Consider the following 72089-nt stretch of genomic DNA (forward strand, 5'->3'; position numbering starts at 1 on the left):
ACATTCAAATTGCTGCCTTGTGATTCACCAGCCAGTATTTGATAGCAACAGTAGTACCACCAAAAAAAAAAAAAAAGTCTACATACATAAGAAAGATGTGACAGAACACTAGTAGAAATAAAACAAAGGCTTGGAGAAAAATTTACAGACTACAGGTCATCATGTTCTGGTTTGTTTTGTTGGTTCTTTTTCTTACCACTAAGTAATGAGTCAAATACAAGGAGGGTGAGGACAGGCAGGGAGACAGGTAGCTGAAGCAACAATTTAAAGAAAGAAATACAATCCAGTGACACCAACACTGGGAAATACTGAAGGAACTCACAGACAATTTTCAATGTAAAATCAATAGTTTATTGCCATGCTACAATTATTTTTTTTTCAAATGAAGTTGGCACTGGTAAAGGGGGAAAATGTTATCATAATACATAATAGATTTTTAAAAAATGCACATTTGGTAAGCTTTCTCAAAGATGACAGCTTAAAACAAGTGGCATGAATTTTTTTTTAAGATTAATGTGGAATGGCATAAAAATACACTCTTTCTGCATAGTATAATATCACTTTTTTTCATAAAAGAAACATGGAATGTTTGTAAAAAGAAATTCATTGAACAGGGCAAAGTAACTGAAATTTTATAAACAATTTGGCAATGGTACTCCCACTGTTTAGACATTTTTATATAAAAGAAATAAAAATCTAGAAAGCTACCTTTATACAAAGTTGCTATATTTATGCCTTTAAGTAGGAAAAAACATTTTATAATGCAAATTAGGACATACAATAATCTTACAATATCATACAATGTAATGACAAGAAAGGAACATACAACATAAGATTTTGGCCTTTGTAGAAACGTCTATTTCTGCATTTAATAAATGCATTTGTGGCACACTGGTGACTATTGTATTTTTACTACTACCAGTCAGCTTTCATGCTAGCGTGTGGTATTCAGCAGTACTGCGATGGCAGGTCTGCAGTTTAAACAGACTGTTTTTCAGGAGATGAAAGGTGATGCTGCAATGAAGCAAGATGTGAAAAAGGCAACGTGCCTGCTGGTTGAGACCTCTGTGTTGTGGGACATCATACAACACACTTTCATACCAGAGCATTTCTTATACATTCAGTTATTAAGTACCAAAGTCTTACAAGTGAGAACATCTGTGTTCGAGATTTGGCAAAATTTCAGGGAAAATACAAAGTTAGTACCAAATATATATAACGTATTATATATAAAATGTGGGTGTATGATATACACACATATTCTAATGCAAAAAAACTGCATTAATATGGAGTTAAATTTGCTGACATCCATTGCTAAATAACATAACCATTAAAAAGCAGGTGTAATCCTGATCTTTCACACTTTAGAATCACTTCCTCTTTCATACATAATAGTTAAAGCAATATATATGCAAGTATCACTAAGAAATCAAAATTCACATAGTCATCTGAACGCTGACCACAACAAATAGGAAATTTTTTTAGTACATGTAATTAAATATATTTTTACAGTATTTTTAAACCATTCCTGAAGAACTTGACCAACCAGGTCCTCAGGTGTAACAGAGCTGTTATGTCAGCAGAACTCGGATCTTGTAGGAGCACATCCAGTGGCCCCTGAAGTCAACACGCATCATTCATTTGGTTTCAAAGGACACTGCATGAGGCCCGAACAAGCTCCGGAAGGATCACCCTGCTAACAAGGAAGATTCCCTGATGACATCAAAGCTCCTACCCCAGACTTCCTTTCCTACTGCCCAGGGGAAGGACTGGCATAAAGGACACACGGACTCCGGGCTCTCTGGGTTGTTGGCAGGTGGCGCTGGAAAAGAGCATGTACAGCACAGCCCCAGCACCAGGGAGTGGCAAGGTGAGCTTCACGGCATCTTTTGTACTAAGGCTTCTCGTGGAAAGCAGAGGAGCTGCTCCTCCACGCTCATCGCTTGGCAATTCAGTCACCACAGGTCTCAGACAGGAGTTGTGGCTGGCACCCCAAGGCATTAAGTACTTTGCAGACACAGAGGAAGACAGTCCCTATTCTCAAGGGCTCAAGCCTATTTCTTAATCATATTTTTTACATAATCTCTTTTGTATATACACGTATTTGCTACATAAAATAGAATTACACCAAAGTAATGGATATAGCAGAAAACATTGTCACAATATATGTATATTACCACACTAAATCAATAAAACTGCAAGAAAAATTTCAAAATGCCCTTTGTAATATATAAAAATAGAGAAATGTCCAACACTTGTTTCACCAACTTTAAGGTAACTTGTCTCTCATATTTTATCTGTAGACCTACATTATTTCCAAACAAAATACTGCGTTAATCTGGAGTAAACACCGTGTTAGGGTAATAGCCTCATAAGACATCTGACAGACTTAGTCACACACTTAAAGTACAGTATCAGAAGAAATAATGTGTACATGGTCAGAGTTGCAGCTGCTAAGTTTGTCTTTTCGTATTCACTTATCTTGTCCAAAAGAGGAAGTAATTCCTAACGATTGTGAAAGAACCTCAACTCATGACTTCCTGTCTTTTTTGTATATGCTCTGTAAGAAGGACATCAGCAACCTTGACTCCATCTTAACGCAGTTTTTTGTGATGGAACTTCTTCTGGATTTTTTTTTTTTGGAGTGTATATGAATTTAAAATAAAGATATCATAAATGAACTTATGTTTATATTAAGTAAATACTGTCAAATATAAATGCCTGAATTGCTACCTCAAGGAAAAGATGGGAAAGATCTTATCATTAAATTCAAAAAATACCTAATTCTATCTATCACACTGAAGGACCAAACTTCTTTAGGGGAAATAGGAGAATTTAAGATTTAAGTCCACTATTAGTTCCTACTAAATTAGTTTCATCTTATTTGCAGCCATTAAATAAATTACTACAGTGCAGAAATGGAATTTCACCATTGATCCCACCTTACACGAAGAGAATACTGCTTAGAGTATTTTAGAGGTCCAAATCGGATACATCATTATATGCTCGAAGTAGTAACTAACATTAATCAGAACTTGCATTTTCCTTCACTGACAGTGAATAATGACTATCTCTCTCCAGACCGTCTCATTGAGAAGTGGTTAAATATAAAATAAAAACAAGGATAGCCAGATTTTGAGCCAATACACACTGTTGTAAAACCAGCAAAATCAACTGCTGGTCTGTCATCTGCAAAAAAACCAGCCCTGTTTTGACACTGGTTTGGACTTTGTACAGCTTACTCCTTTCTGTGGCACTTTTTACACCCCAAGCCCTAGTCAGAGATGTAAACACATGTACAAATATCCAAACATCTGAGGGAAGGGGTGTGTGTGTGTGGTGTTTAACCATTTTATGATATGAAATGTCTATTTGAACACTGGATATTTCTATAAAAGTCCTGCAGACTTCAATAGGAACAGGAATGCACACCATTACATTCAACCCCGGTCATGCCAAATGTACTTATTGGGGGAAACAAAAAATGTTCTAATGAGAGTTAAGGTTTTCAGTATGGTCTTTTTTATAGTGTTTCATGGAGCCACCAAGAAACACCACAAAACCAAAAAACCTGGTCCTTCTCTTGACATCAATTTGAGAAAAAAATTATTTTCCTGATATAACCAATGGATTAAATTCTCACTAACTCTATTTCTGGTACAATCTTTATTATGTGCTTTTGGTCACTGTTTCATCTTTTTTATCAACTCTGTTTCCTTGATGGAAAGATACACTGATGTATGCCTTTCCCAAATCACTGCATGAAAGGAATACCTACAGTTAAAGGCTTCCCTTGTCAGACGAGCTTGAATAGTAGCAGCCAACTGCATGTTATGGATGAAAAGTAGAGCAGACAGAGATGCTGCCATTTTTGCAGGACCTAGTTTATGTAAACTTAACATGTCTCCGTTAACGTTACTAAGGAAAACGATTGCATACTTGTAGTTTCTCAGTCTATACACCTGTGGGCCCAAAATAAATATGATCTAAATACTGCGGAGGGATCTCAGCTGAAAACTGAATCCAGGATTACAGATACTAAACCTAACATCACAGCCTTTAGAAGAGACTGAACTGAAAAAAATATTTACCAAGTCTTGAAGGGTAAAGTGCATTGCAACTACATCTACTTCAAGGGGCAGAAAATAAGGAATGCTAAAGATGAGTAGCATGGGTAACAGGGACTACCGGGTATGTTTGCAGCATAGACAAAATGAGAAAGCATATTCCCGCCTGTAAAATTTAAGAGGGTAAAAATATGGAAAATATGTTGTCACACTTGTCAATATAATTAAGGCTACAGAAAGTTGAAATTTCAGTATGTTCTCAATTTTGGGGACCAGAGCTAAGAAAACACGGCCTAAGTAGTACTGTAAATCTTGCAACAACATAAAATTACTTATGCCTTGTATGATCTGAGACTATTCAGGATAAATGCACAGGAAAGCGCAACAAACTAAGGAGGGATATGGTTGGTTGGTATAATTTCAGCAGGTCACTTGGGACCTACTTGAAGCCTCTGTTTCCCTAGTTGTCAACTTCCCTGCCTCATAGGTCTCTTTTAAGGATCCAATTAATTAGTATTTCTGAAACACCCATACTATACAGTGGAGACCAAATATTTCTAGGCAGCTAGCTAGATCAAACACAATTGCCTCGAAACACATGCTGAAACATTAGTTCTGCTCACGAATTTAAGTGAGCTGTAAGCTAAGAACAAGAACCACACATTAACCCAGTATTTTGCAACACCTGGTAACTTATCTTCAGTACAGGCCAAGACTGGTCCATAGCCTAAGGTGAGGCAACGGCAAAGATGTGAAGGAGCACTAACACTGCAGACCTGGAAAACATCTAGCTCTAGGTAGTCATTACTTTCTTGAGCACCAAGGCCTCCCCACAAGTCAACGAGTCTATCACAAGAGTATGCATAGGTTGACCGTGAAATTATTAATGAGGTGGGGTTTTTTCATCTCATTTAAGTTCCTCATAATGGTTTCAATGACTCCTATTTTTTACTTCTGCAAATTATGTTCTTTGTGCATCTGGTATTTCAGTACTGTACAGTCTGTAAAGAATAATGAAAGTCAGAGTGAAAAGGTTGCCTGATATCCCTTAACAGTGTGGCAAGACACACGTATTTCAGGTGCTGCTACTGCTGCCACTACTGAACTGAGAGAAGACCACAGAAAAAGCTAACAAAGCAACAGGAATACACTCCAATATAAAGACTGAAAATAATTGTAGTTTGTTGTGGTTTTTTTAATAAAACTTCAAATATTGCATGAAGACCTTTATTTTTTTTCAGATCTCCAAATGGCTTTTCTTGCATGTTTTTCCTCACAGTTCAAGGGTTATTTTACATCACATCAGTTCACATAAGTGTCAATTCCTTTGCAATCACAGTCTGGAGAGTAATCACTGCTGCTGCTAGTATCAAGGTGCACCTGCAATACTGCCAGAATTCTACAATTCTTGCGCATTAGAAAAAAACCAAACCAAAGCCAACCCCAAAAACTCCTGCTAAGAGTGCATCTAGCATATTCCACAAACATTCTACCTGGATATACCTTTAACACTGAGCAGCCATTGTTGTAATCAAATTCACCAACTGCAAAAGAAAAGAAGTATGCTCATAGATAATACTACCTTCAGATAATTTATTACATATCTTTCTAAATTAAAAGTATACTATCAACTATGGATGCACATTGCTAGAATGTGCAATTTTCTATAAAGAACTATCAAGTCCAGTACCCTGCCTCCCGTGTAACCTGCGTCTAATGCTTTAGAGGAAGACGATAGCTGCATAATAAACCAGTTGTGCAATAATGCATGCTGCTAGAGAGCTGGGATATTTCTGTCAGGCATGTAAAAGTAGAACACTGGACAAAGACAACCATTTGACCTTCAAGAGTCTTTCTTTGTCAAATGCAGAGAGTAAGACAAACACATAAATGACCCTGAATGATAATTAAAGTTATGTACAAAATTTTGACTTTTAAAACAAGACATTATGGAACAGATAAAAAAGAAACGCACAAATGCAAAGAAAGGAAGGCACACTGAACTACAAAATTACAAAAGAGCCTTAATTCATACAGCCAACCTGTGAATTCTTTCACCGAAAAAAACCAAAACACTAATGAGATTAAAATTCTGTCAGATTTCACAAGGAACTTGATATGCCACTCGGAATTCTCTTCTAGCGGAAGGAGCTTAAGGCTGGGTTTACATGTGTTTATAGCTGTGATCAACGAACTTTGTGCCCTCTCAAGTATCTCACAAGTTAAGAAAACTATCAGGAATTACAGGCCTTCTTGCCCATGTGGTCTTAAAATAAAACCCAAACCCCCAACAAACAAAAAACAAAAGCAACACAGACAAAAAAAGGTGTGGTGTTTATATCCCTTGAGATGAACCAATATATCTTGTGTACATCAAACTGAATGAATTAATGCATTACATACATTTCATTCTGGAAGAGCCACTTCAATGAGGAATGAACGCAAAATATGTATCTTGAAAGATTAGGTTGACCTGCTAATAATGCACGTATCAACAGGCTTTAAAAAGTGTTATAAATGCCATTAATGAGTATAGGCATCAGACCAGAATATTTATAAATTCAAAACTGGCACATCACTCAGACTCTAATCAGTTTAAAGAGGCACTGTGAAAGGTGGTGACGCTGCTGCTACGCACTAGTTACTACTACTGTAGAATGAAATAGTGTTACCTAAATGAATACTTGCTCTACATTAATTCCCTTTAGTTAGACAAGTACATGAAGTATGCAGAAAAAATTCTATTAGTCTATAAAAGGCGTTAGTGTTAAGAAATGCAAAGTACTTGCATCTTCAATTTTATAAACTTCACAAAAGGTGCAAATGATTTAATGCTTCCCAGGCTCACATAGGCAGGTCAGTACTGTTATGTCTAGTTTTCCTAGAAGTACCATCATCTCGGGGCAGTGCTTTTTGCAAGCTTGACATAGCAGCAGTTCTTTCAATGTCTATCACAGCATACAGCTCTGTGCGCCTGGTTGGAGTTTGCGGAAGTGGAGTGGTGGGGGTTTTTGGAGTCTGAGGGTTGTCGGAGTCACTACCACCTTCCAAGTCAACCTGTATATAGTTGAGCTGCCTGTGTTCTAAACTTGGACGCCTAATGTCGAAGTTAAAGACTGTTGGGGTACAGTCCCGACGTCGTGTAAATTCTACTTTATGAGCACTTGCTGGTACTGTTACATTCTCTGTATTGACATAATTATGCATTGGATCTAGGTTATTGTGGTAGCCATTCAGAGATGGGGTCTTTGGTCCTAAACTGTCATCTTCATCTCTACTCATCTTGCGGGCTTCCCAAACAGGAGGCAAGGATGGCAAGTTCTCATAGTTCAATAGCGCAGTTCTCCTCTGAGCAGAGTTGTTAATGTTCTGGGAGTCTGAGGTACTGGTTGATGTCAAACGACCTCTCCTGACCCCTGAGGCACTAGGGATTGATAACCTATTTATATTTTCATACACCAATTTATTACCAGATGGTGTTTCCCTACGTTCATCACTGTCGTACCCAGTGTCCCATTCAGTGTTGTTTGTGCTGCTGCCGCTAACTTGATCTCTCCCAAGTTGCTCCAGTTTTTCTCTTTCCATTAACTGCCTTTGAACAGGTGTTGGTCCTAAAACAAACTTGACTCCTTCAGGCTCCAGGAGAACCTGAGCATCTCTGTCATCAGTACACATCTGATCTTCTTTCACTTTAGTTGTTTCAGTGTTTGAAAGCTTTGATTCCAGTGGCGCATGCACACTTGATCGGTTTTTTCTTTCCTCTTGTACCCCAGTAGTGTTGACATAAGTGTGCACCTAAAAGGGGAAGAAAAAAAACCAAAGGAAATTCAAATGCTGTTCTGTGCTTTCCCCCCCACCCCAAATTTCTTTCCTTCTTAACTCCCCACTTTTCTAATCAAAATACCTAAAAAACAAATCTCATGATAGCAGCTGTTCAAGAGCAAAGGTCATCATTTTGTTGATCTGTGCTCTGTTTTGTTGGGGTTTTTTTTCACCTGAAATTTTACTGTTGGTTTTGTTACTGCTACTCTAACAAAAGAACAGAATTTACATCCTACATTAAAACATCAAATTAAAATAATTATCTCAGTCGTGCTCTAGTTACAGCTTTTCAAGTTCTATTCCAGCTCTGCTGTGGTCAGGGCAACACTGGGCTGCTCCAACTTAGCTCATTAGTTCACCTGGATAAATCAGTGAGACATCTACCTTGTTGTCCCTTACCATGACAGTGACCAACAGTTCAACAGTTGCTTTGGCTAAATTATCTATGTAATTTCCATGCTGCAAAGGAAATCTATTGTTCATTAAAAAAATCCAAACAAACAAACCACCACTAAAAAACCCCCACGATTTTGTCTTGTGTACTACTCAAGCAATAAGAAGAGAAGTTAGTTCTACTGAAAGAACAGTCCATTCTTTTTATTCAAGACCCAACAGCCTCCTAATACTAGAAACAAGTAGAAAAACACAGAATTCTATATGAACTATGGCACTCAGAACTAAAAAGGAGCAGGAGTTGGCTGCCAGATGTCACTAAGAAAGGCAAGAATACATCACTAGGTTATCCCTCCAAGTTCCCACAGTGGATCAACACAAGGCTGAATGGGGAAGCCTGGAGTAGTGGATTCCTCCTCTACATTTTAATTCTGTGTCTGGATACCCAAGCAGCAAAAGTAGTATTTTAGAGCAGCAGCCATCCAGCCTTCCCAGCTTCTCTGTCAAGCTCTACAAGGTGAAGTGTTCTTTACAGCTCACTTGACTCCTACACTGATTTTTTAAAACTCATTTACTCTTCAATAACTCCAACAGTAATACTTGGGACTCTTTTGTGGGGGCTCCTAACCAATCCCTTCCCACAAGACAGTTCACCACACTTTTCTCTGATTACCTTCTCCAGTTACCAACACTGTTTCTTATCACACACAAGAGTTCTTCCTAAACCGCAATACATTTTATTAACCTTGACTAACATTTTCATCAGCATCCTGAATGATGAGATAGAACACACCCTCTGAAATTTTCAGTCTATCCCAGACCAGTAGGGTTTCCACTAAGAGGGATCTCAGCAGCCCGGAGAACTGAACTCACGGAAAACTCATGAAGTTCAGCAACAGCAATTGCAAAGTCCAGTGCCTGGTATGGAACACCACCGACAGTACAGGCTAGGCACCAACTGACTTGAAGACAGCCTTGCAGAAAAGTAGAGGGGGTCCAGGTGGATGATAAGCTGAATGTGAATCTGCAGTGTGCCCCTGCAGCAACGCAAACCAAACATGCACTGGTTTGTGTCAGCAAAAGCACAGCCAGTACGTTAAGGAAAGTGATTGTTACTGTCAACTCAGCACTTGTGAGAATGCATCTGCGCTCCCCAGTGCAAGACAGACATCACCACACCAGAGCAAGTCCAGTGGAGAGCCACGATAGAGCGTGTGACATGCAAGAAGCTGAGAGCACCATCCTTATTCAGTCTTAACAGAAGGCCAGGAAACCACCTAATAGCTGTTTTCAACTACCTAATAGATGAAAAGACAGAGCCAGACCCTTTCTGAACATGTTCAGCAAAAGGCTAAGGGGCAATGGATACCAGCTTTAACAGGAAAGAAGTCTGATTACCCGTTAGGGAGAAATGCCTTCCTAACAAAGGTGGTGAAACATGGGAACACATGGCTCAGACACTGGAATCCCCTTGTTTGGAGTATTTAAATTATGAAAGGACAAGGTTCTGTGCAGCAGCCTCTAATTCTAAAATTTGACCTGCAGGACTCTAGAGGTCCCTTTCTAACCTAAATCATTCCATGATCTCTATTCACCAAATAGAAGACTTTGCATGTAAAGAAGGTTTTTGACCAGAATCTCTCATAAAGTACAATTTATGCATTTAAAAATAATTACCGAAATTTTTGAAAAGAGTATACGCAAATACATACTTGTATATAAATATGAAAAGCAACTTAAAACAGTTACTTCTCCTCAGCAAGCTATCCTACAAAGTATCATTTTAAAGATGTAAAGCAAACACTTTTCAGAGGTAGTTAACATACAGTAGAAATACATTACACCTGATACTGAAAAACATAAACAAAAGCCTACAGAACAAGCATTTGAAAAATGTGAACTAATGTAGAACCTAAGTTATATGAGGGGAAAAAATACTCACTTGCTCCTCTGCTACAAGTAAAGGATGCGTTGATTCTTCACCAACAGAGGGGAGACGTGCACTTCCAACAGAAGGATGTCTGCTGGAAGGATGTGATGAAGCATCTCCAAAAGATGGATATCTGGGGTAGCCATTAGGTAAACTTTGTGCATTGAATCCAGGAGCTGATTCAATTAGAAAACAAGCAAGATCATATTAAAATAGAACATTTTACTGTATATGAGTAAGGTGCTTTGTATCTTAATTTTAACTTTTCAAAAGAGAAATTAAAATATGTTTAAACTTACTACATATTCACAAGACTCAGTTTTACTGGGAGGAAGGAAAGGGAAAGCAAATTGCAGAGTATAGCATCCCAGCATTTACTGGGAAACATGTCTGAAGCAACCATTGAAATCTAGGTGTATTACACACTGCAGTTCTGCCAGTAAACTCCCTCTCCAACTTCTCTTTCCACCATTAATAACATGTCTCCCTAACAAACAGGGACTTATGTACTGAAGCTTCCATTTCTCTGAAATCATCAATAACCTGCAATTCCTAGTTTCAAATATCAAGCCATCTGCTTGAGATTACCTAAAATCCTCTGGTATTTCTGAAAGGACTTCACTCTACCCATCCGTCTACTCACGGCAAAAGAAAGATTACAAACCCACTGTAGATGTGGTATTACTGTTACTTTTTTCCCTTAACAAAAAGGTCAGAACATTGCCCAACACTCACGTTTCTCAGAAATGCATCAGTAAAATATAGTGATATATTGTAATGCAATTCAATAGGTGTAATCATAAGTGTTCGTAGGAACACTGCTTCACTGAAGCATGTTCTTATGCAACAACAAAGCTCCCAAAGCTTATTTCTTAAACCTGGAGAACCTGATTACGGCAGTTTTGCTCCCAAGACTTAAGATTCTCAAAGGAGAATCTTCAGCAAGTACCTCAAGAGGACGCATTACTGGTAATTAGCCCTTTAGGTTTAAATTAGTTTTCTTTTTAATTATTAAAGATTTAATGCAAATTAAATGCTATTTTTAGCTAAGTACCATATTACATTCAGCTATGTCATCTGACAGTATAACCATACTTACTGGTTGGTGTTCGAGGGGTTCTTGGAGCTTCCAACTCAGTTTGATGATTATTCCTTTCTACTACTGGTTCTTCTACCACATTTATGCTATTATTCTGCATTATCTCTTGCAACATATTAAACAGCTCTTCTGCACGGGCACATTTAAAGGCAAAGATTCCTACAAATACACAAGAAAAAAATCAAAATCCTTTAACGTAAGAAACATGCCTTACAATGTACATAACTTTCAAAAAACAGAACTGGAATCCACGTAATGAATACCTGTTAAAGAAGGAAAAATGTTAAGAAATTTTCATTGCACCAAACCACACAAAATTACTGTGAGAACCTTTACAGTGTTTATCTAATAGAAGAATAAGATTCCCATGCACCAAAAGTTTAATTAGAACAGAAAACTGATTCAGTTAAGAGCAAAACTAAAGTTTTGAGTGCTAAATGAGGGGTAAAAAAACCCAACCAAACAAAAAACCCAACAAACCACAAAACAGGGCAAGTTGTTTTTTTTTTTCTTTTAAGCTGATAAAAAGGATACCTATTAAATAAATAAATTTTTAAAAAGCCCACTACATTAAAGTGCTGTGGTGCTACAAGGTCATATTTTTTTAAACCAGATTTCTATTAAATTACCATAAAAATAAGATACCTGCACAACAGGAAAGAAGGATTTAAACACTGGGAAAAAGCTTAGCTTCTTGAAGATGATTAAAATGATAAGCTACTAAGACAAACTGTGTGAAACAGACAGTAACAAACCAATTGTTTTAGGCTAAAGGATAGACACAGAACACAAAGTTAGCAGCAATACCATGTATTTTGTGTGTGTATTGTGCCACTTTGCCTTTAAACAGCAGGGAGCGCCCCAACTTACCCTCACCAGCAAAGTCGCAGCTTTGGGTTATTCTTCCATTGAAAGCATGAAGTTAAAGTTGACATGCTTGTTAAATGTGGGTGCAGGTGCTCATTTTTTAAAGTGAGTATTACAGTCTTAAAACACTCTTTATGAAAAACTACCTAGCTATATAGCTAGTTCTGTTAAGTGTTAATAAGTTCACATACTGACAATTACTATCATCATATATTTATTTAAGGACACAGAACTGTGACAGATCAGAACTACCAGAAATGCTCCACATGGCAGAATTTCCCCAACCCATGATCCAGCTCAAGTACAATAGTCCATGTTTAATTTTTTGTGTATTTCTGAAGATTCACACTAGATAACTTCAATCTTAATGGACAAAAAAAAAAAGAAAAAAAAAAAAAAAAAGGTTCACAAGCTTTAAAAAGCTCCCAGTATGTTTCTGAGAAATTCAGATGCCTTTAACCCTTTATTTTAAAAAAGTGCTTCCAAATTGCTGATTCCTTAAAATATGTGGTGAAGAAATTGGCACTGAAACTGCAAGCAGAAACAGCTTGATGAAATCTTGACTTTTATTAAATACATTCACATTAAATACTATGTGATGTGTGTCACAATATATAATGACCACCAGCTCCTCAAAGTTTTCTATGCTGAATTATCTATTAGTGTGCTCCTAGAAAATGTTTTCAAGGTTTTTAATACCTAGCACAAGCTCAGTGTTTCACCATCAGTGCCTTCAGACAACTTCTCAATAGATATAATTTGAGATTAAATGGAAAGCGCAAACAATATTGACTAATGCAATCAGTAAAAGTTGCTGGGCAGTATTGAGGGTATTCTCAAATGAAAAACTTCTCTGTCATCTCACCAAGTGAAGACAAAAGTTTTGCAACTTGTGCCCACAAAACCCAGCGTAGGTCTAAGGAACAATGCTCCATTGCAAAAAAGCAACAGAGAGAACATTTTCTGCCGGATTTCTTTTTTCTCAATATTCACAGTATTTTAATATTACGTAAGGAAGGCAAGAAACAAAAGAGGGAGGGAAAGGGTTTCTGCTTACACAGCCTGCTGAATCTTCTCTATGAAAAAAAAATAATTAAGAGGGAAGCAGAGTAGTCAATTAGACTTGGTGGAAAATTTTGCAGACTTGTTAATAGGAAAAGAACCTTCAAAACAGTATTTTCAACTGAATTTTATTAGCATCTATTTTATATGTTTAGAACAAGAAAATTAAACCTACAAAATCTATTAAAGTGATTTTTTTCGAAAGAAAGTTTACTATTTTCTTCTTTAGAAGTCTGAAAATTTAGTTTAGTACTGAGTACACGGTAACATTTGAAAACATATCAATCTCTCACTAGGAGATGAACTGAGAACACCTTCTAAACTCTGATTAAAAACCCAAACCAAACCAAAACTGCCTGCCCTTACCTCTGCTTGGACAATGAAGATTGATCAGCTTTGTTTATGATCAAGTTCTTTCATCTGCCTGATCTTTTACAGTGAGATTGAAAAAAACCATTCAACCGCTAAATACAATTATTGATCAAAATACTAGTAAATGCTAAAAATCTATAAGAAAATAAAAATGCAATTTAATTTCATAATGTATAAATACATAGGAATTCCAAGTACACACAACTACATCACCATAGAAAGATGCAAAATGAGACCTCAACCAAAACAGCCATTCCCTTGAGGATGGACTGCTGCAGTGGAGAGAGAGAGAGAGAGAGAGAGAGAGAGAGAGAGAGAGAAAAGCCTGCATCTTCTCACTGGGAGCCAACCTTGGCCAAAGCAGGAAAGATCTGGGAACTGGAAAGGTAACCATCTTTTTCCAATTAAACCCACACAGAAAATAACTAAGCATAGCTGAAGTTTACACACTTCATACAAAAATGCGTCAAAATTTGAGAAAGATGTCACTGATATAAATGAAATTGACATTTGTTTTAGAAAGAGGATGAAATATGATTGTGTTACTGAAGACAATAATAGGATAGGAATACCCATTTCATATCAGTGCTCCAATCTTTTAAAATCTACAAATAGAGAATTCTTTGAATTCCTAAGAGATTCCTCCACAGTTCCAGGTTTCACTGCCCCTTCCTGAAAGGCAAGTCAGCCTCTGAGGCAGGAGCATTTCCCTGTCAAAACCACCTCCCAAGATGACCAGAAGTATCCACACATACAAGCATGAAGTGCTCCAGACCTAAAATGCCAAAAACTATGTGCAACTCAAATCCTCATTTTACCATAAGACCACTCCTCATAAGGTAACTTTATTTCCAGAAACCACATTCACATATAAAACCACAGCCTTTATAACCTTTGCCAAGGGACAGGTGAATATAGGTTTTTTAAACAAAATTGTCTTCCAATAGCAAATAAATTTCCAAAAAGTTTTATATACAAAAATTCCACATACCTTGTCCAGTTTGACACCTTCGGCCACTTTCAAAAGAGAAAAGATTTGAGTCATAGCCATAGCGACGGAGACAGAGGTAGTGCCATTTTACAGAGTCCCTTTTACGGGTGTACAAAATTAGTTCTGTATCTGTAAGTTCCATTATGCCAGAACCCAGTTCATTACCATCATCATCCACGTTAATAACCTACAAAAAGGAAGTTAAATAGCACTAGGTAAGTACTCTTTGAGCACCAACACCACTACTAATAATCTTCATGTTTCACTGATGCACTTCATCTGCTCTGTCATATTAGTTACAATCCTTGAGGTAAAAATAAATAAAAAAACAAACTCAAAAAAACACCAAACCACTCAAACCAGTTCCTTTGCTCCTCAAAGCCGGAATTAAAATAATACATATTTAGAAGCAATATGAATGAGACTGCACAACAATATTGTAAGATCTGAGGAGAAAGTTAAAATAGAAGAGATGTGTAATTTATTTTTTGTTAACTGGCTTTATGTACTTATTCTAGTATTTCCACACAGATAAGGCATACCTCAGATAATGGAATCTTTGAGTCCCATTTCTAAAAAAAATAATATTTGCTTTGTCATATAACCCCACTTACAGCTGGAAAAAGGAATGAAAAAGGATAAGGGTCTCCAAGATAAAGCTTCCTTCACATACACGTATAGCCTTGCACTGTGACCAGAGTGTTTTAGATTTTTTTTTTTCCTGCCTTTTCAAAGTCAACAAATAATTCAAATAACCTATGGTTATCCTGCATGAAAGCACGTGTAAAGCTTCAACCCTAATTCTTTCTGCTTTTAAACCAGTTTGAGGCCATCTGCATCCTTTATGGAATTTGGACACTCTGTATTTTCCTCTGCATGTATGTTATCTCCCATTGCTGCTTTTAGTGGGATTCCTTCTTACTCAATAAAAAGGCTACCAAAAAATCTTCCCTATGGTGTCAATTAACGTTAATCCTTAAAGAGACATTTTCAACTTGAAATCCAGTCAACTGAAAAGAATAGGAATAGTTTCATCTGTCACTGAGGCTTATGCCAACTTTCTTCATTTTGCAAATTACATTCTTTCATCTTCTACCCCCCACTGCTAAATCAGCGACCCACACAAACAATAGAGAAATTCTAAAAGGAGAAAAATAGGAACTAGTTACATGAAATGATGTCAAATTTATAAAACCCAAGAAAACAGAAAAATATTTTATCCTTCAGCTTTTTGTACTGATAATATTAAACATTTCCAGAAATTCCCATAGCTTTGAAGCTCATTTCAGTGTTGCCCTAAGGCAACACATGAATCATTTTTCACTATGGAAGCATTACATTCTTTTGCCAACACACAGAGACAGTTTGGAGCACAGAAGCAAATCTGACTTGTGTGACTATGCAAAGGCATGTTTACTTAGTCACTGACTTCAGCAGCTTCATGTTAAGCATATTAAGCACATGAACAAGTGTTCACAAGCTTACAAATTCCAGGGATATAAGGGACAGAAGCACATTTATAAATAAAATTCCTTCAAGCAAAGAACAAAATATCTTAAAGTGCTATGATCAGTAGTGATCTTCAAGTAATATCAGCACCCCTAAAACCCTCTATTGCTGACCCTGCATGCAGGTTCATAATCACATTTCTCCAGTAGCTCTCCCCTTATGCTTACAACTCTCTCCCTAACTTCCATAACTTCCCAGAGGCAACAACACTTACTTGGGCCCCACCAACTGAAACGGAGATGGATCAAAAGCATGGGGCTTCTTCTCCTTCCTGAACATCAAAACTGTCAGAAAAGAGCCCACCCTGTCTAGGGAATTCCTGTCACTGCTGGTAACAGAGGATTTCTCAAAGGGGCAAGAGAAACCTGTAGCCACAGAGATCTGCAACTCTGCAATGTTTTAACAACTCAGTAATGCTCACCCTATTTTCACTTAATTTTTTTCTATCACAGACCTACTCTGCAAGAAAGCAACAAAAGAATTCACCGTATACCACATCAGTTGCTTACCTTAAACTTATTTCGATGGTTATCTGGGACAGTTTCTTTATCTGGACAGCTACAGCAGCTACCCATGACTTCTTTAGAAGACCATGTGATCTCTAAAGGAGGAGGGTGAAAAAAATAAAAGTTAGTTGAAGTGAAAACAGAGTATCATTGACAAAACAACCCAACACAAGTTGCTCTCTGAAATTACAATTATTAATCATGAATTTTGCAGTCATAAGTAAAAAAAATAAATCAACATAAATATTACAAATATTTAAGTAGTTAACTTGAATTTGGCATTAAAGAGCGGCAACACCAAGTTGTTAAAGCCCTACCAATAATTCAGCTTGAGGTTACTACCAAACAGACCTATTTGATTTGTCACCTTAATTCCCATGGTAGCAGCTTGAGGGAAAACAAAAACCAACAACTTACTGGGTGCAATTCTCATCTCCTAAACCAGGGCCTCTACACAAGGCAACTATCCGGATCCCAGTTCTGCCTAAAGGAGCACTTCCCGGCTTAGACTGCTGAGCACAGCCGTAGTGACGCCCATACAAGCCCTGGGCTGTCGGAGGTTACCAAGCAGGGGCAACACAAAGAGCCCCCATGGCAATCCTGAAAGGCTGCCCTGGCTTCAGCAGCTCCAGGGCTGGCTCGCAACAGAGGGTGGAGGTGATCCAGGCCTGGAGGCAGCCCTGTGCTGGCAGCTGTGCAGCGAGGCTCTGTGCTTCCACTTTTAAATACTTCCCATACAGCACCGTACATAAAACTATGTAAGCGAAGTCAAGGGAAGGAAAAAAAAAACCCCAACAAAAAAACACCCACATTCAACACAAACATTTTAAAACTTGGGGTTTTTATTTCTATTAAGTTCCGTTTGGATTAAATTGTGTTACACAGTCTACTTCATTTACTATAAAACAATAAAATACTCAACTAACACAGAACAGCAGGAAATTAAGGAAACCAAAAAGAAGTATTTGGTATTTTTGATATTTTCATTTAAAGATTTTTGTATATATAGTAAAACCTTCATAAAACAGTATGATAAATGGTCGTAGAACCAAGTCTCGCAACTTGCTTTTCCTCCTTCTACCACCTTGCAGAGGGTGGTAAGTCTTGTATTTCTTAGATACAAGAAAAGCCAGACAAAAGAAAACTTAACCCATTTATATCATCTTTACATTGAAAAAACCCAGAATTTCCACTACACCAATTAAAAGTGGGGCAAAACCTTGCAAGAGAGCTAGTAAGTCAATAACAGAGATGACACTAGAAATCATGAAGAAGGAAGACAGAACTGGCTGATAACTTTTCCTGAATAGAGGGGACAAAAATCTGATGTCACCTTAAGAAAACTGGGACTTGCTTTCTAGACAGGCGTTTGTATTAGCATGCAGCAGTAGTATCCAAGTAGCACTTTAGTCTGCTGAGAAATAAGGTGCAAATAATACAATGAAGAACAGCTAACTCTTCCCCTCTTCTTGGCCAGAAAAGCCACCCAAAAGAGATACTGCTACCCTAAAGACTGTGCAGATCTGCCACCAAACCCGTACAGAGCTGAAATGGAGAACTTAACAGAAAGGGTAACAACATGGCTTGGATTAATCCAGTAAGAAAGAGGCAGAGCACCAGATACAGCCAAAAATCACAGATTCTCCAGTGTAATTTCTAGGCATAACATGAAAACATGCGTTAACATGACAGAGCTTTTTCTCCCCAACTCAACATCGAACTGGAAGGTTGGCTGTTTGGTTCTGCTGTTGCAGAGTGAAGCTATGCTACACACAACTGGGTTTTTGCACAGTGAAGATCAGTCATGAATTTTATTAATCAGTCCAATCACTCTCTCAATTACAGACTACTTTTAATAGTCTTCACATATAGATCCCATTGTTATTTTAACCACTCTGGGTTTTTTTCTTACAAATTCTGCCTGTTTTGTTTAGAAAGGAAGATACAGGTAACAACACCGATTACTAATTTTCTACCCTGGCACCCCAAAATGCCTCACTACAGTAACGTTCAGCTGTTGGTCTTGTTCACCTACCAATACTACACTAATTATTCTGAGAATTCACTGCTAAAAAGAGAGCAACAGGTGACAATAGATGCAATACAGATTAACAATGAATATATAAATTTGCAGCAAAGGTTTTCAACCTCTCATCCATACAGCAGTCATGGTTGAAGACACTTCCAGCAGCCTTTAGGCACAGATGCTTACACTTCACAAAGCCCAGTCTTAAGACAGCCCCAAACATTTTGACACAGTTGAAACAGAAGTAGATAGCGGCATGCTGTTATAGTACATGACTTTCTTTGCATTCAGTGTAAAATAACTGATCAAATCTGGTGCAGACAGGTGCCCACAAACTTAAAAAAACCCCAAAAAACAATAAAAAAAAACCTTAAGTGAAAAGTAGTTTGGGAAAAATCACTAGAGTTGCAAGTAGAAAGCTGTAGTATATGAAGATGTATAAGGTACAGGCAATGTATCTCAAAAAAAAAAAACAAAGAAAGGTTATATAATCAATAATCATACAAGCTTGTTATTTTGTCTCTAATATATTTTAATCTTAATACTTCAGAAAACAAAGAAGTGCAGTGCTGCTTCAAAGAAGAGATGTGAACCAAGGCTATGAGGAAGAAATGAAACAGCTATGGAACTGGCAGAATTAAAAAGCACTCACCTAGATTTGGCCATTAATATTCCCAGCCTCTGCTGCAGCATCAGGGCTTCTGTCATACTCGAAGTGTCATGCTGTCTTGTCACAGAACTAATCATTTGACCTAGAACTAGAAGAGTATATAGAAATGTAATTTTTCTTGGGTTTAAGATGCCAGTTTGTAAACTAACAAAAACAGATACCTTTTTTATTTATTTTATTTTTTAAATTTTGGCAGTATCGTGTCAAGCCAGGTCTTCATGGCTAGGATGCATCTTAAGTGGAGTTTTAGACAAGAGACTGATCTCTTAGACCTTCCTCAGCATTTCGGTGTTTAACTGGGTCTTGGAAAAAAATAATCTTGTGTCCCTTTCTGCAGTGTGGCCTGTCACACTGAGGACTCCACTCATTCTCCCCTCACTCTTTACCCAGTTTACTGTGGGGAAGTGACAGATGTGAATTTCTGCTATCCTTAGCATATACTGAACCAAATCACAGCAGACACACAGAAGAACACATACAGCTTAACTCTGCCTAACTCCACTAACTCCCTCTTGCTTACCCTACTGAACATGTACAAATGCTGACTTATATGGCTAACACATCACACTTTCTCTACTCCCCCCATGATTCTTGCTACATGCCATTCACCATAAATTGCTTGCTTTCACTTCCCCGCCCCTCGGATGATTCTCAAACTAGCTACCCGCTCACATTTAACACTGAAAACTCAACTGCTGCTTCCATCAGGCTAACAATTGGCAGCCTTCCATTCTCTGTTTCTAAAATTGCCAAATGAGCACTTGGTATTTCCTTTGACGCGCCTTCTTAAAAACTCAAGAGAAGGGCTAAACTCTCAGAAAAATACTTTATTATTAGTCTTTCTTATCAAGTCTTGCAGGTTGCCTACGCAAACTTTGTATTCATCTGCTGTCCTCTGCCTTGCACCTGGATTAAAAGCATCTTGGGAAGGCAAAACACTCTTCTTTTTTGCATAATATCAAGTGTAACGTAGTCCCAAACTCATCTCAGGTCCTAGGCATGATGACAAAAGTGGCAGAACACTCTTACTGTGGAGGGATTGTGCAATAGAACAGCAGAAATTCAGTACTGGTAAATGCAAAATAATGCACCTAGCAAAGGAGCTCTGTCTGTTAAGAAACATCAGTCATGTAGTCACGCAGTTCAACAAAAACACTAGCTCAATAGCTATCATAAAGCAAATGAACAGAATTATTTGGAAAGAATTAGAAGAGCTCAAACAGAAATACAATTCTATTGTATGAATCCACAGTGTGCCCATAGATGTAGTAATGTATGCAATCATGCCTCCCCCTGTAAAAAAAAAAAAAGACAGAGTAAAACCAAAAATATGCTACTTGGACTGCTCAGCCTGGAGAAAGGGACTCCACAGGACAGAGAAGATGAGTACAGAATTATAGGTGGCATGGAGAAGATAAATAAAGCACAACTTTTTCCCAATACAAGCATTAGGGAACAGTGGTTGACATTAAGGGGCAGGTCAGAAAAAACTACACAAAAATACTTTTTGCACATGGTATGTAGTTAAACTTTGTGAACCACAATGTCTTGTGGGAATGAGTTCCAAAAGTTTAAAGATTCGGAAGGTAACTGAACAAGCACAAGCTCCACAAAGAGCTTTTAAACTCAAGGATGTCATATCTGGCTCAAAAAGTCCCTAAGCTGCAGATACTTAGAAAGGTTTTAGGGAATGATCATAAAGTGTTCCTTCTTACTGTTCCCTTCCCTATATAGTTCCTATTTGCTGTCAGAATTTACTATTCTACTGTCAGAAACTGGGTACTGGACAAATCGACACTTCAACTCTGACCCATCAAAGCCATTCTAGTTAATATAAAAGGACGACATGAACTCCACATAAATGAGTGCACTGTCGTAAGACATTAAAAAAAATAATTAACAACTTGTATTTAACTTGAAACTAAAACTTAGATTTCACAAAGGTACAGGAGGATAAACTTATTGAACTACTTGATAGACATATATTTTTGCACATACATACTAAACAAAGATTGCCACTGTGCATAAGTGGCATTTAGAATAGGAACCTGAAGCAAGTCACATACCCTTCCTATGATTTATTTGCCCTTTAGCCATAAGCTGTCTTGATCTGGACAGTTGTATTCAAGATCTATCCCTCTGCAACGCACACAGTCTCTGGTTCTGCGATGGCCCTACCTGGTCTGGCCGGTATTATTTAACTATGTTTTTTAGTCAGTTTAGATTTTTGTTGGCTTAACACACAAAAACAGCTCAGCAGAGAGTCTAGCAAGTGCCAGAGCCAGCTGGGGACAGAATCACAGCCTTAGTCACCTCTGCCCCGTTTTCAGAAAACTTAACCCCTTCACTAATTACTGGGATTTACTTAGTTTATTGCCAAATTCCCTGCTAAAATCTTCAGGATAGGAGAAAGACGGAACAGAAATCTTGACCCACCCCCTCTGATGGAATCTTACAGGCAGTCATTAGAAAAATAATAAAAATAACAATTTTCACAGGCAAGCTACACTAATGCAGGTGTGTTTGCACTGGTATTTACCCTGATATTTTTCCAGCAAAGTTTTAAAACCTTCACATGGCTTGGCTACATAAAGCAGACTAGCCTGTTTCAGTTACCTAAGAATGATTCTTAAATGATCTAACCAGAATTTTTAATGGATAAAAGAAAGCCCACAAATTTATAGCACCTCACTCCTTTTAAATGCGAAGCAATAACGAAATTCTCCAACCAGTTGTTTCCAATTACAAGTTGGCTATTTACTCTGTTTGGGATTTTCTTAAATCTTCCCAGATTGCAAAATATTTACCCAAACTTAAACATACAAGGAGAAGTAGACATTTTCACAGTCACAACCCTATAAAAGTTAATCTTTTCAGTTATGTCTACAATGTCAAATTTAGGAGCTGTAATTTCCCATTCATGAAGCATCAATGGTGGTTAGGTGCAGTTGTGCAAGGAGGGGGAAGGGGATGGAGAGTATTTTCTGCTTCTCCGTAACACATTCATTACTGTAGTGCATGGTAAAAAACCCAGGCAAGACAAACCGGGACCAGCACTTATCTAAACCCTGTTAACAGGAGTGACAGTTAGGAACTGCCATAACTTCAGTAAAATTTATTACTTGGTGTTGTGAAGTAAAATACAACTCTTTCTCTCACAGACTAGGCAGTGACAAAAAGTTATGCTGATCTCTCAAAAGTCATGGAAGACAAGGCATAAGTGTAAACAGGGTAGATTTATTTTTTTTTTTAAACAAAAAAATGTCACAGTCAAAGCTTGCAGAAATTCTAACATTAGCAATTCTGCTGCCCCCCCAGGCTGGGAATGGTCTGAACAATGTGTGCACTCTCCTTGTGTAAGAAAGACCACACGGACAACCTGCAATCATACTCCTCCTTTTGCTCATAACCTGTTGCTCCATTAAAGTCAGCACACAGTTGCAAAGCTGATATAAAAACTGCCATTAAACTCAGTTCTGTATGCTCTGGTTGCAGAATCAAACATTAACTTTGGGGGATATTTTCTGTATGCGTTAATTCCCAGCACAAACCTTTTAAAAAACAGGAGAGGAAAAACCCCAAACCATAGCACACCTTAGAAGAGGCAGGGAGAAGCAAAGGTGCCTTCTCTGTAAACGTATCTTTTGCACATACTCTTTTCAAGTGAAAAAGTGTCCTTTCAAACCACTAGCTGCCACAGTGCTAGATCCTCTGCATGTATGTCTTGCACTCAGATCTACAAGTAGAGAGTAGAACACATTAAGTGCATTAACATAGTTTCAAAGCCATTTTATACCACAAATTTGTAGTTAAGGGAAAAAAAAATGACTAGGGCTTTTTCTTCCTTCAGAAATTTAAGTATCTAGAAAGCTCAATGAGTACAATAAAGTAACTGGAGAAAGGTGCCTGTGTACAGGTTGTTAGAACTCAGGCTGACAAGCACTTGAACCTATTCATTCACTTACTGTCAAGCACTTGATAATATTTTGATCGCAGCTAAGGGATATAAACAAACTTATACTGTCATTTTTACCTATAACATTCTAAATCACCCACTTTAGAAGGCTACATCTACTTAAAAGTGTCAGTATCGACCATTTTCAAAAACTGTTTCTTGTCTGGCTTATGCTACTTGAAAAAAATAAAAGGACATAATCCCAACCACTAGAACACCGAACTCTGCACTTTTGTTTCCTACTCTTCTTCAAAATTTTTGCTTAAAAAAGTAGAGTAAAAAGAATTATTAACAAATCGTCCACATTTAACATCAGTTCCTGTGGAAATTTTATTGCCTACGGGACAGTCAGAATGATAAACATTAATTTATTTTAAAAAACCATTTATTGGATATTTTCAAATTCACTTTTTCAAATTGTTCTTTTAGCTGCAGAATTTTGTTTGCTAGCTCTTTTCAATTTATCATTACCTGATCACAATAATGACAAAGCAGGAAACTACCCTTTTCCTCCCTCTTTTGGGTCCTCTTTAAAGGTTAAAGTTATCTGAGAACATGAGATATGTGTATGAAAATATGACTGACTAAAAATAAAAATAAGCATTCTGCTGAAATCAGTATCTGTGGGAGCAATAAAATTTAAAAAAGTGACTAGCACGTTTTCTTCCTAAATTCTTAAAACTTTGAAAGAAAGGCCTCTACAAGCTATTTCAAACTCAAATTGTGCAGTGTTTCAGTTTACACATACCATGTAAAAGCCACTTTACTACAAAGAAAAAAAAATTAACCTGCACATAATGCGCCATCCGAAGGTCAATGTTGGGCACTTTTCATCATGAAGCATCCCCACCTCAAGAACAACTGGCAATAGCCCACACAGCAGAAATACAGAAGTTTACAATACCTAACAAAAATGGTATCTTTCACAGAAATCATGACCTTGCAGGTACAGTAACAATAAAGTGGAGCAGGTCTGGCTGAGAGCCAAATTTCATCTTTCAGCAGTAGGGACGAGACCTCCTAGGAAAGTCAGGAGGCTCCTAGGAGGTCTTCCTCAAGCCTTTACAATTACCTTGTTGTGGACTTAAGCTAAATGCCAGATTGAAGCCATGCTTTGCTGTGACCATCGAATTTCTTTCCACATACACTGTAGCGCTGGCAAGCTACAAGCTGGCTTTTCTTCCTTGATGCCTGTTGTGTGAGCCTGTTTGAAATGGGAGAGATTGAGGATGCCCCTCCTTAACCTCCTCTCAGGTAAGAGGACATAGCCTTGAACTACAGAAGCAAGTAGGGGACAACAGATTCTTAATTTTTTTTCTTTTTTTCTGAAAACCTATAAAGTCTCCACTGAGACACATGAAGTCTGTTGTATTTGCAGCTTAAAGGTAGAATTAGCTCTCCACAAAGGATCATCCCACGCCCTGAAAGGGCTCTTTCTCCTCATGCCTTGGAGTTCAAGAATTATCAGAAGTGATGGCAAAGGCAAATTATTTGTATATAAAAATATGCACAAATTTCTTAATCCTAAGTAGAAATCCCCCTTCTCTCTTCCTCCAAGCATGTTAATGTTGTCACTCTTATAAAGCTCCTTTAAAATAAATATTATTCCCTTCAAAATTATTACTTAAGATAGCTAACTACTTGAAGTACTTTGTGCAGGAATAGACCCATCACATTCCTAGATTTTTCCTCTTATAAACCCTTTTTTTTTTCCTACCTCACCTTGGGTAAAAAAAGAAAAAAAACCAAAACCAACCAAATTCTTTATTTCAAGTGGAAAGGTGCAAAGGAAAACCAAGGGAACACAGAGGGAAGATTTTTATTATATATGCAGACACCAGATTAATCTGTATTTTAAGTCACAAACCTAAACACTGTCAATCAACGGCTTTGCTCCACAAAGACTGACCTCTTTCCGTTTGGTTTCTAAGAAACAGATTCTAAATGTTGGTTGTCTAAATTGCATCTAAACTAGATACCAGGAGTGGTTATCACCAATAATTTGCTAGGCAACTGAACACATTGAAATAGGGAAAACTAACTTTGGTAGTTTCCTTTCAAAGTTCAAAATTCGTGGCCCGCAAGTGTTTGGATGTTTCCATTTATTCAGGGATTCAGACAAGAAGGCTCCCCAGTTCAGGGTGGGTATTACAGCAACCACCACCAGTAAGCACACCTGCCCAGCCCATGCTGCAAGACTAATCTCACATGCAAAATGTTTGGTGACAGAGGTGACCTATTCAAAACAAGAAATCTAATTTCATTATAGTTGGACGAGTGGCTTCTTACAGGAATGTTACAGATGCCTTAACACTGATTTCTCCTAAAACAGAAGTTATTTTAAATCTTTTTTATGGCTTTCAGTATACAGAAACAAAACCACTGTCAAACATTTACCGATACAAACCACCCTGCATCTTACTTTTTATCTCTCTCCCTGTCCCTCATTTTTCCCTTAGGGACCTGTCTTTCCTTATAAACTTTTTACAGAATGATACTAAATATAAACTGATTTATTTCAGATTTGACATCCTTCGTGTTTCATCATTTCCACTCTTGCATACCATATTAAGTATTGCTTGATATTTGCTTACAACTGGTGTATTTAGATTTGTTTAGCAGTGAATTTTCACCCTGCAAAAAACATAAGCAGCAAGGATGGGATGCAATTTATAGCAGCCTAATTTTCTAGATCCTTCATGAAGAATACTGAGGACATAATACAACAAAAGGAAAACATGCTTTAAGAGATACTACATGAATTGTGGATTAAATCCTGTTTAAAAATTTACCCCAAACAACAGCAAAATTTGTATTACCTTTACCAGCCTGAAATCTTATGACAGAACTTAAAGCTTACATACTTGATTCCTTCAAATGCTGGCAACTCCACTCGTCTTCTGTTTGCCCTATGGTGAGCCACACAGCATAGAACCTGCCCCTCCCTGAAGCTCATTCCAGTACATCTTTCTCTTTTAAACTCTCACAATTGGAAATACTTGAAGAAAGCACAGCCAAATCCCTACGGATACATTATGCTAAGTAATTTTCTCAGCTCAGAGTTTTTGAGCACTCTGATGCCAATGATTATTCTACAGCATGGAATAATTTCACCTGGCTACTGTCATCTCGGAGATTCAGTTCAAACTGAAAGTATAAATCTGAGTATTTCAGATTTTACATAGACAGTTTAAGTAACTCATTACAACCTCTGCTCTTCAACCAGAGTTGTCACTATGGCAAAACAGCTTTAATTTTTCCACACAAAACCATTTTTGGGTGAAACTGGAAGCCCTACAGGCATTTGAGATGGCAAACAGAGTAATAAACAGAGGAACTAACTTACCACCTAAGACAAATGTTACTGAGTAAAATAATTATTATTTTATTGCCATGTTATGCCTTCCATAAGATAGATGAAAAAGGCTGAAATGGTACTGCAATCAGTCCTTTGAGTTTTGCTGGTAGCTGAATACCGCCCATTTCGTAACTGGCTAATACAATGGATTAAATGGATAACCTATTTATTTGATGTGGTAAATCCTGCATCTTCAGAGTTGTGATGTAATCCATGGTGGCAAATTCTGTATGATTTAAGAATCCTGGTATCCTGCTTAGGACTTAAAATAGCCCATACTTTGACCTTCTATTTATTTTGGCTAGCATATCTTCACTACCACGAAGCCAAATTCTTTCAATTGGAAAACAAAACTTAGGTCTCTGGAACACGGGACTCCCACATACCAGACCTCACATGCACATAAGAGATGCAGCACCAAAATAAAGCATTTGCCCTCAACTAGTAATTACTAAATGTGGTCAGCTCCAAGAGCCTCATACTCCTAATGGTCACAGAAAGGACCTCTTCACTTTATAATTACTTGGGAAGAAAAAAAAAAAAAAAAGATTTCTGTACATCAGCAAAGACTGACTAATTCACTTTAATGTTTGGAGACAGAACAGACGTTAAGAGGTGCCAGAGCTGGAATGTTCTCCCGTAGAAACACAGGGGTTTAAAGGGACATGAACATTCAGCAGAACAGGAAGAAACCCCTGAGAAATACAGCACAAGGGGCATGAAACATTCTCCTTGCCTACCCACGCACACTGCTGTCCTGCACATCAACTCCTCTTCTTTCAGGTGTCCTGGAAAGCCTTTGCCTTGCACAGTCTGACAAACGAAGATGCAACAACAATTCGCTCCCAAACAGCAAATTCATTTTGGGGAGATGGCATTTTAATAGTAAAGCAAACTGAACTAAGGTCAGACATAATCCTTGCCCTTCATCCACTTGGCAACGATTAGTAAAAAAATTAATCTTGAAGGTGCCTAAGTACTACAAGGATGAAAAAGCAGCAGTGCTAACAAACCAAAACAGAGTGAAAAACAACAATAAAGGAGATCCAAGAAGAAATTAAACATGCTGAGAAAGAGTTTGGTGCCGCTGGCTGCAATTATGGAAAACAAACTATGAATGGTAGAGGTGAAGTTGCAGAATCTAGTTTATAACTTTGCTTATGCTAACAGGTGGAGTTTTACCTCAAGATTTTTATTAAATGAGCATGTTGTCAGACATATGATTAAGATACAGTAATAAATGTTTGCTCCTTTTCCCTCTTTAGCCCTTTCCAAGGAAAAAAAGCAAAAAACCAAAAAACAAAACTGGCAAAACCCAAGCTAAACTGTAAAGCTTTCTGGCTCCTATGAAAACAAAATTATTGCAACCACACACAAGCTTCAGCACACAAGCTGGCCGTTTCGGCGCGCCGCCCTCAGAGCCCTCTTTGAACACGCGGCGAGGAGGCTGATGCAGGATCACGCCGGGAACTCGCCCTCTCAGCAGCATTCCTCCTGCCGTTGCCAGCTGCCTGCTCCTTAAACTCACAGAGGGCTTTCTTTTCTTTTCTTACTCCTCCTTTTTAACACCCAGACCCTCAAAACTTGATCTGGTTTGCTGTGTATGTTTCAGTCTATTTGGATTCAAAGTGATCAGCAACTTTTTACTTCTTCCTTCTCATCCCACCCCGCCTTAATGCTATATAAAAATACCCAATACCATTTAAAAAATATTTTAAAAAAACATAAAGAAAAGCAAATTAGGAGCCTTGTTGGTTTGTTTAAATTCAGGACTACCAACTGATCCTGAAGAATCATTATGTAAATTTTTGAAATTGCATGTTGGTATTTAATTATCTGTAGTTCTCCTTAAAAGTGATCATTTTAGCAAAATGCTCAAGTTTAGGTATGTTAGTTAAACGTTTGTTGGAATACTGTTCATCAGTAAATCCTTAAAAAAACATGCTCATTCTGACAGAAGAGCTCTTATATTCACCACAATTACAGTAGAACTGAAGATGAAAGACAGCTCAAACAGCTGAGTTGGATGAGCAGAGAGAACTGCAGCAGGCAGCAACATTGAGCCAATGCTTAAATACTTCATGATTTATGTGACACTGATCCTACACCTCTCCACTTCGCTCTAGCATGACATCCTAAGACTCACATTCCCTTATCTTGAGGTGTGGCACTCCATATTTTGGCTTATCCTAATGCAATTTAAAGGTAATCAAGCATTTCATCCAGGTACTACATTGATACAACTGTTTTATTCAATAGATGCATACATAAACAGTATTAAATGAAGTTTCACATCTTCACCTCAGCACATTTTGAAAACCCCAGGTCTTTAATGAACATCCATCTTGAACAGCAGCACACAAGCTGTTTACTCCACCATCCCCGTTAATCCTTCTGAGGATGTGGGACAACGTCCTTGTTCTATTCTTTAATCGCTCTCCAAAAAATGATCCTCTTACTCTAAACTTCCAGAGAAACAAGACTTTTATTTTACTTGGTATCATTTTTAAAACAACTTACACATACGCAAATATTTTTCAATTTCTTACTAAAACAATTCCTCTAGATCCACACCACCATATTGTTTTCTGTGATTGTCTGCCAGATTAACTACATCCTTTTAAAAGAAACAGCCAGAACACCAAACTCCAAACCATGACATTAGGTTAAACAAGCAAGCACTACTAACTTACTTTATACTTGGAAATTCTGAATCTGTTTAAAAATGTCCTCTGAGGAACAGCATATAGAAAAAGCATTGTTTTTACACAACAATAAAACAGCAGAAACAGCAGACTGAATTTTTAAGCATCCGTGCTATGGAAAAGTTTTTTGGATATAGGATCAAGGAGAAAGGCAAGGAGATGGGAAAATAAAGTACAAGGCTACAACAATTAAGTCAAGTAATGAGGCCTAAGAGGAAGAGAAAATCCAGCTTAATTCTTGAAAAGGATGCCTGGCTTGAAACTGTTTAAATAGTGAGTCAGCTCTCCAATATTTAACCACAAATGCCTCCTAAAACCTGAGGCCCACAGCTCTTGCCAAGTCTTCACAACCAGCAAAGTGCCAAATTTTGTAATTAAGTAAATGGCATTGAGTTTATATTTTGTAATATTGTAATCTCTGAAATATTGTTCATTCAAACATCTCAGGAAAGGTTAAGTTTTACTTTTATGTTTTTGACATGTTTTGCACACGGTCTTCTAATACATTAATAGAAAAAACACTGAAAAGCCTGCAAGGTCTTTCTTACCAAAATGTTAAGCAGATTCAGTAAGATGTTATCAAAACTAAGACCATGCCACTGCGTTTTATAAACAGATAAATACAATTTCAGTACGTATCCTCAGTATGTGCTCTTCATCCACCCACTGGTTCCTCTTTCACTATCAGCAAGTTCTTTGCACTTTGATACAAGGAATCTGACCGTACCTGAACATCTAGCTTTTATACATGGCCTTTGTTTCTTCAAGAACTAACAATCCCATCCCCCCATGATATCATTAAATCTGGGTTCTTCTAAAAATAGTTTGTCTCCTGTATTTACCACTTCTCCCTTTTCTGCACACAACTCTTTCCATCACATTTGAAAAACTCCTGATTTTCTTAGTTCTGTTTACATGCCTCCTCACATGCTTCTCGTACATTTTTTCTTTCCACTTTAAGGAGAAATTCCAGTAATCATTTAACTTTACCACCTCTGTGACCCCAATTCATTGCACAAAAAGGGAAAGATTAACAATAGCTAGTTACTCCTCTAAATCAAAACTATGTAGACTTTTCACTGGTAGCCAATGAGAAGATCCACAGTCTTGAGTACCTTTTGTCACCACTGAACTGCATCTGCCAAAAAGCAGGTTTAGATTAATTTTGTTGTCTTTGCATTTGCAATGAAAAAGAGAATAAACACATTTAGTTAATGTGGCTTGTTTGTTAAAACTGTGGTAATCAGACTGTGTAGATGCCTGTCCGTGCTTTGGGCTATACCAACTGATTAAAATTCTGATTATTAGGAACTGCCCGCCAGATTTAAGTACAACCCAAGTATAATCCTATTTGTGCATCCAAGCAACCATTTTCTTCTTTTCACTGCTGGATCTCTTACAGTCCGCTTCCATGCAATTAAATAACTACATCATCTTTCGTTTTGATTACTCTTTTGTTAGTGATTTAACACACTCCCACTAGTCTAGCTGAACCATGCCCTAAAAAGTAGTTTTCTATTTGAGATGGAAGTTACCAAACCTGTAGTTTGATCTCCCTGTACAGTGGAGAGCAAAGTTCCATTAAATGAAAAATCTTTATTCTTGGTGCTTTACAACTAACTTAACGAAAAGGTCTATTTCCTTGTATTTTATTTCCCTTTTTTTAAAAGGCTCATTTTTGAGTCTTATAAAATGTTTCGCTCTTGAACACTGCTGAAACACTACAGAAATTTCTGTACTGACCTAGATCTCCCAATATAGAGCCCTACAAAGCTTTATTCTGTTGGATGGCTCTTATACCACATTAGACAACTGCTGTCCAATGTTAACATTATGCAGCATTTTCTTTCAGCAAAAAATAAACACACCTTTCTAGAGGATCCGTAATGAATATTGTCTGCTTTGTATAATACTCTTCCTAATATTGTAAAGGATCTGTAAAAGTAGTACTAGAAGGATATTCAACATGAACAGAAACGTGGGTGTTTGCATGTGCATGCGTGTGTCAGTGTCTACACACCAGAAGAAGCAGCAGAACGAAGATTAAAGCTTAGCTTGCCCTGGTGAGGAAGAGCACCATTCACACAGGGCTCCCAGCAGTAAGGCCTGTTCTCTGATCAGACCACAGCACAGACCACTCGCCAGTGGAAGAGCCTACAGCCTAACACAAGAAGGACAGCACTGAGGTTGCATCACACTGCATATATGTTCCTTTTCCTGTTAGCAACACATATTTAAAACATTTTTTAAAAACCCAAAACAATAAACAAAAAACAGACAACGAACAGCTGCCCCTCTTAAGATTTATGGAAGCCGAAGATTGAGAAAACCACACCACACCACGTGATGATGGCTAAAAGATACTAAAGATCATCCAAAAATCACTTTGTCACCACCAGTCAGTAAGGACCCCCGAGATGTCATGAAGATTTGACAGCTTTTTTCTTGTCTTGCATCACTCACAAGGACTCCTGGCTAAACCACTTGGTTTTCTGTTTGTTGACCAAGTGGACAAAAGAGTGCAAGCAAATTAAACGTATCAGAAAATTGAGCGTCAAGAAACTTAGAGATCAGAGAAACCAATACCACCTTGCCCTACCATAGGATCTTGCACTGGGTTTTGTTATACCATTCTTCCCGAAAAGATAAACTAATTTTATCTTTAATTAGTACTGTAAAATAATCGTCACAGAACCACTAGTTTCATAACAAGGTTAGCTTAAGTGACCATTTACTCTGTTTTACTTTTCAAAATAATGGGACTGTAACCTAAGAATGCACACATGGCTTGCAAACCCAGTCACATTTTAAAATTCCTTAGTCCCATCAGTTGTGGACCTCATGATTTGCTACTATTCCCCCCCCGCCCCCAGACACCTTTCTAAGTCTATTCCAAACTATATCTTTATTACCTGCAAGAGTATGGCTGGGGTGAGATGATAGGAAATTAAAAAAGAAATCTCTTTTCTTCTTTTTTGTAAGACTTAACTCTTCCCAAGACACTACTGAAGCTGCCTCTTCGCACATTTCATAGTCCTAAATTTGTAGTTTGAAAGACTTTATACAGTGAAGGTGCCCATTCTGAAGAACAGAAGTTTACAATAAAATGAAGCTTCCCTCAACAAACAAAAGTCACACATACTTTTATTTAAATAAGTCCTCCAATGATTCCTTCCATTAACGAATCTGACTAGGTGTCATTTAGAAAACAATTTCTGTGGAAGGTTTCCTGAATCAAGTTGTCAACTTTGTGTGTTGCATGACATTTATAAGCATTGGTACCTTCAACGACACAGAAAAGTCATATTCACCTTATTGTACTGAAATTATCGCCTGTTATCTTAAGTGGCAGAAAATCTTTAAGGATAAAAAATAACCTATCTGAATTCTCATCTTAGTAACACATGCGTTTCTAATCAACGCCTATGATACTCGAATATTTGCAGTACATGCTCTCACACATTTTACAGTCATATCCAAGATTGGAATTCATAAATACATATGAAGACTTACTGAGTTTAGGGGAAAAAAAAAAAAAATGTGTTCTAAATGAAAGGCCTAAGAAATGCACTGAACTTCCTCGGTGCTGGGACAGTACCCTTAAGTTTCAGCCTCAGACAAACCTCACACACCTCCACCTCTCCTTGGCTATGGGGAATTCTGAGAACTGTACAGTGTCAAATATTACCTGAAATACTGTAGCTCTCAAAGCTTTCATGTAGATCTTTTGTTTCTCTACCAACTGCATTCAGTGGTAACCTCTACATAAGAGTTCACACTGGCTTTATGTTTCTGTATTTTTTTGTGAGCAAATCTTTTGTGCTGCAAAGTTCTGCAACTGCTAGATATTAAGAATGAGGTTGATGTAGTTTAAAATACCACACTAAAACTTCAAACACTTATATATGGAAAACAAGCTGATTTGGGTTTATAGCTAGCATGGACAGGCTTGTCCTTGCCCATCCATTTTGCTGGCATCTGATAGCTATACTGAATGCCCATTTTCTCTCATAAAGGATTAATTCCAGAGACTGCCAAAGATGCCAATATTATATTACCATTACTAGCCATGACTATGTCAAAGCAGCACCCACAGCACCCTTTGAAAATGGTATCAATTCCACAACAGGGTCTTGTCTTTACATGGGACTAAAGCCTCCAAGATTTACCCTCCACAGCTACACAATTTAGTTATTTTTCTAATGAACTTCCACAGTGAAAAACATACATTGAAGGCAGACACACACACACAGAAATCAACCAACATGTGTGCTCCTAGGGTACACTACATTAATTCTTCATATTTCCATTATACTCTCATCAATAACACTACTGAAACAGATCACACACTCATTATTCTGTGCCAGCTGTGCTATTTGATGGATATTGAAGCAGTACCACTTGGTAGAGTACATTACTTAAAAAGTACAAACAGTAGCTGTTCTGTTATGTTTTTTAATAATAAAATCGAAAAGGGCTTGCAAACAAGAAACCAAAATAAATGTACTAGTGATGCTCTGAAAGTCATGCAGATCTCCACAAGAGTTGCTGATTCTGAAGTATTCTTGACATTAACTGCTTTATTGGCTAAAGCAGACTCCTTTATGAAGAGTCCCTAATCATACATCAGCCACCACATCTCCTAACCCAGCATTCCTCAAATTGAAGTCCACAAGCTCAAGGCTCATTTTACCTTCCCATCCCTCCTCCTCTTCCCTCCAGTTCAAGGAGCACTTTGCAGAAGGTGATGGAGAATTGCAAGGGTGCCAGGGGAGCAGAGGGGAGAGATGATTGCCAAAACCAGGCAGGGATAATGCAGCAGTAGTGTGGAGGGACAGGCGGGCAGTGTGGAGGGCAAGAGCAGGACATCGGGGCTGCATAGAAATGTATGCAGCCACCTTTCAGGAGGTTACGCTCCAGGTGTCTGGAGGCTACCCAGTAACACAAGTCAGAGGTACAGCAATGGGCTTACCTGCTGCTGCTGGCCACAGGTGTGCTCTGGCTCACATCAGTCTCCATCATGAGCAGCTTTGTGGAGCAAGGCCAGCAGAAAATATATTTTTGGAAGGGTACATTTCAGCCAGCTTAGCTTCCTGAGCTGCCTCCCTGCTGGCCTAGTGACAGAGCTGGCACAATGAAGAGAAGGCAGGAGCGCACAGTGGCGAGCAGGACTACAGCTAGCTGCGTGCTTAGCTCAGCTGGGATTTCAAGCCATACCCAGATCACAGCTGTGTTAGCACAACTTGACCAGAGATAAATTGACTTAGGTTCCTCCCCCAGCTAATACATACATCTCTGCCTAAATGTATGCAAAATATCATGTATTGCTGCTGAGAAATAGAACACAAAAAAACTAGTAAGAAAACCCTATACCCATGTGGGGTTTTACCCACCACTCAGGTTTTACTTTGTAGAAACATTTCTTCAGTTACCCATCGCTTCCAAACATCAGTACGTCACTCACAACTGATCTGGATTAAAAAACAGTCATTACTTTCCTTGCTCAGCTATTTTTTCATCTGGACCAGCTTCCTGATCAGGTCCACCACATGAACTCCCGAACACAAATAAGGGGGTGGCACTGTTTATACCAACAGAACCACAAAGAAAAATGCTTTGAACCTGTGGCCACAGATGCAGCTTAGTAGTTACTCTATCATGTGCTGCAGTTCAATAACCAGTAACACCTTGTTGTCAATGAAAAGTCACAGAATATCTGAAAGAAAGGACAGTACACACAAGAATTCAGATTGAGCAGGGTTTTTTTAACAGAAACATTATTAGTTATGATTCTGACCTATCCATGGGACTTGCAGCTTAATTTTAAAGCAGGTGCAACAAGCAAAATGGATACCATCCCAATCCAACAATTGTCTAGAAGATGACAGGTAACTTTAGTTACATAGTTTAAACAGCCCATTTGCTGCCCTGGGGTATTAGAAGTCTGCCCAAAGATGACAGAAAAACAACTGTTCACAGATTCTACAACTACACCAATTTTGTGGGTGAAAACTCAGCGCTCTGTAGCAAAATGGCACAATTTGTTTAAAAACATGTTTTGGCATAAAACCTATTTAAATAACAAGACCATAAAGCTTGCTGGCACTTAGACAAGAATGGAAAAAAACCAAGAATCTATTCTAATTTGCACAATTCTAAGAACTAGATTTATATTTTATACTAGTATTAATTTGCACGATTCAACATCTCAAACTACACTTCAAGTACAGATGAAAGCAAGTTACAAACCAAGTCCAGCAGATATTTAAGTCGACTTACTAACTCCCTTCTAGGTTTACTCTCTAGGTGAAAACACAAAACAATAAAGTATCTATCTATAGAAAGTAGTGACTTCCCTTGTTATGTTTCTCTACTCCAGCTCATTAGTATTTCTGCAGTAAACGATACATTTTCACAATTTTTTTTTTTAATTAATGTAAGGGGTTTATATTAAGTAGTTAATGGAATTCTCACTCCTTACAACACATTTCAGCTACTCAGGAAAGGCCAGGGAATGATCTACAAAAAGTCTATACCAGCTAAACTGAGCCACCACTGTCCACAGAGAGGATTTGTTTTTACTAGTTATCATAATGAAATACAGCAATTTAAAAGTAATTTCTAAGTAGCTATCTCATATATATTTTATTAGCTGAAAACCCTGCCACCCAAGATGCCTGATTGTTGTTTTATTTTATGAAAAAACTCAGTAATGATTTTTGAGGTGCTCTCTTGCATTCGAGAGATGTGGGATACTGCCAGGTAACCGAGCTGTTCCATCCTAAGCAAGTAAGTTCACTGCAAATGGATTAAGATGGGACTTCTACATTTAGAAGTTACAGTTCAGTAAATATTTACACTCAAAAATCATTGCTCAAATGGAAAACCCCCACCATTTACACTTCAAGATGAGATAACTCAATAGAATCTTTGAGAATTAAAAAAAAATTTTAAAAAAACAGTAAGTACAAAAAACACCAAATAATTTTTAAACATATAAGTACATGCTAACAAGCTGACAAGAAAACTGGTGGAGCTTTGATGTCTTGAATACCTCTGAAATCAGGTCAGAAAACCTTCTGGAATACATTATTTAGGCAAATTAACTGCTTTCAATTTAAGAGTAAATGCGTGAGATTTATCTTACCAGAATACAATGAGGTCAGACTAGGGTTCCTCCATTCTAGCCTTAAGCAACTTATGACTAAATAAATGTTGGCATTAAAAAAAAAAAAAAAAAAAAAAAGCCAACAACCAAAAACCCACAACTAAACCAAAACCAATCCCTTTCTCCAATATTTGAAAAAATAATATCAGTGAACACATATGGTTTTCAAGTATGTGCATCTTTGGATAGAAAAATCAAAATCTTTGCTATGTAACAAAGCTACGAAGTCTGAAGTGTAAACTTTAAGGTTTCATTAACATAACTGTACTTTTGATCTAGTATCTTTGATAATGAGCTTCATGTATTCAATAAAGTATAAGCCTCGCTGTACTATATAAGAGGAGGTTTTCCAGAAGCATGCAGCTCACTTAACAATTTTGTATGAAAATTGATTTGGAAAGCATGATTATTGAACATACTGTTCCTTTTCCATCTCTCTCTTTTTCTCGTCTTTCCTATAGCATTCCATCTACTGCCAAAGAGACTTCCTTTGGGAAATACTCTGAAAATAACAATTGGCCCTTTTACACCAGTGTTAGGGCTTAGTGAATCAGTAGGGTGATGAGTATCAATCACCACACTGTCAATTATTCTGTCCAGTGGCTATGGCCAGTCAGATGAAGCCAGACAAGTACCCCAGGTGACAAGATCAGAGGCAACGAAAACCAGGACCCTTGGTTTCCAGGATATTTGGAAGATTCTCTGTACATCTCACTGACTGTCTTTCCTACATTGGCTTCATCTTTTCTTTCCGTTAGTCTTCATCTCACTTCCTTGCTCCTTCTCCCCTCATCACACCTCATCTCAGCTCTCTGTCTGTCATTCCACTTTCTTTGTTCAGCTCATCCCTAGTCCATATCCAGGACCTTGCTACCACCATTGTCAATCTACAATCACTTCTGTACTACATGTAATGCATTTTTCTTATTTTGCATGCCTGTCTTACCCATTTAAATGCTAAAAAACAGTTGGCAATTCCTGCCCTAATATTTATACTACAACTACCACAAGAGAGATGTAATTTCAGCTGACCATTACACACACTGTAACAGACATGAAAACTGTAAGTCCAGCCACAATTCCTTGGCAGGAACACCCCTGCCAGTCTCAACTGGCTTCCTTGTTTTATGGCACAGCTATCTTGTTGCTTTTGTCTCTTCCCATGTGTGGGAAAATTACTTTTGGGGAGGTAGAGGTGGGGTGGAATTAGAGAAAACTGGGACCTAATGGAAGCACAGTATATCACAAAACACAGCTGTAGCTTTCAGGATGGCTGGTGTGCACGGAAGCTACACCACCACAGCTCCCTAAGCAACATCAGCACATGCTGATGGGAGTAACGGAGGGATGGAGCAGAGTGGAGACATCACGGCTGGGCTCTGTTGTGCTCCCTGCAGGAATGGGAACTTGATGGCACCACACAGCTGATAAGCTGCATACCAGTTGTCACATGAAGAATCCATGAGATGTCTATGTCTGAGCCAACCACTGTGGTGAAATTACTTTCCTCAGATGAAATAATCTTATTATAATACTAACACACACCACCATCTCAAAGTTACCTGCCTCCCAGGTACTACTACACCTCACTGGGCACATCACACCAGTCAGCAGCAACAATATGCATGACTAGAGTCACTCAAGCTCTACCTAAGTGTGAAGGAAATGGACTAGTCCTGGACGGAAATAAATCCAAGGGGGTTCGGAATTGTCTCAACTCCCATATTACCCAACTGATTTAGTGATGACAAAGCTAGGTCAAGCTGACCCATACTCTCTAAAGTTGTTATGAATGAAGGGACTTCTAGTCAAGGGAGTTAGCCTTGGGAAGGGTGAAAAACAAAGAACAGAGGGAGAAAAGAACACCATTATCTAAGTTATGCAGAAAAAAGCCTTCAAATAAGGGAAGTTCTGGCTATAAGAGGAGACAGGCTGATAAGGTGTTGCAATCCACTGTCATCAACAGAAAATTAGTTGATAATAGGACAAAGATAACTGTGGTAGTGGGAGATGGGGACCTCCACCTCAAATAGCCCCCCTGAAAGGGGGCAAAACCCTGCTTGAAGAGCATGCATAGTTACTAGAGAACTTCAGTAGTGCTATCTGAGGATGTGTATAAGTTTGCATTAGAAGCGAGAAACTTGTAACCAATCCTGTGTATGATGAATGAATATGCCATGTATTATGAAGTATAAAAAGTGAACAAATGAGGGGAGAAGTTAGGGAAGACTCCAGCATAACTTCTGGGACCAATGGATGGGCTGAACCTGTCTTCTTGCCCATATGGACACCTATTGGGTAAGAACCTTTTTCTATGACTAATTTAACTAGCTGCTATTAGATGGGTTGTTTTAAGCTTGCTTGCAGTCAGTGTTATTTACCACCACCAATCTTCAAACCTTATTCTGTCACAATTATATATTAATAAATATTAATAAAATATATAATATTAATAACATGTGATTATTAATGTAAATAGTAAAATAATATTAAAATATTAATAAAAAGTGTTATTCCCTAACCTGTTAGTGTTAGCCCTTCGTGGGTGCTAGTAGCCACCGGCAGCAGGTAACATTGGAATAAAGCAGGAAGACCTGCTGACAGGTCCACCTTACGGCTGTTGGCACATTTCCCTGAAGTTGTCAGTTGAATCACCCTCCAATCCAGCAGGACTTTCAGGGAAGGGTCTCTCCAACAAGACGCTGACAGACTGGTTGGGCACAAGGGTCTCTGCTTTCCTGGGGCACTGATAGATCAAACACTAGCGGTCAAGAAAATCTCCCCCACCCCAGCCCCTTCACATAACACCATGCAATGAAAACGTTCTGCGTCCAAGAACTGGTAACGAGCACTCATTTCAACTATGGTAAAGCAGGGTTATGCTTATCATACAATTTAAGTGCCTTGCACTTCACCCTTGATTTGAGTACAAGTTATGAGTTTTTATGTGCCGTTCTATACTTACGGGTATTGATCGATATCGTACTGCTTATAACCCTTCAAAGCCACAACTGTAAAGACAACAAACACACAGCTGATGGGGACAGGCTTGGAAAGGGGAAAGCGTACAACTCGTCAGTAAACGAATTGGACAAAGCTTCCCAGGGAACTCCAGCTGTATCTTCACTTACAGTCAGCACGCAGTGCTGACAAATCCACTCCTTAATTTTTATGTTTAAACCTTTGTCTGCAATAGTACGAGAGACAAGGGAAGAAAAAGTAATGGCAGAAGACCTTGAAATAAAGATGTTCGCAAGCTATGCTGCGCCAAAAGTAGCTTACCTTTGCTACAGAAACTGTATTCTTTAAGCTAATACAACTAGTGAGTCTGAAGGTCCAGATACAGGAGGCTCAATCACATGAAATTAAAATCTTTTCCATAACCATTTTGCTCATATATACTAAGGCAAAAAGGGCACCTTGTTAAAAAGTCTCCCACCTTTCCCTTACAATCTGAAGGCTATACAAGGGAAAGTCTATGTGGTAAGGACAGCAGATGGGTCAGCAGAACACGTACCCAAACATTTCAAAAAACTGTTGCTGCATGGTAAATGAAGTTGAGCATGTATCAGTATGGATTGCACCATAAACAACCAGCAAGAACTTCAACGAATGAATAGCTATTAGGATGGTGCAACTTATTTCTACCAAATGCACAAAAATTATCTCATCAATCCACCCAAGTGGCCCAACAAGCTTGTAATTTTGGACATTTGCACATTTTGGAAACACACTGGCAAGTATGCCTGACTGGTTCAAAGAACTTTGGTCATTAATTGGATTGAAACATCCATTAATTACCTAGTCCAAAAATACACAGAATTATCCAAGTTAACAGTTTGTAATGAAAAAAAAATTCAATCTTTACCAAAGCTACACAGTAAACAGGCAGAAGGACACAATCATTTATACCCACTGACACAGTAATACAGACAGAACTAGTTGCATGCTGTTTCTCCTTTCCAAAGTTTCATTACACACAAGAACCACCTAGTTACCCAGTGTGACTGGTTTTAAGCAGGACAGATTTTACACGTGGTCACACAGCACACAAATATAGTACTTGCTCCACTAATCCTGAAATAGGTTGCCAGTCTTCATTTTATAAAAAGGAACAGTCTCTTTGAGCTTTCTAGAAACTTTAAGGCATCAACTGCCTGCCTGTGCCCCCATCTCAATCATGCTGCTTGTAAAAATAAACACAGATTCTCAAATAGTTGTAGCAGATCTGTGAGGACTAACACAAAGATTATCCTTTCACACTGATTTAACAAACACCTCCCTCAAGACACCACTAAAACAGGTCAAATTTACCTATACACACAGTATAATAATATTTCAAACAATATCAAGACAAATATAAACTATTAAAGTATGCTATTAAGACTTTTATATATTTTCCAACACACTCCTTAAAAGTCACATCTTCAATTATCAAAAACTGATGCTTTCAAATTGAAAATATTAAAGTGTTCCTGCTTCTTTAATCTATCCAGAAAAAAACAGCAGTATGAATAGCAAAAGAAGATGTTATTAATAATATCTAATTAACATCTCAAGCCTCCTACTGATTCAGTGCAACCCCAGAAACCCGGGATTTCTGTTGTCTTCAGGCAACAGGGACGGATAGGACATTTCTGGGGAGAGCAGAAAAAAAATGCAGTGAACAGCTGTGTCTGAGACAACCCCTCACAGTCAGAAAAGCTACAAGTTAGCATTAAAAATTTAAGTTTCATGCAATTATCCTTCCATCATTTCAACTTAACAGTGAGGAGAAATCCCAAGTAATTTTGCATCTTAATTTATTCTGCACATCAAAGGAACAACACTAATCTAGGCAGAATGTAACCAAAAGCACAGTTATTGTATAGGTAGCAACAAGTATTTATACTGAAAAGGAAACACTGAGGTTAAGGTTAAAAAAAAATGGGTGCTGCTTCTACTCTTATAAGCAGATGCTCATGTTAATAAGGGTCATGCTTATGTCAAAATTTTAATATTACAGGCAAACAGCTTGCAAAACAGTTGGAATTATGAAAACCCTTGTTAACCATATACTCAAGAATAAAGCTGAGTTTTTTGAAGTTTTGAGTACCTCTTCAATATTTTCTTTCACAATTTAAAAAACCACACTACATTAATTGTGTCCCAGTGGCCATATGTGACGTACAGGAAGGACCAGGAGGGGGGAAAAAGGATGTGAAAAAAATCCCATTTACAGAAGAAATTCAGTTGTATTCTATTCATATATCACTCCATTATGAGTACACCATTATGAGTAGTACCTAGGTACTTTAACCAGAGCATTTGATACTACTTACATAAAGGGAATAACAAAGATGACTATACATCTTTACCAAAAAAAGTGTCAAAACAGTGAATATTGATAATGAAAATAGTGTGTAAGAGTCACTAAAGACCACTCTAAATATTACAGATTAAGTATCGGGCTACTCCATAAACTTTTATACCGCCAACCCCTGTTTGCTTCCCTGACAAAAAATTAAAATAACTTCTTATTGCCATTGTGAATTCACAGAGAAGTCCAAGTGACTCAACCCTAATATTTACATATCTATGCGCAACTCAACTTGTTCTTCTTTATATGTTGACACTGAAACCCAGGGAAAGGCCAAAAAGAAATAATTACTTCAAAAAGTTGTAATTCTGTACTAGAACTATGTCTGCTAGAACTGATAGGAGGTAAGAGATAATAAAAACACCTATTTCAAAACCAAGCCTATGTTTCTGAGATAATACAAATTCAATTTATAACAAGGGCATATTTTCCCTCCCATGTATAGAATATAGGTGCACAGCTATCAAGCAGTACGAACTTTTCCTTTTGTGAGTTAAACAGTCATTGTGAGATGAGATATTTTAAATTAGCTGCTGTGCTCTTCTTTCTCAGAATGTTATTTTGTGTTACCATCAGCTGATCGAAAGAAAGGTGACTGCAGCTAAAAGAGTTTTTCCTGCTCTGGCTAGCTTTTATTTAGCCAGACAAGCTTCAATCCAAACCACTGCCCTGATCTTCCTGATCATAAGGCCACACTATTACTAGTGCAAACAAAAGGGGGGCTGGACCATGAAGCCTAACGAGAAATCATACTCTTCTCTTTTGGCAACAGGTCATACTTTGACCATTTTAAAGTGGACATGGCAATACAGCTTCTTTATAATGCAAGGAGATACTACAAGGATCTGCTAAAATATGTCAACTTGTATATCACTTTTACAGAAACCTACAGAACACCTAAGGGAAAAAGAAACAGGCTGTAGCCTCTAAACTGCTTTCTTTCAACGTACTTTATGCAAAAGTAAATTCATATAAAGCTAAAACTATGTGTGCAAAGTATAATTGCAAGCAAATACTGAAATCTTTTTAAAAGTTGGGAAAAGTAAGATTTTTATAAAAAGCATAGTATTTCTGTTGCAACATCAAGAATGATATTGATAAGGCTTATTAAATCTAGACTTACATGAGCAGCATGTTGACATTCTGCAACTTTAACAGTGCTATTTCTAACTTTCATTTACACTGCAGTAAAAGTGCCAAAAATTCTGCACAAATACAGCTTCAAAAATTCCCAAACATTTAGGAACAGGATTAGTAACCATTTAGCCAGTACAGTTTTTTGTTTATTAAAAAAAAAGTCCACTTACTTTTACATTTTCTTTAAAATCAGAACATAAAACTTCACTTAAGTGTACAAGTTATGATTAAGCTCCTGACATTTAAGCTGTTTCACTTGACTGATGGAAGTCATTCCCATCATTTTTCAAAAAATTCGACTACAGATGTCAAGCATCCTTACAAACTCCAGCTCAAGCATTATCCAACTCAGTATTAAATTGTACTTTACAAAACACACAGCATGAAACCTCTCGAAGTTCACAATTTGCTAAACCTGATTATTAAAGTATTCAGCAATAATAGGTACACCATGATTTTTGCTCACACACACACCCAGCAAAAGATCAACAGCATAAATATCATTTTAGAGCAAGAACATAAACTTTAAGCCTTCATATGAAGTAGCACATTTCACATCTGATTTCTAATGGCACTGCAAGATAAACAGCTTGCTTTCACCTTAAAAACAATATTCAGTAAATTAGAAGGACAGTAGTATGTTTTAAAAACTTAATAAGTATTTCAAGTTAAAAGGATATATTTGAAATGATAACTACATATTGTTTGAAAATATTTTGGCACTGGCACAGAATCTGCAAAGAACAGCCCAAGTTTTAACTTAATTATCCTTTTACAAGAATTGTGGTTTGAGAAAATACAACAACTTCATAAACATAATAATCACTAAGTATAATAGCCTTTGGCAATAATGTTCCAAAGCAAGTTTGGATAATCCAAGATAAACCATGACTCCTACTCTTTCTCTCTGTACTTTTGCAGTTAATATAAAAAATTCAAAAGCAAATGCAAACGGTGTGTCTCAAGACTGTACAAGCACACAAAACACAAGCTTCTGTCAAAGCAACACGTTACATCCAGCAATAATTGAATTGGTCAACAAGAGTATGTTACAGAAACTGCAATCCAACAACAAAATCTGCAAAAGCTACATTATTTTCCAGAACAGAAACAAAGGAACTGAAGAAGATACAGACACAGTTACAGAAGCAGTATGAAATAATCATTATGCTACTTACCGTGCACTTTAATCCTTGGTACTCTTATTTATTTATTGCAACCCCTTTGTCTACACTGGAAGACACCCCAAAACAAAAACACAGGAGCCACTTATCCTTGCCTAACAATACTGCAGGTACGTTGAAAGCAATTTACAACTAAGCAGCATGGTAATTAGCTACTGCTAAGACAGTAAAACACTGTAATTCAAGTTCTATATGTAATAGGTGATATTAGGATAAATTAAGTCAAGTTACCCAAAACTCAAAATACCCTAAAAATCAAGCTTCTTCCTAACTGATTCCTAGTCCCCTTTCTTTATCAGTTCCCATTCAATTCCCTATGCTCATCCACTACCTCACCTTGCCCAGCTCCTACAACTTCTGTTTAACCCCACCAACCTTTAGGCTGCTCACCTATATGAAACACCGCAAGTATCCACAAATCCAGTTCTACATCCGAATTAGATGTGTCCTCTGTAATAGCTGATCATTACGACACACTAATAATTTGCTTATTTTAAACATGATTGTGCTATGATACTGTTGTATAACTTCAAGTAAATTATTTAACCCTGAATATTTCAAAGATTATTAACCTAACATCCCTATGTTCCTTCATAAATTCCAACCCATTTGTTAACTACCTGAATATGGGGTTCAATTTCTGTACATTAACACCTAAATTGCAGTAGGAGAAAACAGTCGGTTTTCATTTAGAAGTCAATGCAGCTTAACGAGTGCTCTGGAAAATAACTACAGAAGCAAGAACATTATGCAAAGTATGTGTATGATGTTACTTTACTTGGGAAGGAGAGAGGATTTTTATTCACATTATTTCAGTCACCCTATATACATCTATAACATTGCAAGTGAGAGGGCAGCAAACTGTAGTGCAGAAGAGAAAACAAACAGTTGGAAAACTTTTAAATAATACATGATGGAACTACAGGGAGATTATACTCATCGCTTGCTTCTGCTGTGCCAGCAACTGAAAGCCTGTGGTGTGCTGCAAGGAGGGCTGCTGTCAAAGTCTGCAACCTGCCCAGTGATGCAGGCTGACAAAAATTCTATTGCAGCAGAGACAGTGACTTTTGCGGGCAGATCTATCACACTAGCCTACAACAAACAGGATCATGAGCACATTAATCTTCCCCATTCTAACAACCAGCAGCAACATGGATCAGTTAGCCCAGTGATATATTTTTTACATTATTCAATCTAAAATGCATTAATTTTTGGCTGCTGTAGCGATAAATTTTGTTTCTTATAATCACTGAACTAGGGTTAAACTGGATAGAACAAATTTGCATGGGTATGTTAATTTTAGACATCTTCATAACTCACTAGTACTGAAGCAATATCTGAATTCTTTAATCTCTAGCACATCTAAACTTTGCTGGCCATCAGATAGCATAGAGGACAAGAAGTAATCATAAGATCCTCAAGAACTCAGTCTACTACTTGTGTGGTACTGTACATGAGTTATCCAAGAGCTTCCCTGGAGAATCATCTATAGCTGACACTTTTGAGAAGTTTGGTTATATTTGCAAGTGTTTAAAATCTCTGCTAATCACTACTACAGACTTACAGCATCAATAGTGAAATTTAACCTTAGATGAAGCACATCTACATAAGTAGCTTAGTAAAAAAAAAGAGTGTACTAAAACAGATGTAAAAATAATGCATAAAATCTATATGAAAGAATGCAGGGCACCACTTAACCCATTGGTACAATTCATTACATTAGGCACAGGCCTACTGTGTGCCTACAAATGCACACACTTCATAAGGAAGGATATACCGTTCTCTTGGAAGTAAAATGAAGTTCTGGGAAGTAGCAACCACCATCACCAAGGAGCCAGTGGATAAATTCATTATCCTCAGAAGGTACCAACCCCCCAACAAAATCCCTACCTCATTCAGGAGACAAACACTGAACCACTCAGGAATCAGCTGCTAAATTGCTGTAGTTCACATCATGGCCTCTTAAAGCAAACAAACAAAAAAATATTGTAAGGCATACTGTAAACTGACTTAGAAATAGTTTAATCACGCATGTACAAAATGATTGTGCAAAACAAACTGTAGAAACAAGTGAACTGCCTGCCCCAAGCTATGCTGTCACTATTCTTGACTTAAAATAAAAAACCAAGATCTACTGACATCCAATTTAACTGTTAAAACCTCTCCCAAATGTAAAGCATCTAGGCAAAATGTTGCCATCTAACAACTTAAAAACACATTTAGACGAAGTGGGAATGATCTACTCACTGCGCATCTGCACCAGCACAAAAACTTCAAGTCTTAGTAATAACACGTTTCTATAAAAATATTTTTTTAAAAAAAAGCAGAAGCCCCTAGTCCCAAATTACACAGTATTTAACAAAAATTGGAATTTTCTTATTCTCCATACCTCTATGTGGAAAAAAAGTGTGATAGGATTTCAGCACAGAGCAAAAGAAACTCAGCTTCTAGGTTTCTGGGATTTTTACCAGATTTCAGTTCAACGGTTTTACTGTCACAAGTAGCATAAAAGCAATATATTCAAATACATATTTGAAACCCAAGGGAAGTTCAAATTAAGTTTGTTATTAGGGTTAGCCTATGAGTAACTCGGCAAGTAGCTTTAAACATACAAAATTTAACACCACACATTTTGGTGACAGTTTTAACTACATTTTATTCATAACTCTAGACTTGCATTTCAAAGACAACACCCCCTTACTCTTTCTAGTTTTATGTTCTTTTTACACTCCCCTGTGTAATTACAAAATTTCCTGTAACTACCAACCTCAAAGTAGTCTATTCATAATGAAAGGTAATCAATGATGTGACTTCACTGTGAAGTTGTGTTTGGTATTGGATTTAATTCATAGAAAGCCTTTCCAATGAGTGTAAAGCAAGATCCTTCTAAAAATCACTAACAGTCAGCACACAATATTTACTATTTGAAGTCATATGTAAAATACTTTTACTGTTCACCATACACTGCTACACTTTAATATTCCATCGTTCCAAGCATTCTTCTGTGATATTTCCTTGTTTATTTGGAAGTCAAGAATACAGAAGGCTTTCTGAAGCTGCAATTCCTTGGTATAGCACACTTGAGAAATAACATCTCGTACAGAAGAAAAACTAAAATCTAACTAAACATCATCACTACTGTATTTCACTTATTCCTCCTTAGCGGACAAGGAAGTTTTATATAATTCATATACAAGAGTTTACATTCTTTTCATTTCCTGGGTTATGTCCAATTTTTGACAATCTGAATGCTAGTATTTCTATAGACTAATGATGGAGCAGAACACAAAGCTGAAAGCACCCAAGGGATGGAAAGAGAACTGAAGATTTTCTTTCTATAAAAAAGTGAACACTAGCTGTTCCCTTCCACATCCTACACCAACCCACCCACCCACCCCACAATTTTAGCTATTAATCAACAATAAAAGCTATGTTAATTTGCGTAACTCCATTAGAAGAAAAAACAAACCCCACACGCATCTAGGTCACACACTTTTATGTGGGACATCGGAAAGCAACATAAAGAAATACAACCTGCCTATTCTAGACATTTTGACATCTAATAGCAGGATTAGAAAACAAGTCTTATTTCCATTATGTTTATTTTCTTGAAAAAAACCTAGAACTGTATGTAATCAAGCACTACAGCAGTTCATAAAAAACTGTCAGACAGTTCCAAAATAATTATCTACTAAATGCGTAGCATGTTGAAACAAACACTTAACTGTTTTGGTGCAAAAGCCTAAAACTACACATTTCATGTACAATATGAAAACTTATGATAGAACACTTTGTAAGAACCCAGTGTGCCAGCCTCAATGCACTGCTCACAAGTAAGTCAGCACTAGAGCAAATCAATCTAACAGTACCATTGCAACTAGTCATCTTATAATCAATGCAAAGCAGTTTAACATATCACATAACAGCTAATTAATATCATTCTACTTACTAGTATAAAGTATCTCACAGTAGTCAACGTTTAATTAAGAGCTTTCCCTAGAATACAGCACTCATCACTAAGTACTTCAGTCTGTCCTCAGCACCTCAGCTGAACAAGTTTCCTCCTCTTCAGACATCTTTCTACTCTGAACTACAAAGAAATCATCCTTCCTAAGGAGAGCTTATGACCAGTAAATTCCACCTGACCACCATATGCTTAAACCCAACCTTATTCTCCCAACTATCTCACTGTTTTGTCACCTATAGTTCAATGAGAATTCAAAAAACTAAGCAAACTCTTACATGAATCAGGATCTAAATAAAGAGCTGCTCAAAATTGTGTTCCAATTTACTTAATAAATAAAGAGTACAGCAAGTTATCAGAGGTGAGATGTGAACATAAAAATTAATTTAACTGCTTGCCAATTCATTTTTTACATGCTTGTACCTGTGAACCTTGACACTTTACAAATATTTAAACCTGGACACAAACATTCACAGCTTGCCTTAGGCTGAGACCTAGGGTAAATCAGAGATGCTTATATCCTTGGGGAGGGAAGACAGGATGGGGGACAGGCTTTAATATAAATAAGTGTTATTGACTTAATTTAACATCAGCTGTGAAGAATTCACAGAAAAATGCTAAACTGGTATGGTATTGGCACAATCAAACCTTCCGAAAGGTAGTTTTCTTCTTAATTTCACACTACTGATAATATTAAACTACTTTTTGCTTTGATATGAAACTATTTAAAAACCATACCATTTAAAATTAGTAATTTACATCCATTTAACAAATATAAGCCTACGTTACAGCTGACATCATAAATACAAATCCTTCAAGAGAAGTAAATCTAAATTTAGCAGACATATATGAAGCTGTGCTCTACGAAACAAGTTTATAGGGACTTAACAGAACACGGAACCCTGAAGTAGGAAGAAATAAATATTTATTAAGCAAACATACTGACACTTACGGACTAAAGTCATAGTAAAGAAAACACATTTATGAAGGTCAGATGATCCACATTCACTGTAGGCATTGAAAATCTAAGACAAATAACTTGAACTTTAGATTTTGAAGGGCGCTTTGTTGCCCTTACTAGTAGAAATATTTCGAGACCTTAAGTGGCCATAAGCACCTTAAAGTAACAGTCATAATATACACTTAAACCCAAAGAGTCTTACAGAAACTAGAAGCTTATCTAAGTTTCTGGTGTATGTTGTACCTCTGAGACAAAACACACATTGCTCTAGAACTACAGACCCAGAAGACAAGCTGGAAATGCTCTCCTGTTAATCAGAAAAAATTCTGGAAATTGGGGAGGGAGGATGTAAGCCCTAGATAAGAAAGGTTCACCCATGTACCTGTCCACCAAAAAAAGGAGGAGGGAAGGAAAAAAAAAAAGTTTGTCCAAATCCTACATAGCACATTCCCTTTTTCCCTTCCTGTATACATTCTTTTCTAGTCCAGCAATTTTTAGGAATGGAGCACACTCTGAAGTTGCAAGGCTGACCAGTTGGCATATATTACTCAGAATTTCTGGAAATACAGGCAGAACAATGTTATTACAATAATACTCTATAAATACCATAAAATTCAAGTTCAGAGAACAACTTTTTGTATGATATTGTATTTAGTATTAGCTTGTTCATTACTTTTTAAGATCTAAGATGTCTTAACCAAACACCTTTTAATAACAAAGACTAACATAATAGTATTCTTCCTAACAAACTACAAGGGCAAAGAAAGCTCTTTCAGAAACCGAATACTATCACCTAAAACATACACAATAAATGAAGAAAGAGACAGCTATCATCAGAAGGATAATAAAGTTGGCAATCATATTCACACAGAGCATCCAAACATTTGCCAATTAAATGCTTTTAAGAATCTCTAAAGTGGGGGCCAATTATTTGAGAATGTAAGACTACCTCTGGTCTAGCTGCACAAATACTATATAGACAAATAGGAAACATCCCGCTTACTTTAGCATTTACATTTGTACACCTGAGAATTAACACTAAAACTACCACTGCCCTAAGTCCTTTTACATTTATAGCAATACAAATTGATGAGTTAACACATACACCGCACTCTCAATTTTAAGGTATGAAATTCCACTCAGATTTTAAGAGAATGAAATACAAAGCAGCTACCATGACCCAGAAGAGATCCATGATGATTTAACTCTACTATCCTAAAACATTTCTAAGTCAGGTACAATGAGCTATATGTTAAATTTTATTTTAACTATTATAATTGTTTTACTTTTCCATTGTATTACCAGCCAAAAACATTCAAATAATGAGGAGCTCCAAGAGTTTAACTTTATTAAAAAAAATCCACCACAAATAAAACACAAGTCACAAAACATTGTGACCTAAAGTTTCATGAGACAAGAAAAAAATATAAGTATTTGAGTCCCTTGGATTTCCTTATTAAAAAAAAATATTATTACTTCTGTTAATATTAGCTTTAGTTCTGCAATGAGACGTTCAAAACATTTATGGTAATAAGAAACACTGCAAGGAAATGCAGCACTGAATGAAGGCATGTTGAAACTCTACAAAGACATGAAGTAACCTCAATAAAGGAGATAGCATGCAAAATTTCTATGAACACTGCACACCTCGACATTAGTGGGAAGAAGGTACAAAAGAGGGGAAGATGCTTGCAGCAAGCAGTACTGGAGATGCCAAAGAGGGACAACCAGGCTGTGACAGCCAGGCAAGTTACCCTACATGCTGTCTCCTGTGATTCCCACAAAGTTAAAGCAGCTCAGCTATATGCTCTATAAAAAGCACAACTACACTTTGAAAATGTAAATAAATGTTTTGATTGTATTATTGTACCACCTGACAAATGCATATTAACAACTTTCAATTATAATATTGCAGTGATTTAAAAGATCATACTTTATTTAAACTAAAATTTGTAATCTAATTATATGCTTCAGTCAGTGTTTGAGTAACTGAAAAATACAGACAGCTACAAAGAAAGGAGTGTTACACCCTCTGCTTCTAATGGTTGGCTGAAGAGGCTAAACTTGTTGAGTGACACACCAAGGGGGAAAAAAAAAAAACATCCCCTTGTGTTCCAGTATGATTTCTTAAAAAGAAAAGTAACAACAACTGTGCTTTAAAGGAGTAATTAAAACTGTTATATAATTTTTAAATGCATAAATACAACAACTTCTAAGATGTCAGAAGAATCTTAACATACTTCCCTGAAGAAGTAGCCCTCCCTCTGTTTGCTTGGTATCTTAATTTGCCTTTGGTTTCAAAACTCCAGGCTTGCCAAGAGCTATTCCTTTCAAAACCTCAGGAATTCCATTACTAGTTTTAAGCTAAATTAAAGGAAAATAGAAGCATTCAACGCATGGCAAAAGTATGCACAAAGTGTTTGTTGATACTCATAAATAGACTGAAAAATTCAGACATGTCTGAGGGATAGCTGCTGCACAGTCAGCTCTGTTTTGCTCTGCTGCGCAGCTAAGGAAAGAGCTACTGCTGTCATTTCAAAAAAGCTCAGCATAAGACACATTGCTGCCAAAATTGAACACAGCACTAGATCATTCATTTTTCACTTTAAGTTTATATATAAACCAAAGTTTGCACTCGGGGGGGGGGGGGGGGGGGGGAGGGATGTCGGGGAGTAGTGGGAGCTTCCCCTTTAAAGCTCCTGCTTCAACACCGCCATTTGGAAAAAACATGTCACACTATCCTAAGGCATGGCAAAACCAGTCAACTCTCCACCCTCAAAACATCTTGCAAGTCATGAAATAAGACATTCCATGTCAGAAATACATCTAATATTGTGCTGATACATATCTTTCCAATGTTCACATAATGGGTCCCTTCCAACTTGCAATATTCTATGATTCTAAACAAGCAGTATTACTATTATCATTTTTACTGACTAAACTATGGTAAGAATGAGATGTCCCCACCTGCATATAGTGCCAGGTGTCATACTAACACACAGGATGATAATATCCCTGTACAAAGCATTTAAGAAAATGTGTTTGAAAGACAAATGCTTCATTTGTGTCAAGGTGAGTAATCCCAGCAGATAAACTACTACACAGTTTAACTTCTTTGGCAGCAGCCACAGGAAGACAGTGGAAATATCAACACACTAGTTTAAACTGCAGCTCCAGAAAGAGATCAAAATTCTGTATCTTCCGTTACAAACACAGGAATACAGGTACCAGCACACAGGAGAGAGAGTCTATTTACCCTTGAAAAGGCAGGAAATTAAAGCAACTTTTCACCATTGAGTCAGCACACAGTAATGGACCAGTGGTTTACAGTAACCATCACCACTCTAGGAATGACAGCAGCATCTCCTCAACCCTGCCAGGACCAAAAGCACTATGGAGAAAAGCCAAGGGAAAGAAGTCAGTTCTTCAAACTAAAAACATGGTGCCCCAGTCTCTCTGGAGTCTGGGGTACTGTCCAGGAAAACTATCACTATCTCAGATATGCCAACTGCCCTGTAGTTCTGAGCTTTTATTACAAGCATAGGCAATTCATACAGTATTTCTGAATCACATTTTCCTCAACAGAAAAGTAACCCACACAGGTACAAGAAAAAGCTGAAGAGCAAGATATACTTGAGCACCTTTGCCATAAGATACACATTTATCATAAATAAAGGAAAAGAAAAAGGATAAGCTAAAACCTAAAGTAGGGATCTTTTTTAAAAATTTTGGTCCAAAAACATAGCAAAACAGAGGTGCTTCTACCAATAGCCAATACTGAACCTGAAACTTTACAGCAAAGAAAAAAAAAGTTCCATCAGAAGAAGTGGCAGGTCTAGTATCTGTGGCTGATGCTGGAAGCTGAAGTAAATAAAGGTGGCCGCCCAGCACGGGCAGCTGTGAAAGCAACAGCACACAACACGATTTTACATTTGCAGTCATTCAGAGGAACACGTTGCTTAACACAGATATCAGTATTACTTTGTCGACTGAGATTCAGGCAAAAAGTTTAGGGATTATCCCCGACCACCTGAGAAGTCAGTGACAGATTAAACACAGCCCCTGACAAGAAGCTTCTCATCTCACCACCCCACATATGAATGTGAAAGCATTTCAGAAGAAAAAATAAGACATGAAATTAAAGTACTCTAAGACAAGAGAAGGAAACAGTCAGTAATCACAACGCCATTTCCACTAATTAGAAAAGAATGCATATAGTCAGTCCCAAACATGCAATAATCATGAAATTTTACTGTATAAACATCAGAAGTTATTAGTTCTTTTTATTAAAGCCAAGAAGTAATTACTCATGTTGTCATTTCAAGCTTGAGAGAAAGACTGAAATTCTGGAGAATCACATGGCTTCAGGAAAATAGGCCTCAGTAAAGACTGAACTAAATTGGTTGTCATGATTGTTGCCACCCTGCCAGAAGCAGTGAAGAGGAAACCAATTTGAAGAGTACACTATATTTGGAGAATACATGACATACACACACACATTTATATGCATACATACTTCTATGAGAAGACAGCACACACCAGTTTATCACCAGTTGAAGTTCAAAAAGAATGTTCACATCTAACACTGGTTGCACAGAAGGGCCAACAAGAATAGATGATGCTTAAAGAGTGCAAAATTCCAAGTCTGCTATTATTAGGAGTGGTGTTTTACAACGTACACACAATTAAAAAATACTATCTGCATATGCTGTGTGAAATTACTCCTCTGGACAGCAGTTTTCAGCCAACAGCGCTTCAAATAGGTTTGATAAAAACCAACACTATTCAGCAGCAGACGAAAAAAAAAAACACCCCACTATATTTGTTTCAAAAAATTTCACTGGAAAGCTGCAGATAGGTCATCTCTTCCAGCAGTAGCTACTGCCCAGAGTTACTCATCACCACCCATCAAAGAGAGGTTACCACCCATACAGACTTGCAACAGAGTAAATCGTGTAAGAGCACACTAACCTGCTTCAGGAAAAATTAATCAAGGTAATTAAGTAACTGACCAGTGAAGGTAGATCTAATACTGTCCATTTAACTGCTGATTATGCCTAAAGCACCCAGCACTGCACACACCTTCCCCTATGGAAAGGATCATTAAGTATGGTAATCTATAGCACAGCAGTCAAGACAAATGGCTGGGGGACACAGTATCTACGATTTTCACACATGTTTGCAAAAAACCCAAAACAAACCCACACCAAAAAAAAAAACCCAATGCTATCCGTATTCTTAAACATCAAGTACGACTTCTGAGATAGCCTGAAAGCCTTAAGACACTTTGAAAACCACAAACCATTAGTTACTCAAGAAGAAAAGTCACACACTGCCTCCTAGGAAACTGTCTGAAGCTATAATATATGACTTTGGTCAGCCTCGTAATTTTCATAGGTTTGTTGAATTATTATTTTTTTTTAATCTACCTATTACTGCAAAATACCTTGCAGTTTTTTTAGTGGACACTGATCACTATTGTTTCTGATTTTAGTCTTTTAGATTTTAAAACTCAATATACATGCTGAACAAATTCATTGTTTCAAGAATTTGAGGGATGAACAGCAGTTATAAACCGGAGCATATTTTTCCCATTAAGTACTGCTAAATGAAACAATAGGTACCAAATAAAAATACTAAAAAAAAAAAAATAGTTACCATACAATACTATACAAAAGGCCAGATTCTTCCCTCAAAATCCCTTCAAGGTACATAATGAAATCAGAGACACGCTGCCATGGATTAAGGGGTCTTAGATGTAAAATATGCCCATGAACCATAACTGAACAACGTCTTCGAACCCTTAGTGCTGCACAAGCTTAACTTCACTGAATTAGGTCACTATGGAATACACTTTAAACTGGCATAATGTGTCACTGTCACCAAAAGAAACAGACACACCCTGCTCCCCTTTCTGCTTGCTTCCACCCCCATCTTTGCGCCAGCACAAATGTTTGTGCAAGCAAACTGATCCAGCTTAAACCTAACCCTCCCCTCCCTGCCCCTCCCCCAAGTTCGTTCAAACCTCAACCCAACTCACCACATAACCATACAAGTATTTGCCTGCACAAAGGAGGAAGCAGCAGAGCGGGGTGGAAACAAACAGGACCATGTTTTTCAATGGCGGAGCTGGTCTATGCCAGCTGTACAGCCATGCAAAGCAGTAGGTTGCAGGCTGGAGTCCCGTAACATCAGTCTCAGTGTTCAGGCCCACACAGTGCCACTCTGCCCCTCCCTCGCTCGGACCCCACCTCTGCGCTCACCCCACCACTGACAGGTGTGCAACTGCAAAGCCAGTCGGTTCAGGGTGCTAGGTCAATTAAAAACAATTAAAAAAAAAAAAAAAGGAAAGAAAAAGAAAAAGAAAGAAAATGTTGTTAGTTTTCAGCCAGTTCAGCTACCTGAACCAGCTCCCCATTCAGTCCTTACCAGCACAAGGAAGAGAGAGAAGGAAGGAGGCTGGGACGGTGGAAAGTCCAGTTTTGATCAGCTCGTGATGCTGTGGAAACACACTCATACACCACTACATTTTACATTCAAACTTGCCAGAGCAGCTGAACATGATTATTATAATTCATTTGTTCCTAAGACTAAACCTTGTCCCAATGTTTTTCAGAAACCTAAGCTGCCACAGTCCACTTGGGCACAAGTGTGGCCAGTTCACTACATCAACCAATTTCACTCTCTGTGTTTAATAAAATGAAGATAGAGCACTAGTTACTCTGACTTAATAATACTTCCACCAGATATTCTTTTTAATATCACTGATTAAATCACCTCAGATATTTGTTTAGGAAGAACATACACATAATAAAACCAACACAGTCATGGTAAGTATTATCTTAATGATAGTTTAGTATTTACAAGGAATTTAAACAATGATTCAGCTGATTAAAGTGGTCTTACAAACCTCTCTGCTCAGGAGTGAGTTTTACGTGCTATTCAGAAAGTTACTTTGTTTAAACTACAAGACCAAATGGTCACAGAAGTGAACAGAATTCATTTTGATGAGTTCAGAATCAGGCCCCTGATATACATGCATATAGCGACTTTCAAAGTAATTTTTGAACAGTGAAGTAACATAGGAAAGAGTACAGACAGTTAGTTTGCTAACTTTCAAAGAACAGAATTTATTACTAGATCATGGATTTAGCAGGGAATTATTTCCATGGCAAGTAAATATATTTGTTTATGTTCATCTAGTAACAAAGAAAAGTTAATCATATCAACTCAAAAGACAAAACATTACAGTTCAAGAAGTGTGTAACTGAAGTGCAGAATCAAGATTCACATATCTGCAAACTAGGTTTTCCAAGTGCCATTGATGATTTTCCAGGTTATGAAAGTCTTCCCCTTTTGTACAAAAATATTCTTCCACAAACTACCACCTGCCCACTGCAACAATTTAAGGCAACAATTTAAGACAACCTTTCTTGTCTGTAACAGAAATTACTTGTACAATGAAAAAGCACTCTGCCCATAAGAACTATACAGAAATGAGAACAGTTTATTTTGACTATAACTCATCACCAGCATTTAAGGCAAGACACTGAACTGGAAAGTGAGCAAAACCCTTGAAAGCCATTTAACCAGATACATATAAAACTGCTGGTATACTGTTCCAACAAGCATTTCCAAAGCATTCTTGACACAGAGGCAAATAAACTCAGGGAATCTCAGTCAATGAATAACATTCTTAATCACTTTCCATTTGGAGGTGCAGTTAACACTTTTTGGATTTGAACTGGTGATTTATACTGATACAGGTTTCTTTTTAAGCAGGCAGACACAGGTGTGCTTTTCAAATGCACTTACTAACTGAGGAAAACAATTAACTTCCCTAGCAGCTCTGCTGACTTTAACAAGCAAACAGGATGTTTACTGGATCTGAACACATATGTCTTAGTATGAAATCACTTTTAATACAGCAATAGATCTTACAAAAATTAGTTTTTCACTCCCCTAAATGCAAATATGTTATAGGCCTAGCAGAGCAGACTTAATGACAGATTCATAATGTAGAACTACTGCCAACACTAACACCATTATGCAAAGATAAAAAATAGTTATTCAGAAAATTTTGTTGCTCATTACACTAAACGTCACCTTGTCACAAGCACTTTAAGTAAAAAAAACAGGCTAAAAAAATCAAACTATTAAAAAATGTCACAAAAAATCTGTTAAAAATATTAATATCAATTGCAGTTGCAGTTGGCAACTTTTTCAACACTTACTAAAATCAACCCTGATTTCTAAGGTATGTATTCATAGCAAGAACAGTATTCTTTTCAACTCACAGCCCAACAACGTTGCTAGTGATTTCTAATCACCATTATCACTTCTTACACATCAACACTGAGAAAGACACAGTGACCAGGAAGATGAGAAAACTGCTTTCACTTTCCAAAAAATCAAGTTTAGACACAGAACCGGGTCGAACGAGTACTAAGACACCTTTTGACCTTTCCGACTCTTCAGATCGTCCTTGCTACATCTGCATCTCGGGATACGTCAGAGGAAGGGGAGTTTAAAATGATCAGCCAGGTATCACTTTCATTCCTACAGGCAGCACCACTTTGAAAAGCCCGGCGTCTCCCGCTGCCCTCCGCAGGCGCTGCCGGCTGCCCCAAACCCACCGGCCCCCCAGAGCGCTCGATGAGACTCGGAGGTCGCGCCCCGAAAGCCCCCGGACCTGCTCGGCGACGTGGAGCACAAGCCGCGCTCGCCCCCAGCCGCATGCGGCCCAAGCGGCTGACCCAGGGGAAGGTGCGAGCGCCTGACAGGTCACGCACCGCGCAGCGCTCACCGGGCGGGCGGCCGGGCCTCGCACCAGCCCTGCCCCGGCACACCGCCCGCCCGGGCACCTCCGGCGCCGCCTCTTTTGTTTTTAAACCGACGCTCCGCTCAGCCACCCCCGCTCCCTCCCGCCCGCCCCAGCCCCACGGCGAGGCGGCGATCCCACACACACACACACCCCGCCCGCACACCCCTCCCCGTGCCCCGGGCTGCCCCCGCCCCGGGGGGCTCCGGCCGCCACCCAGCTCCCGCCGCCCGCACAGCCAGCCCCCGCACCCCCGCATCTCGGACGGGGAAGGAGGGCAGGTCCCACGGCAGCGCACGTCCCAGCCCGGCTCCCACGGGAAGGGGCGAGACACGGGGCTGCTCCCGCCCACGGACGAGCCCGGCCCGGCCCCGGGAGCCTGCGCTGCCACCCCCTCCCAGCGGAACCGGCTGGGCACCCCCACCGGGCGGTGGGGGGGGGGGGACGACGACGAGGCGGCGGAGGAGGGAGACGGACCGGCACCTACCTCCGCCATGCGCCCCGCCCTGGCCGCCGCGCCGAGCCGGCCGGGCCGCCTGTGACGGGCGAGACGGCGGCCCCGCGTCGCGCCGCGGGTAACGGCTGCGCCTCCCGATAGCGGCAGCAACAGGGCCTCGCTCTGGGCCGGACTCTGCCCGCGACAACTTCCGGGGCACGACGCGAACGCTTTCCGGGGGCAGCGGCCAAGGGGGCGGGAGCAGCGGGCGGTGCGCCGGGGGAGCTCGCGCGCCGCGGGGAGCCGTTGGGGGCGCGCGCGGGCGGCGGCATCCCCCTCACCCGGCCCCGACCCCGACCCCGCAGCCGGCAGGGCGTCTCCGGGGAAGCAGCCCGCAGCCGGCAGGGCTTCTCCCGGCCCCGGCCCCCCAGCCGCAGGGCTTCTCCCGGGCAGCGGCCCCGCAGCGAAGTGCGCGCTTCAGAGCGGTGCAGGGGCCGGCTGTGAGGGAGGCGACCACGAAGCGGGTCTTACTGATTTCTGAGGTAAAAGAGAAAAAAAAAAGCAAGCAAGCAAGCTGTAACTGCGCGCACAGCTTTGGAAAGAAACGGCTCAGTCAGTTTGGTTTGGTTTGGTTTAAATTTCTTTCGAGGCAGTTGCGTTGTGCCCGATGTCACAGTGTTGGCTTAGAGACTGTCACGGTAACTGCTCCGCTGCCGCTGAAGCTGCCGTTTCGGTAAGGCGCGCTACCCGCACCCGAAAGCGAAGGTGGGCAGTGTGTATGGTAAAGGTACAGCAAAAAGCGGTGTGGGAAGCAAAAAGAATGAGAGAAGGTGCTACAACTGCGTGTTTTGCAGGATTGTGGAAACACTTAACAGTCCCATTAGCCAGTGCAAAAAACCCACCACATTTGAGTGTCGCTACCCATATGATGTCTTGTCTGTTGCCTGTTTACAGACCAATACATGTGACGGGTCTTGGGCCAGAAAACCTTGTAGTGTATAATTAATTATGGATGTATAATTATTGCCCCAACATGCACACAAATGCATTACTTGCAGTTAGAGGAGCTAGCAGCCTGCGCAAAACTTACAGCTTAGTCTCAGATCATGCTACATACGTTTCCCTCTTGTTGTTTAACTTCTTTGGCCTTGCTGTAGCTTTTGACCTCTCTGCCAGACAGTGCCTGGCAGTGAGTTATTTCACAGAATTGGCCTGCCTGTGCAGCTTGCTTTCTCAGGGGTCGTGCAACTCATGTCTTTCTCACTTCATAGATGTTTTGGATCCATGACGTACTGGTTGCTGGTCGTATCTACAATCGTTTTGTCATATCTAGCTCTGTCTAGATGCTGTATCAATTACTAGTCTTTTGAAGATCGCATAGTTGCTCACAAACTTCTGCAGATATGAACTTCCATTGCTTTAAGTTCTTTGGTGGCATCTTCAGTTCTGTTAGATCTGCCTAAAATTTCTTTAGATCAACTTTGAAGTCAGAGACCTCCTCTGTTGTTTCATTATAGCTCATATTCTCTCTTTTTAGAAATTAGATAGTGCTACCACCTTCAAAGCTTTTCTAAAAGCGGTTAGCCCATAGCTAAAATTTGTGAAATTATTATTTTAGTAGTTAAACATTTCAATTTGTTGGCTTGGGAATTTCTTATATGGTCTTACACAGTGGCTACCAGGTGTCCTAAATGCATGGTTTTTCTGAAGCAACAAAAGCAGTCATACATTTCGTTGTTCTCTGATTTATAACTGGCTCATCCAATTAAATGTTCATTTTAAAGGCATTAAATTTTAGTACTATTTAGAATTAAGTCCTTTATTAATAATGAAACTTTTCATGTTAACACTCCTTTTTATTTAAAAATTAGAAGGTCATATAAATATTTTGGAAAGAGTCTTAGTCTTTGAAGAGGAAATAAAATTGAACTGTGTCAGATATATGGCAGCTTGTACTTCCAGAAATTCTCATTTCAGTGTCCTAATGTACTTCAGTGTAAGTTTATAGACCCCTCTTCTTTGAATTCCTGGATTCTTAGAGGATGGTACCAACATTTTCATGGTGGGTTTTATCATGAAAGTTGAACTCTGAATGTAAGTGCTTTTCCCTGTCACCTGCATTGATTTAGGCAGTATTCAATTTTGTAAGCAAGAGAGCGGTCCAGTCACATGCAACAATTTAACAGCAGATCTATCTAATTAAGAAAGTGCTCCCTTATTTATCTTGTATTCTTTCTTAACACCTGGGCATGACAAAGAGGGGACTCTTGGGGAATAGAATCACAAAATGGTCAGGGTTGGAAGGGATCTCTGGAGATCATCTAGTCCAACCCCCTGCTAAAGCAGGCTCCCCTAGGGCAGGTTGCACAGGATCATGTCCAGGTGGGTTTTGAATGTCTCCAGAGAAGGAGACTCCACAGCCTCTCTGGGCAGCCTGTTCCAGTGCTCTGTCACCCTCAAAGAAGTTTTTCCTCATGTTCAGGTGGAACTCCCTGTGTTGCAGGTTGTGCCTGTTGCCCCTTGCCCTGTCACTGGGCACCACTGAAAAGAATCTGGTCCTGTCTTCTTGGTGCTCACCCTTAAGATATTTGCATACATTGGTAAGATCCCCTCTCAGTCTTCTCTTCTCCAGGCTAAACAGGCCCAGTTCTCTCAGCCTTTCTTCATAAGGGAGATGCTGCAGTCCCCTCATCATCTTTGCAGCCTCCACTGGGCCCTCTCCAGTAGTTCCCTGTCTCTCTTGAACTGGACCCAGCACTCCAGACACGGCCTCACCAGGGCAGAGCAGAGGGGCAGGATCACCTCCCTCCACCTGCCGGCCACGCTCCCCCTAATGCCCCCCAGGATCCCGCTGGCCTTCGTGGCCACACGGGCACACTGCTGGCTCGTGGGCAGCTTGCCGTCCACCAGGGTTCCCAGGGCCTTCTCCGCAGAGCTGCCTCCCAGCAGGTCAGCCCCCAGCCTGTGCTGGTGCCTGGGGCTGTCCCTCCCCAGGTGCAGGACCCTACACTTGCCTTTGTTGAACTTTATCAGGTTCCCCTCCGCCCAGCTCTCCAGCCTGCCCAGGTCTCGCCGAATGGCAGCGCAGCCTTCGGGTGTATCAGCCGCTTCTCCCAGTTCTGTGTCATCAGCAAACTTGCTGGGGGTACACTCCATCCCTTCATCCAGGTCACTGATGAGTAAGTTGAACAGGACTGGACCCAGTACTGACCCCAGGGGAACGCCGCTGGCTACAGGCCTCCAGGTAGACTCTGTGCCGCTGATCCCAACCCCCTGAGCTCTGCCGTTCGGCCAGTTCTCAATCCACCTCACTGTCCACTCATCTAACTCACGCTTCCTGAGCCTGCCTACGAGGGTGTTATGGGAGACAGTGTCAGAAGCCTTGCTGGGGTCAAGGTACACAGCATCCACTGCTCTCTCCTTGTCCACCTAGCCACTCATTCCATCACAGAAGGCTATCAGGTTGGTCAGGCATGATTTCCCCTTGGTGAATCCAAGCTGACTATGCCTGGTAACCTTCTTTTCCTCCACATGCTTGGAGATGAGCTCTAGGATGAGCTGTTCCATCACCTTTGCAGGGGTGGAGGTGAGGCTGACTGGCCTGTCATTTCCCCGGTCCCCCTTCTTGCCCTTTTTGAAGACTGGAGTGCCCTTGGCTTTCCTCCAGTCCTTGGGCACCTCTCCTCCGTGACCTTTCAAAGACAATGGAGAGTGGCTTAGCAATAACATCTGCCAGCTCTTTCAGTGTTTGGGGCTGCATCCCATCGGGGCCCATGGATTTGTGGGTGTCAAGTTTGCTGAAGTGACCTCTAACTTGATCCTCCTCCACCAGGGGAAAATCTTCCTTTCTCCAGCCTTCCTCTATTGCCTCCAGGGTCTGGGCTTCCTAAGAACTGACCTTGGCTTTAAAAACTGAAACAAAGAGTGCCAGATTCTGCATTGTATTTCTGCAGTTTCCCTTCATATGTTATTCAGAGATTTTTGGCAACAAACTTCTCAAGGGTATGAAGTGAAGGAGTTACATTTCTGCTTCCCAAGAACTTTGGAACCTATCTCATTTCATGTATAGTTTGTCTTCTCACCAGGGAAGTTTTTTCTCATCAGTATGAGATGTGTATACCCCAGCATGAAGCCTGGATATATTTTTGGAGGTGGATACTGATTCAAATGCTTAATGTTGAAACTATAAATTCTGCTCTTGAAGTAAACATAGGAGAGTAAACAGTTTCTTTTAAAAATAAAACTGTAGAAACAGCCTTATGACAAATCATAGAACTTTGCAGTCACTTTGTTTTGTAACCTAACCAGCTATAGGTGAGGGCTCTATTATAAACACTGTCTTTCAGGGTTTATGACTCAGCAATGAAAGCATGTTTCTGGTTGAAATGTGGTACAGAAGCTCACTCTTCTTCTTTGCTGTAAGAAGCTACCTAGAGTGTAATTTTATTCTGACTCCTCCTTTCCAAAATCCATTTGACACTGTAACAAAAACCTCTTTTTAAAAAAAAAACCCACACATTCAGCCCATAACAACATTTCAGGAGTTGGAAAACAGATTTACAAAGATAGTTGGACTTAGTGTGCTAGCTAAACAGAGTAACACCAGTCTTGCACATTCTGCCTGCCTTTGTGCATGGCATCCTAGGTAGAATGACTCTTTGTATATCAAAATCAAGAAGTTTTTGTTTTCACAATCGAGCAAAGCCCTTGCTTACAGTAAGAGCTGTATAGCAGCCACTTATGGCCTGATCCCACACTGAGAAAGAACACCTCCCCAGTAAAGCTAATAGTCTTCTTTTTTTCAGAAAGTCCAAGATTGAGCCAATAATTCAAACCAGTAGTTCACTACTTCATTGAGTATTGTTATCGTTGGTTAAGTTGTCATCATTTCAGTTAAAAGTGTGTGTGTAAGTTCAAATCCTATAGTAAATGAAAGTGTCTTGCAGCTGGATGTTTTAATTCACGTAGTGAATCTTTTCCTGAAATGACTGCTGGAATTTAACAGACTTTCTGCTCTTATTCCTGTGGTATCCAGTGAAAAGTGGAGCAGACCTGGGCATTCAGGAATTCCTCAGGTGGCTGCTGATATTGTAATTTGTTTTTCCTTAGTTGTATAAATTGTCTTGTTCTTGTACAAATATACCACTGACATGGTTAAAGGATCCAAGAACTCTAATGTACTGTGAAGGACAGGATACATGTCGCTGTGACAGTTGGTCGGTAGACTTTTAAAGATAATACAATGAGCTACAAAAGCTTAATTTTAAGCTTAGGTATTTTCTCTGACCTAATTTTAGGTTGAGCTTGCTGTCTGAGATATTACGTATTTTACTTCTTGAGATACTAGATATTTGGTCCCTTACCATTTGAATACTGAAAGCCTGAAAAACATCATTGTAAGTGAAGCTGCCTTTTGGGCCTCCAAAATATGTATACTAGTTCAATTCTCCTCACAAATGAATGTTCTGCTTAACCAAATTGAACTGTTTTCATTCCCTTAACAAAGGCAGCCACATGCAGTTCCTGTAACTTCTTGCTGGCATTTTCCCAGGAGGAGCATCAATGTATTGACTGTAGAATGCACACATGTCTGTTTCCAACTACCCTGTGATAACCAAGTGGGATGTAAATCTAATTAAATGCAAAAAAGCTATAGTGTGTTGCAATAACATCCAAGATCTGATTTCAGCTGACAAAAGCAAGACAATTCCAAGTCAAGGTTGCTGCTATGTCCTAGCATCACCCCTTTTTATTTCAGAGCTTCAGGGCCTCAGAACTGTGCACGCTTCACCATGTACTATGTACAAAATGGTGTTCAAACAGCATTGGCACAGTGTCAGACTTTTAAAAATTAGGAAACTTGTGCAACTGTAATTTTGACTCCCTTGTGGGCACAAAGTATAGTAAAGTGGCTTATCATACACCATTTTTCTGTTTTGCCTGTTCCTCATTCAAGACACAGAATAGGTGCCTCTCATGGGAGAAAACAGCTGGTTATTTTAAATCTCTGTATGCAGCAAGTGCCCTTTGCCTTATATATTTATTCATTCAGTGAATAACTACTTAGGTATTCTTAGGGCATTTGTCATTCTGTTAGTCGATAGTTCATTAGCATTAGTGGAATTATTTCCATGTTTCCTTTACAAGAGAAGAAATACAGTTTCATTTTACTTACAAGGGAGTGTGGATTAGGTCTACAGAGGGTCTTGGTACTGCACTGCTTGGATTTGTGGCAGTTAATGTGGAGGAACCTTGCTGGTGGGTGAAATCAATCACAACTAGCTCTCTATCCAGGTTTCCTATATGGTACATAGCATAAGCAAGTGGATAAACGGGATCATGTGGGATCCAATCTGAACAAGATGCTGGCTAAACTTTTCGCTGTGAAAGGCCAATGACATTTATGTGACTGAAGTCACAGCGACCGGGGCTTAGTGCTAAAGATCTTGCTAGATGCTGGGTTTGTCTGTTGTGTCCCACAAGCAGGTATTACAACTGCTATTGGAAAACTGGTAGATGGGCTATGTGCCTTTGCCTCAACCATTGCAGTGCTGAGTGTTCAATTCAGGAATGTTAAGTTAGGTCCACGCTACCAGTCCATAACAAGGACACAAATAGTCCACTGTTTTGCCAACACAGCTGCATGGGAGGTGTTTCAATGCAGGGGCAGATCAGGCAGGCCAGTACAGCTGCAAAACTTAGAAGTATGTCTCAACATCCTCAAAACTAAGTGAGTTGGAAGAAGCTGCTTGCTCTACTTGGAGTTCAGTAAACTTTCACGTTAGAGGCTTAAGGGGCCTCCTTTATACAGATTGTGAATGTTGAAGGGATAGGAGAAATCATCCTGTCTTTTTCCTAGAGTTCAGTGATTAGAAACCCTGAAAGTCAGCTTGTGGGGGACCCGGTTTTGGTTTCATCCTCTGTTTATGAACATAGATTAGTATTTTCTTTACTCAGGGTGTGTTATAACCATCATATGGTTACTACAGCTGCCTTAATTCTAGCCACTGAAATTGTTCAGGTGTGAATTTATGGAATGTAAGCACCTCCACAGCTGGAAAGAAACTGGATGAGAATTTTGAAGACAGTCCTTTTGGATTTAAGGATTGTAAGTGTTCATTTTCAGCATCCAAGTCCTTTTACTGGTGTAGTTGCTGAGGCTTGTCTCAGGTCACAGAAGCAAATCAGTGACAGAAAGCTGGGGTGAGGCTTCAGTATACAAGTGTGTCAGACTATGGAAAAATCAACATGGGTTTTTGTGGGTAGAGAAGCTTTGTCAAAATTATGAAGTTCTTTGATGAAATCAACAAACTAATAAACCAGGGTGATACATTCATTATAGTGATTTCAAAAGAGCTTTTGCCACAGTCCCTCACCAGTGTTGCTGAAGTACATTAGCTGTCATAGGTTAGGAAGGAAGCCTATCTTGTGAATTAGTAACTAGCTGAAAGAGAAGGGTTAATGAGGTAGCAATAAATAGTCATTTTTTACACTGCGGGAGAGTTACAATTGGACTCCCACAGGGATTCATGCTGGGACCTGCACTAGTTAGCATACTCAGAAATGGTCTTGGAAAGAGACTGAGTAACGAAGCAGCACAGTTTACTGCTGATGCAAAATTCTTTGCAGCAGTGGAGAATGAAGCTGACAGCAAGGAGTTTCAAAAGGATCTCATTCTGCTGAGCAGCATTGGTGTTAAGCTAGAAGTTGAAATTCAGTCTCAATATAACTGGAAGCTAATGCATACAGGCAAAACCAATCTTAATTATATGTGTCCAGTGATAAATTCAACATATGCTGTTATTGCTGAAGAAGGAGTTTTAGAGTCTCTATAGGTAATTAGTTTCCAGTTCCAAGTCAAAAATACCAGGAATTACTAAAAAAGGAAGACAGAATGGAGCAGAAAATCTTGTAACATCTTTGTGTGTATTAGTGGTATGACCACATCTAGAGAACAGTAAGTATGAAGCTCTGGTTTCCCAGGTCAGAAACAAAGTAAAGATAGAAAGGAACAATGAAACATAGAGAACGGTTTCTGTTTAAAACGTGACTACCAATACTTAGACTTCTCAGTTTGAAAAAGACAAAGTGACAATGGCTGGGTGACCGAGGGAAAATGATTGAATTATATAAAATGGTGGCTTGTGGAGAGAAGGTAGGGAGCTCTCATTCAGTTTTTCTGGTAAGTGGGCACACAGGGGAAATAATGGACTGCAGGTTTTAAACAACCAAAAGGTAGCCTTTTTTTTGGATGCTGCAGAACTAAGTATGGAGCTCACTCCGTGGAAGCTAGAACTATCATTACTTTTAAAAAGGGACTTAACTCAAAAGGGAAGCAGTGCACTGAGAGCTAGTAAATGGGATGGAATACAGTGGCCTTTGGTTCAGGTTTTCCCTAACCAATGATCTACTGAAAACTCTGAATGTATATCAAGAAGGGTTGTGCTACACCTGACCTGTTCTTTTGACTCTTCCTGACTGTTTAGTACCAGTCATTAAGTTCAGAAGCAAGTTAGGCATACCTGTGTAGCCTTGATACATATGGCCATTTTGCAGCTAGTACAGGAGAGAGACACCAAGGTGGTCACAGGACTGGGAAAATGGTGTGTTGTAGAAGCCTGAGAGAACCGATACTGTTCAGCCTTAAGGAAGCGGCTAAGGGAAGATCTTACTGCAGTTGTCTACATGGAAGACCAAGCCAGATTCTTCTCAGAGGTACACAGCCGAGAGGGAATGGACACATGTTGAAACATGGGAAATTCTGCTTAGATACAGGAATAGATTGACTTTTTTATTTGTATCATAAAGGTGGTCAAATATTTGGACAGGCTGCCCAATATGAGAGGTTGTTTGACCTCCTTCATGGGAGATAACTCAGAACTGGACTAGACACAGTCCTGAGCTGTCTGCTCTAGCTGGCCCCGCTTTGAGCAGTAGGTGGTCCTAGGTGGCCTCCTGAGGCCCACTGCAACCTACATTGTTCTGTATTCTTAAGATGGGTTCTTCCCATGTGTTTGTGCCCTAAATTTACATGATTTCATATGGTATATTCGTTGACAAAAGTGGAACATATGTGGTCTGGGTTAACTAATTTGTATTAAAACTCTGTGCAAGAACATAGTGGTGTCAAGACACTTTGGATTTGCTATAAAGAAAGCAGAACCAGCTATGGTACTTTCTGTCTAGTGGCTTGACAGTAGTCATTAAAATACTTTGTAAAAATACATCAAGAGTCATTTGTCAGGGTGCAGCTATAGCAGGAGTCAGTAAATGGTAGTTGTCCATGCTTACAATTTTTGGTTTTTACTTCCAATGTTGTCTTTAAACAAATTATGTGTAACTAATTTGTCAGAGACTGAATCATGGGGCAGAGCATATACCTAGCACAGCATGTGCTGCCATGTCACACAATGTGATTGTGTAAGTGCTTGTTCTTTGCATCTGGATCAAACCTGTCTCCAGCAAGAAAGCCAGTTAAAATATGTTCTTCACCCGCATTTCTCTAACTAGGGTCAGTGCTTTGTTTTTGGGTTAAGATCTTTGAAAGATAAGGTAGTGTTGTTTGCAACCGACTGCATCTGTTCAACAGCTGGCGTATGTGGCACAAACAAACAATTCTGACTACAAAAATACCCAAAACCACCCATCACTGTTTTCTCCTGTAGTAAGAACTCTTTTTTTGTAAGCTGCAGACCCTGCTACAGCTCAGCAACTTAAGGATAGTGTATTCACCAACAGGACTTGTGGAATAAGCTGAGTCCTATAGTTTTAAAGAACAAATGCACTTCAACTTAATTACAGTCAGGCCTGAATAAAAATTAAAGGGTTTGCATGTCTGCTAGTCTATATGTGGGTAGAAAGGCAGTGAGGTTAAGATAATAGGCTCAAAATGTATTCTCAGAAAACATGTAAAACCACAGTAGGGTGTGATTGTATGCAAATAAGTATTTTTGCAATAGCAGATTAAACACCTTATGGAATTTGTATGGAAAACTGCATGCTTGTACATGATGCAAAGTATGATTAAGCACTAGTTTGTGGAGTTTCTGCCTTTGGTGAAAAATTAAGACAGATTTAAATCAATCAATGGTTTTCTCAGTCTTTTCACAATATATGTTGTAAGTTATGAATGGTGACTGCTAGAGAGAAAATGTTAAAAATAACACTACTTTTTCCTTGGGCCTGCATCCTTACAAGAATATGTCCTGCTGTGGTTTCCAGTCAGGAAAAGCATGGCAGTAGCAGAAAGTCTGGCCATAGTGTGGCAACGCATAGGATCTAAGACAGGGAGAAAAGAGAACTGGCAAATTGATATAAACTTTTACTAGAACAGCTGTTACTGGTATGTGTTTTGCCATCAGCTTACAGATTTTTTTTTAATAAAACCTTCAAAGTATCTTTTTGATGCATTCCATGCATGGATAGATTAATCATTCCGGGTTTCACCACTACATTTAAATAAACTTCTTTTTCATGCTCAGAAATTCTTAAAATTACTCTGAGGGGACCCAGTGCTTATAGGGGCAGCAGGTACCTTCACAAATATGCATGGTTAGCATTGGTCGAAAGACCTGCATTGGCATAGGCAGATAATCACTGCTCCACTTGGTCATTTGCATAAAAGGGACATTGTGGTTGGCAGAATGACTGAATTGTCTTTGGGAAATGGTCTTTAATGTCAAATTCTGATCTACATTACATACCAGAGTTATGCATCTGCCTTTCTGAAACTCCTTTCTCTTAACACAAGTTACTGTGTCCTGTGCAGTGAGAGATGCCCAGCCTTTTTCAAGAAAATTGCCTTTTGCTGTGCCCAGGAAGGATGTTTAAAGGAATGTGCAAAGTTGCAGCCTGGCTTTTCACCTAGCAATGATAGATCTGAGTTGGCAAAATCGGGTATAATGGTGTTTGTGTTTATCCAGTGTTTCTCCTACCATCTGGGGTAGAAAAGATAAAATACATTACTGCAAATTAACATTGATGCAAATATTGAAGCAAATTTGACCCACTGTGACCTTGTGCATTTTCTCTGGGGTGAATATATTACTTTATGCAAGAAATAAAACTTCTCTGAAGAAATCAAATTGTCACGTTGAAAAACAGTGAAACACACTCTCTTTCTGCCTTCCAAAACAGCTCTGCCTGCTCAGCAGTAAATTTGCAGAGGAACCCAAGCTCTCACTGGCAGGATTACTCTTTCCTGCCTCTTAATCATAATTTGTTAGTGAAAGCAGTGGTCAAAGAAAATGCAAGATCAACAGTTTTGAACACTGGTACAGCAGGCTTTGCTCTCCCTCATTCATGTGTCTTTATCCCACATACTCCAAAATCACATCTAGATGTGAATGGGTAGCTGAGCGTTGTGATTTATACAGACAGATGAATATTTGAGGCCTGTGAAAGATATCACCTACCCTTCTCTTGAAGGATCTCACCCCTGCTTGGGGGAAGGGTCAGTTTATGCAGCTGCTGCTAAACTACTGATCATAGCCTGACATTTTAAGAAAAGAAAAATATAAATTCCAAGGGGGGGTTATTTCTCAGTATTTAAGTATATATATATATATAAGGAGTATATAAGGACTGGGCTTCTTCAGGAAAGCGAGAACCTTCTTCCCGTATGGGCAGAAAACAATGAGGGTAACAGGCCTTCCAAGGTGAGGAATCACTCCAGCACTTGAAAAAATAAAATTAAGGCTGAGACAGCCAGCATAAAAGCCTTTGAGATAACTTTGGTGGGCATGTTCCCTCAGAAGAGGCATGCAAGAAGAAAAAGTGAAGTATGGCAAGGCAGAATTACTGGTAATGGAATAGAAAGCTGCTTTTACAGTGCTTCATTTTGCAGCCAGAATATTATTTCTCCCTTTTAGGACTGCCTAAATTCACACATAAAGCTGGTAGAAGCAAACTACATAATTGCTTGAAACAAGGGAAATAAAAGCAGACTTGTTAATTTAATGGTATTTTAAGCAATAATTATTTTAAGCAGAAATAATTAGATTTCCCTTCAATTACATATAATAGCATATATTTTAAGCCAAATCAAGGATGGGATCAAAATATATACCAACATCGTTCTCTCACCCAGAAACAAGTATGGGGAAGAGTCTGAAGGATGGAGACTGAGGAAGTCCTGCTTAAGGAATTTTTCCCAAAGCAGTTTGATTCAGGTGGGACTAGCTAACTCTACTGTAGAGAGGTATTTGTCCCAGTTGTGTTTGTTATTCCATGATGCCTCTTAGCAGGAGGAGAGAAAGATGACAGCACAGTTTTTGCTTTAGTGGAGCATTTTAAAAAATGGCTTGTGTTTACATTAAATAACCACAAAGAAATAGGTCTTCAGGATGAAGTGAGAAAAGTTAAAGTTTATGAGTCTTTGATTCTTGGGGAAGTTCATTCCACTGCTAAGAAAGCTTCAGCCCTCTTGCAGAAGAAACCCTCCTTACGACAGAAGAGCCAAACTGGTAACTGTGGACCATAGATGATCTTTGATGTTTTTTGCCTTCTTTCTCTGTCATACCCTTGGCCTTTCCTGAGATGTTCAAATAATTGCTCTTTGTGTTAGATCGCAGGGCAGGCTGCTTATCCTGGTCTTACTTAAGACCCACTTGTCAGTGCAAACCTCCGTAAAGCAGCCTGAAGTATCTGGGGGTTTTGTTCTGCATTCACAATTGGCGAGTACAGGCTTATTTTGTCAAAGTAATGAAGCAAGATGCTTAGAGGTTTTGTTAAGTTTTCTTCACAAGACTACTTAGTTCTGTACCAAACAACTGCATGCCCACTCCAACCCTCAAGTCAAAGCCTTTTTGATATAAATGGGAGATTTTCAGAGAATTTTGGCTCAAGTCTTATTTCTATCTCTCCTTTTTTAAAACCATGAGAACATTTTCATGCAAGTGACTTCCAGGAATATAAATTTTTTAAAAGAAACCTATTTTACTAATGATGGTGAAACCCACAGACAGCAGTCGCTTCACTTACCCGCTACAGTCAGACTGAGTTGTGTTGCCACAGGATGAGAACTATACTGAATGCTGCTTCAGTCCAAAGTGGATAAAGGGTATAATTTTAGAGCTGAAAGACATTGCTTAATTTTAGAGCCGAAAGACATTGCTTACAGTTCAAGTAAAGAACTGCAGTTTATTATACTGCCCATCCTATACTGTGCATTTAGATTGAAGCCCTTCAGGCCTGGAACTCTGCCTGTGCATTTTACATGTACAGTATTCTTAGGATACAATATAAATAATAATGTATCAGCAGTGGAGGGAATGGCCCAGTGAAGCAATCCAGAACTGAGTGAACCTCTCAGATATTACGGAATAAGGCCAGCATTACTTCAAAAGCAATTTTTTTTAGGCAAAGTCAGTCAAATGTCTAAATTAAAATCCCACTCAATTGCTTTGGTCTTATCAGATGCAGTATCTGTATGTTTATTTAATAAGCCTCTTATGCATTTTATCTTTATGCTTAATTTAAATATGAGAAGCAAACACATTTTATATAGTTGTTATTCTCCAATTACTACAAAAGCTTCTTAGAATCTTTGATCATGAGAATGTTATTTCAAATCCAGTTCTGCTTCACAATTACCAAATGCCTTTACTGGAGTTAGTTTGGATGCAGTTCTAGTCCAAGTCAGGCAACCACAGTTAGTCCTTAAAAAACAGGTATGGCTACAGAGCTGTGAAGAGATCAGAATGCACCCAGGTAACTCAGTTGATTTA

The 72089-nt window shown here is 38.9% G+C and overlaps 1 protein-coding gene across 3 annotated transcripts; it reads right to left on the reverse strand.

Moving 5' to 3' along the window:
- Window positions 1–328: 328 nt before the first annotated feature.
- FRS2 (fibroblast growth factor receptor substrate 2) lies at window positions 329–58571 on the reverse strand. Of its 3 annotated transcripts, XM_056339245.1 has the most exons (8): window positions 58414–58571; window positions 46071–46141; window positions 19297–19402; window positions 16622–16713; window positions 14604–14790; window positions 11312–11470; window positions 10225–10388; window positions 329–7862 (listed from the first exon to the last, which is right to left on the reverse strand). In XM_056339245.1, the coding sequence occupies exons 4-8, from the start codon at window positions 16685–16687 to the stop codon at window positions 6912–6914; spliced, it is 1527 nt and encodes a 508-aa protein (XP_056195220.1). In that variant the 5' UTR covers window positions 16688–16713; window positions 19297–19402; window positions 46071–46141; window positions 58414–58571; the 3' UTR covers window positions 329–6911. The 3 variants fall into 3 exon arrangements, with proteins under 3 accessions (XP_056195220.1, XP_056195221.1, XP_056195222.1); XM_056339246.1 differs by lacking the exon at window positions 46071–46141; XM_056339247.1 differs by lacking the exons at window positions 46071–46141; window positions 58414–58571 and having other exon boundaries at window positions 19297–19404.
- Between the last annotated feature and the right edge of the window lie 13518 nt (window positions 58572–72089).

Source organism: Falco biarmicus, chromosome 5 (assembly GCF_023638135.1).
Source record: "Falco biarmicus isolate bFalBia1 chromosome 5, bFalBia1.pri, whole genome shotgun sequence".
Taxonomy (NCBI): Eukaryota; Metazoa; Chordata; class Aves; order Falconiformes; family Falconidae; genus Falco; species Falco biarmicus.

Coding starts and splice junctions, on each gene's coding strand:
- FRS2 (XM_056339246.1), bottom strand. CDS start 16,687: ATGGGTAGCTGCTGTAGCTGTCCAGATAAAGAAACTGTCCCAGATAAC. Junction 14,791..16,621: donor ACCATCGAAATAAGTTTAAG/GTAAGCAACTGA, acceptor TCCTTTTTGTAG/GTTATTAACGTGGATGATGA. Junction 7,863..10,224: donor TACTTGTAGCAGAGGAGCAA/GTGAGTATTTTT, acceptor TTCCCCTTTTAG/GTGCACACTTATGTCAACAC.